The sequence below is a fragment of the Diospyros lotus genome, chromosome 7 (assembly GCF_014633365.1).
Source record: "Diospyros lotus cultivar Yz01 chromosome 7, ASM1463336v1, whole genome shotgun sequence".
Classification (NCBI taxonomy): Eukaryota; Viridiplantae; Streptophyta; class Magnoliopsida; order Ericales; family Ebenaceae; genus Diospyros; species Diospyros lotus.
Window position 1 is genome coordinate 21,042,608 of NC_068344.1, and position 72,089 is coordinate 21,114,696.

At 36.0% G+C, this 72,089-nt stretch overlaps 1 protein-coding gene across 2 annotated transcripts; it reads left to right on the forward strand.

The window, feature by feature from the left end:
* The first annotated feature begins 5,043 nt into the window (after window positions 1-5,043).
* LOC127806400 (protein BTR1) lies at window positions 5,044-56,357 on the forward strand. 2 transcript variants are annotated; one of them, XM_052343661.1, is made up of 8 exons: window positions 5,044-5,247; window positions 7,049-7,287; window positions 7,365-7,471; window positions 28,035-28,228; window positions 54,327-54,388; window positions 55,540-55,635; window positions 55,719-55,780; window positions 55,930-56,357. In XM_052343661.1, exons 1-8 carry the CDS (start codon window positions 5,166-5,168, stop codon window positions 56,015-56,017), a joined length of 930 nt encoding a protein of 309 aa, XP_052199621.1. In that variant the 5' UTR covers window positions 5,044-5,165; the 3' UTR covers window positions 56,018-56,357. The 2 variants fall into 2 exon arrangements, with proteins under 2 accessions (XP_052199621.1, XP_052199622.1); XM_052343662.1 differs by lacking the exons at window positions 5,044-5,247; window positions 28,035-28,228; window positions 54,327-54,388; ... (1 more) ...; window positions 55,719-55,780; window positions 55,930-56,357 and adding an exon at window positions 13,181-17,079 and having other exon boundaries at window positions 7,259-7,287.
* The last annotated feature ends 15,732 nt before the right edge of the window (window positions 56,358-72,089 follow it).

A 72,089-nucleotide genomic window follows, 5' to 3' on the forward strand; every position in this document is an offset into this window, starting at 1 on the left:
GCTTAGGTTAGAGCTGAAAAGGTATAAATTTTTAATGTTTTAATTTTTATCATTATATCTCATTTTGTGTAGTATTTTTTTACCTATTAATTAAAAATACCTTTTTTTTGTTGATAATTACTTAAATCCAGGCTTAAAAATTAGGACATGACCCAACAAAAGTATAAATGTTTTACTTGACACACAAAAAGAAGGATGGGTCAATGGTTGATTCGATGTCAGCAGAAATTGTGATAAGCATTTCAATTACTTTTAAAGTTTATGTTGTTGTTTTGTTATTCTTGATATGATCAAAATAATTATGATCTTTTTATGGAATCTTCTTATGGATCAAAATTAAAGTTCTTCCTTGCAAGGCCCAATCTAAGAAGGTAAAAACCAACTAGAAATGTTCTCATATTACATTCATCCATGCGCATTAGATAAAAACAAAAGGAACTAGTAACTATGTTATTTCTGTTTGAATATGAATTTTGTCTCACTCTAAGTTCTCAAACTTAATTGTTTAGTTGTGAAAAATGATTATTTTCTAATATTGTTTAAGTGTAATATGAAATAATTATTTGTGCAACATTTTATTATAGGAAAATATTCAAACTATAGCAGCCCAAAGAGCTAAGGAGCAACCTTCTGAACCTGTTGATGAAAATCAGATTTTTCTTGAAGTGATGGGCAAAGAAAGGCATGGTCTAGTTCGTGGATATGGTTTCGGCCCCACAGCTTCTTTAGTCTCTGGCAAGCTTCCTTCTCAATTACAAATTGCTTCAACAATTGAAACACTAAGACAAGAGAATAAAGAGTTGAAAGAAAAACTAAGTACAGTAGAGCAAACCCAAGCAGAAACTCTTAGCTTGCTAAAAAGCTTCATGGAAGAGGTTAAATTAGGAAGGGTTAGTAATGAATGATGATGCTCTACTGATATGACATGTTTAGTTGATGAATAGTGTTTAACATTCCATATTTTGTAGGTTTATTGATTTTGTAAAGTGATACTTTGAATTATAGTTTTTGATTGTTGATAATGTGAGTATATATATATGTTTGCCTTTTGGGTTGTTGATGATTGTATAACAATATATTTCATATATTGTGATAGTTTATAACATTTTGTAAAACAGGTGTTCGTAAATTTGTAAAATAAGTGTACATGGTATATGTTGTAGGCCAAAAAAGGTGAAATTGTAAACCACTTTTAGTGATGGTCACATATGGTTGTCACTAATGGGTTAAAACCACTTTTAGTGACGGTCGCATATGGACGTCACTAATAGGTAAACTACTTTTAGTGACGACCGCATATGATCGTCACTAATGGGTTAAACCCACTTTTAGTGATGGTCGCATATGGTCGTCACTAATAGATAAACCACTTTTAGCGACAGCCACATATGGTCGTCACTAATGGGTAAACCACTTTTAGTGACGGCCGACATTATCATCACTAATGGGTTAACTTTAGTGACTACTAACATCGTCGTCACTAATGGGTTAACTTTAGTTACGACCGACATCGTGTCACTAATGGGTTAACTTTAGTGACGACCGACATTGTGTCACTAATGAGTTAACTTTAGTGATGGTTAACATGTAGTGACGACCACGTATGGCCGTCGCTAATGAGTTGCAATTAGTGACAGCCAGCATAATGGTCACTAATTACATTAGTGATGACTAGTTTTATTGTCACTAATTACATTAGTGATGAGGGCATTAGTGACGACTTGTGACAGTCTGTTTGGCTGTTACTAATACTTTTAGTGACGGCTTTTTGGGCTTTTAGTGACGACCTTGGCCTCCACTAAAAAGCTTGTTTCTTGTAGTGTGTTTACCTTATTCAAACCAATAAAGATTAAGTGAAGTGCTTAAATTCATATTCTTTTCACTTGTTCTTGTATTAACCCTCTAAGTTTTGATTCTTATTCCTTGAGGAAAATCTTTCTGTGAGCTTTCCTTTGTATTTCTTCTTCTAACAAGCAATTGTAAGGGTTTTACCTCATCCCTTAAAAATGTATGTTGGTTTCTGTTTTGTCCATAAAAGCAAAGATTACGCCTCATCTTTGAAAATGCAGTGGTTACGTTTGACCCTTTTTAAAAAGCGAGGTTCCTACTTAACTCATGAAAAGTAAAGGTTAGAGCTGTTTTGCAAAAGTTAGGGTTTCTACTTAACCCACAAAAAATGGAGATTTGAGTTGAATCTATAAAAACTATGTATGGGTTGTAGTTGATCTCTCAAAAGTTAATCTCTTAGTGGATGTTTTAAATCTTTAGTGAGGAATTAAAGCAGTGGACTATACTTATTGGTCAAATCATTATAAATTGTTGTGTTTTGTGAATGCTTTTTGTATTGATGATGTTAATTTTCACTTGATGTATGTGTATTGTTTTTACATATCTTAAAATCAATTCTTTTGTTCTAAGCATAATAGTTTTTCAGTTCTCACTGCAAGCATAAAAGTTTATTTTAAGCATCACAACTTTCATATTTACTTTTCAAATACATAAGTTTTCCATGAAACTTAAAGTTTATATTTAGAAAAGCAAACTTAATCTTCTTGCTACCAGCACAACTTTTTTATTTTCTTTTTTCAAATGCAGTTATCTTTTTATGACTTAAAAGATGTCAAGGTTAACCCTTTTTGAACACTACTTCAATGCAAATGAATTTATTTTGAACCACTGTGTTATATTTTATTATGAGAAAAAAGTATCTTTACAAAGCAATCTTGATATATAGTTTTTTAAAATAGCGAAAATTTTCAATACACACAATTCACTCATCTCTTAGGTGATATTTCAATTAAAAAAAAAATCCTACACCAATGACAATACTCTCCCATTTCTAATGGGTTTCAAAATTTATTACAAGGGGTTGTCTTCAACCCTTATTGTAAGGGTATGCAAACCCTAAATATTGATGGGGTAACTGTCATCAATGATGATAGGCCTCTTTGTAACGAGGGATTTACACTCTATACAAATGATAGTCTTCAATCAGTGTGCAAACAATATATGATAAGAGAGAGAGAGAGAGAGAGAAGGGGATTTATGGTATTTTGAAAACTTAATGGTTTTTTTTTTTTATGATAAGAGAAAAGTGATTAATAGTTAATAAAGTTAATAAATGTCTTTGTCATTTATTATATTAAGAGTATTTGTATATTTTTGATAAATCTTATGAATGCTGAGTGTAATTTACCCTTTTAAGTTTTTAGTTTTAAAAAAATTATATCCTAATTTCTAAAGATAAAATACACTTAGGCCCCATGAGGTTAAGCAAAACAATACATACACCTTAACTTGTTGGAAATGGCAAAAACCTCCCATGTAAACTTATTGCATAAATTAACATTTTGCCTTCATTTTTAATCTCTCATATCTCTTTCTCTCCCTCTCCCATCCCATGCATGTTGATTGGCTTATCTTGTTTAGCGAGAATGTTGACTCCTCTTTTATAACAACTCATATTTTTTACTATAGGGTTCAATCAAATCCTTTGATTTGAAAAGATATAAATCCCAACTTTGCAAATTGAACTCAAAGAGTGGGGAAGGGTTTCAATTGAGATGGAAATCAAAAGTAGGGTTTGATTTGCTTAGTGTATCCAATAACCCTTAACGATGACTGTCACATTGATGTTGTTTTTGGCAGTTAAAAAATTAGTATTCCTTTTTTTAATAGCTCTTTTTATATGACAAATGTTGGGTGTTTTTTTTTTTAGATAGACTTTTTGATCTCCTCTAGTAAACCTATGAACTCACAATGGACCTGGGGTTTGCTTTCTCCTTCTTCTACAATGGCTTCATTGAGGTGGCTCGTTTTCAAGGTGGCTCAAGACAATGGGTCATCTTTGATCGATGACTAGTAATAATTTTTCTCTTTTGATAGTCAAATGATATCTCTCCATGATCATTCTTTTCATTAATAATTGTCACTAAGTTCTTCATTTTGTCTTCAAAAGGGGAACCCAAGCATTCCTTTCCATTGTTGGTGATGGTCGGAGTACTTTTTTATTTTATTTTTTATAGTTATAAAAAGGAGAAAATAAGAGGTCAAAGGATAAATCAAATATTTACAAAAAAATTATTATCATTTGTTCATGATAGAAAAAAAGATGCAACCCCAAAGGCATAGCTCTACTGGTAAAGGAAGTACACTCTGGGGTTTTGTTCTTTGACCCCTCAGGTTTAGTGTTTGAACTTTAATCAGATGGGGAAGCTCAGCAGTTAGAACGTTTCTGAAAGTTGAAAACAATTTGTTGTCTTCACGTTTATAATGGGACTAGGGATCAAACTGATCGTTGAGTCATTTAATATACATCTCCTACTAATATCGTGGGGTCAAACAGTAGAGAGCTTTCATGATTGTGTGTTAACAAAAAAAAAAAATGCATGATATATAGTTTTAAAAAAAGTTTTTACTATTTGTGATATACGAGGAGAGTCTATGTTATATGTCATGATTTAAAAACGGAGGGTGTAATTTATACATTTTTTAAACATATCTGGTGCATCATAAATGAAATACGGGGTGGACAAGCTTAATTAATTTCACTCCATTTGGATAGAAGGTGTTCTCCATTCAGAGGATAATTAGGTAGATGGCCAAGAGAGGCCAAATCAGGCAAGCTATGGGTGCCCATTTGCCGGCCAATTGACTCATTGCCATTAAGTGCGTTGCGTGGAGGAGCGTAGGGGACCCAAAAATATAAACAAGAAGGCAGTTTTCCCGGCTGATGACACAAATATTCATCACATCAGATGTGATCTGAGAAACTGTCACAACAAGCACAGCTCAGCACATGCTTCGCCCCATTTGTAATTTATAAATAAATAATTATAAGTGAAAATCTCGTTGTGCTGTCACGTACACACAAATTCGAAATAAATGAGTGAAAATTCAGTTCTGTCCTCGTTATACGTCCACCCAACAGCGATTGTTGTGGGTACTGAGAAAGGACTGAGTAGGATTTTTAACTATTCTGTTCCGTTTTCGAATTGTATAACAAGGTCATTATATATATATATATATAAAATAATATATAAATTGGCGTCTCCTTCACATCATATCTTCAGTTTCAGCTTCTCTCTACACTCCATCCGCCAGTGCCTCGAATTGCTCTCTCCCTTCGCGTATACTTGAATCGTCATTCGTTTGGCTATTAACAAATGGAATCGCCGGAGAATCGTTATGCTTCGTCGCCTGAGGCCCCGCTGAAGCGATCTTCGCCTCGCGACTCGCCGCCTCGAGGTCAGATTCTCTCTCTCTCTTTCTCTCTCTGATGGAGATCTGTGGTTTTTGATCTGCTTTCTGCCGGCATTGCAATGCTTTTCGTGTGACGGAACATTTGTGATTTATCCTTTCTTGTGCTGTGTAAGGATTACTACGTGCTTTTTTTGTTTGTTTGAAATTCACTTGTTTTTGACCAAAATTTGGAGCCCTAGAAAGGTCGAAATCTGACCGCAATTTGCTTCAACCTGCGTAGATAGTGTTCCTATTGATTTTTAGAAGCAACCGGTCTGTTTTGTCGCTCTGGTTCTTACAAATGTTGGCGGACTTTGAGGATTAACAATGTGGTTTTGTTTGAAATTCAATTTCTGTTTTTGTTATTTTGACCAGAATTGGAGTCCTAGAAGGGTTGAAACTTGGCACAATTTGCTTCAGTTTCCGTTATATTAGTGTTGCTTTTGGTATTCGAAGCATTATTTCTTTATTGCTCTAGTCTGAAGAGATTTTAGTAGCTAAGGATTATGGTGTATGTTTCTTTGAAAATTCGGTTTCTGGTTTTTTACTTTTGACCTGAATTGGAGCACTAGAAACGGTAAAAGTTGTCCACAATCTGGTTAGTACATATATCTGTGCCCTTTTTCTTTGATTAGATTGGATTTATTATGATCTATATAGTAGTTTGCTCTGGATTTTGATTTCATTTATATTCTCCTGAAAATTTAGTGGTGTGGTTGGTATTTTTTGGCATACACTGAATTCCTCATGAAAATGCAATATGGCAGTCATCTTTTCTGTTTCACATGGTTCTCCTGCTGACCATTTGGTAATCATTCCTTGACATTGTGGAACCATTTCACCCTTTTGGAAGTAAATCCTGCTTTCTCTCAGATTTAAATGCAAGATCAGTAGCGATCCAGAGATGGGTTGGTCATGCTGCACAAAATGTTGGAGCATGTGAATTGCTGAATTAATTTGAAACAAAGTGTTCAGTTTGGTGATTGCAATTCTGCTGGAGATTAGGCATGCTTCAGCTGATATGAGAAAATCTGGGTTTTTGGTACCACTGGGTCTTTTTACAATAATTTAGCAATATGTTTCCTTGTTATAGCATATATTTTCCCACAAAACTTAAAAGAGTATGGGCAGCATTGAATTTGTAATGACCAGTGAATGCTGATTTTTTCTGTTATTTAGGTTCCTATATGAGATTTGCAGAAGTAAATGCCCCCAAAGTGAGATTCCCCAATATTCGAATAGTGTACAGCAGAAACTTATTTTCATAATTTAAATTAATATTGGTTATTAAAACTTGATTGCTTGATGGTCATTATGTTTGTAATTATGATTATATGGAGGATAGTGTCCTAAAGAAAACTTATATAACATGCATGTAACATGTAGGTGGTTTTCTTTCCGAGGTTAAATTTGTATTCCTTCACTGTTACTGATTCATCAGATAGGTGAATGATTGAGTTATCCTTCTGGAATAATATGGACAAAATCCCTGTCAGCACGATCTGTTAATTTCTCTATTATTTTGTTTAATAACTAGACTTGTTGATTATTGTCTGGATGAAAAGGCATTATGCTACTTATTGTTAGTATCCTGCTTGAATACAGTGAATGCTGTACCATTCAAGTGACAAATTGATGACATCTAATTCTCGTTTATGATTGTGTGTTCTAGGTATATCCCTTTTTCCTCATCCAGTAAAATTTTTCCTTGTTACCCAAACATTTATCCATGGAGGCATTCATGAATGGCTAAACCAATGCTTTACTTGTCACTATAATATCTTTTTGTCATGCCTTTTCTTTTCAGAGAGCACTGGGAAGAACACATTCATTAGGTTCCTTGTGTCTAATGCTGAAGCTGGTTCAGTTATTGGGAAGGGTGGTTCTACAATTAATGATTTTCAGTCTCAGTCTGGAGCCCGTATTCAGTTGTCACGCAATAATGAATTTTTTCCAGGAACTTCTGACAGGATCATTATGGTGTCTGGAACAATTATTGAAATACTCAAGGCAGTGGATCTAATCCTTGCTAGATTGTTAAGTGAGGTAATAACCATAAAGTGAATGCATTTAGCATACTCTTTTCCTTTTGTATTGAAATAAGTTTTTGTTTTGTTTGTCAGTTTTTTGTTGAAGATGGTGAAGAGGTTGAGCCCAGATCAAAACTTAGATTAATTGTACCAAATAGCTCTTGTGGTGGAATAATTGGGAAGGGTGGCTCCACAATAAAGTACGGATGCTGTTCATTATATATGTTGAAGAATTATTTAGTTTATTTCTTCTTGAAGAAACATCTTGCACCTGTTCTGTTGTCATCCCAGGGAAATGCATATATGATGACCATGTTTGTGCTTTTCTGTGTTTTTGTAAAATACTGTTATTTATATAAAACTTTAATAAAACAAAGTAGATCCCTAACTATTTAGGGATCTACTTCTCTTAGTGCCATGTCAGCACTGATGTGGCACCTTGTTGGTTTCTATCACTGACTGGATGGGGTGTTGACTGGCCCAAGACCCATTGACAAGTTCAGCAAATATCTGTTGTGTCAATCAGTGGGTCTCTTAAAGGATCCGCTGGTTGATTCAGCTAGTCTTCGAATTAAAGATAAAGACCCACAAAGACCTGCACAGTGGGAAAAATCCACCAAGAAAAATGGGTAGTCTGATAAAAAGAAATGAAAATGTAAGAACATTAATTATGACAGAACTACCCAGAACCACTGGAACTCAGAACTTTCTATACTCTTATAGAACAGAACTACTTATGAGAAAGGACCCTAGTAATTAAAATTATGAAATGGTGATAACCTATGTAACTCCATCCATCAAGGTAGAATTTCTATTCCGATATTAACTTATAGATTCAATTGTTGAACAGAAACACCCAGGAAGGCCAACAAACACATCAGAAACCACTAGGCAAGACAGCTTATGATGTTGTGGCCGAGCCTTAAAAGACACACGGAATCAGTTGGTGGGTCTTGCCTGGCCCAGTAATCACACCATCCCACTCGGCCACATAAAGCTAATATGGCACCAAGAGCTGATCCTTAGATAGTTAGACAAACTTTGTTTTGTTAAAATTTTGTATATCAGTATTTTTCATGAAAAACTCTTTTCTTAGATTCTTAATCCCTACCGAACAATTTATTGTCTTATTTGTTTCAGTTCTTCTGTTTCTTCTTCTTTCTAATTGCTTTGCCTGCATGTGGGAGTGTATTATTGCAGTTCTGGACTATGTATGGGGTTGACAGTTCTGTAGTTGTAATCTTCTCAGTTAGTTTGAAAAATGTAAAAACCTTATGAAGGTTGTGTTAACCTGTTCTTGAATCAACTTGGATCCTTGTGTTTCTTGATTTGTGGTGAAGTTTAATTTGAAACTACATGCATTTTAACCACTGATGAGTCCTACCATGTTAAAAGTGAATGAAAACAAATGGAAAACCCGTTGTCCCATAGAATTATCGGGTTTTTACTTGTAATAGCAATTATGCTGATTAGGCACAACTTGGGTCTCAACTGACCTGAGCTTTACATGATTAACTGAGAAATATGATTTCTTCCAGAGTTGTTGGCAGCAACAGTCTGTCTGTTGTAATTTTCTAGGATGTCCATCTTCAAGGTCTTATGGGTTCTTTTATTATATTTATGGGTATGCAATGCTACCACTTTCTTTGTTTGATGTATATATGGTGCATTATAAGGCTGTGAAGAAACTGTTGAAGTTTGCACCAGTTAAGTCTTAAAATTAGAGCAAAAGGCATGAAAGAAACTGAAAGTTTATTTTTGTAAAATCATTGTAACGGTAACTAACCATGTAACGGTTAGTACCGATTTAATTTTTCTTTTTTGAAGTGTCTTGTAATTGCCGCCTCTATCCTCTATAAATAGAGGGTCGGCTATGTTTCTAAGGGGTCTTCTTCATTTTTCATGTACACAAGAGAGAGAAAAACCTAGGTTCTTAGACTTTGTAATCTCTATAAGGGAAGCCTGTGTAAGAAGGCTGTGTGAGTGTGTATCTTTCTGTTCTATAGTGGATTTCTTGGTGTCGCCTATAGTCTGGACATAGGGCTTTGAGTTATTCAAAGCCTGAACTAGGATAAATCTTTTGCCCCTTGTATTTTCTATTTTTTCCACTAGAGAGTGAGAATTGTGTGAAAAGTGTTCGGTCAAATACTCAACAACTTGGTATTAGAGCCAGATTAACGGGCGCACAATGAAGCTTCACTCAAAGGAGTTGAGACAAAAACCCCAATCAAGAAATGGCTCTATCGACATCATCCCCAAGGTATGATATTGAGAAGTTCAATGACAATAACGATTTTGCATTGTGGAAAATTAAGATGCAGGCTATTCTTGGAAATATTGGATTAAAGGAGGCGCTAAAGGAGGAGTCAAAGGAAAAGGTTGAAGAAGTGGTCAAGACCCTCTCGGCAAAATAGAAGGCGGATATAAAAGAAAAGGAGTACAACACCCTTATCCTAAGTTTGGGCGACAAGGTCCTCCGAGAGGTCTCCAAGATGACTACGACATTGCAAATATGGAAGAAATTGGACAACCTCTACTTGACAAAGACACTGTCAAGCTAGTTATTTCTAAAGGCAAGATTCTTTACTTTTAAGATGAAAGATAATTAGAAATTGCAAGATCATATTGACGAATTCAATAAGTTTTATCTAGACTTAGAGAATTTCAATGTTAAGTATGATGATAAAGATAAAGCTTCGGTTTTATTGCACTCTTTGCCATGATCATATGAGCATTTTGTTGATATCTTGCATCATGGTAGGGACAAGTTGTCTTTAGAGGATGTAATTGGAACCCTAAATTCTAAAGACTTAAGATTTAAATTGGATGAAAAGTCCTCCACTGGAGATGTGTTGACTGTTAGATCTGGGAACTCCATGAGAGACCCTAAAGTAAAGGGAAAATCTAGGTCTTAAGTCAAGAAATGGGAGGAATCCACTTCAGTGTTATTACTGTCATGAAGATGGGAACATTAAAAGAAATTGTCATAAGAGGAAAAAGGACTTACAAGATAAAAATATTTCTGATGGTGGAGCCTCTGTATGTGAATTCGGGTATGATAGTTCGGATTCCTTAGTTGTGTCACTAAAAACTGAGAAAGAGATATGGATAATGGACTCGGGATGCTCTTTTCATATGACACCTAATAAGCATTGGTTTGTGAACTATCAGGACACTAATGGGGGTAAAGATCTTTTGGGAAATGACCATGAGTGCAAGGTTCTTGGTATAGGAGATGTTAGATTAAAGATGCATGATAACTCCTATAGGACTCGCAAAGCTGTGAGACATGTCCTTGAGTTGAAGAGAAATTTGATTTCTCTTGGAGAATTGGCTAGGAATGGCCACTGCTTTAAGGAAACTCTAAAAGTAACTAGAGGATCCTTAGTGTGTATGAAGGCCTTACAACAAAATGGTATATATGTTCTGCAAGTTGTTGCTTTGAATGGAGAAGTAGCAATGGTTGGAGAAAAGGTAGTCACACAAGCAAGACCTTGGCATCTTAGGATGTCCCATATAAGTGAACTTGGTTTAAAGGAATTATCAAATCAAGGGATCTTGAAAAAGGATCAGGTGGCAGGATTAGATAAGTGTGAGTTCAGCATTTATGGGAAGGCCACTAGGGTAAAATTCAGTAAACATGCCATCCACTCCTTGAAGGCACCCTTAGAATATATACACAGTGACCTATGGGGACCTGCCTAGACTCTTACCTATGGTGGAGCTAGATACTTTCTATCCATAATAGATGATTATTTGAGGATAGTCTGGGTTTATGTCTTGAAGTCCAAAGAACAGACTTTTGAAGCTTTCAAGACATGGAGGACCATGATAGAAAATCAGAAAGGGAGAAAAATTAAGACAATCAGGACCGATAATGGCCTTGAATTCTGCAATAGGGAGTTCATGGATTTAAGGATAATGGGATAGTTCGACATCTAATTGCCCCTGGTAATCCTACACAAAATAGTCTTGCAGAGAGAATGAATAGGACACTTCTAGAGAGAGTGAGGTGTATGCTATTTCATGCCAATCTATCTAAGGCATTTTGGGGAGAGGCCGTGAACACTGCTGCATATGTGATCAATAGATCACCATTAGCAACTATTGGATTTAAAACTGTTGGAGAGAGAGTCCTAGCTTATGAAGAAGTCACGGAAGCAGATAAGAAGCTGATGCACAGTAGATAAGCCTCCAGCAGAACAAAGAAAGGAGATAAAGATGCAGCTAAGATAAGTTCCTAAAATCCAGGAAAAATAATAGGAGTAGATAGAAGTTTTCTTATCTTTTTTTCTGTTGTATACTAGCTCCTAAATTCTAGGATTAGATTATATAGAAACTTGTATAAGTAGGTTTCCTATCTATTGAGTCAATTGAAGCGAGTTCATTGATAAAAAACTTGGCTTAAATTCGGGGTTCCCTACTCTAGGGATTGAATCTGTTCATGGTATCAGAGCTCGGTTTTTCATAATTGAGTATCTCGATCAAGATGGCTAGCCCTAATCCAGCAGCCATTCTTGCGACTGAGGAATCTTCTCTCGGATCAGCGTCCCAATAGTCGAATATGTAGCCTACCATTATTCCTGCTAGCACCCTTTCCATGGATAGCCAAACTTTGCAAATCACACAGCACAAGCTAAATGGCAGGAATTTTAGGGAGTGGTTTCAATCCGTGACTTTGGTGATTAAGGGCAAAGGAAAGTTTGGCTACCTCACTGGAACCGTTCCAACACCTCAAGAAGAATCCGGGGATTACCAGCGATGGGAAGTAGAGAACTCTATTCTCATGGCGTGGCTAATCAACTTGATGGAAGGAAAGATAGGCCGAACCTATCTATTTTACAAGACTGCAAGGGAAGTATGGAATGCAGTCCATGAGCTATATTCTGATCTTGAGAATACTGCTCAATGTTTCGAGATTAGAGTAGCCATTTGGACTACAAAACAGAGTGGACTCTCTGTTACTGAATACTACAACAATTTATTAGAGTTGTGGCAAGAGATGGATTTATACTATGATTCAAAGTGGGAATGCTCAAGTGACAGCCAGAAATATAACAAGATGCAGGAAAAAGAGCGAGTTTTTGACTTTCTTCAAGGCCTCAATTCAGACTTGGATGAGGTTCGAGGACGCCTCTTAGGCATTAAGCCACTGCCAACACTTAGAGAAGCATTTGCGGAAGTTAGATGTGAGGAGAGAAGAAGGAGAGTCATGCTTGTTTTAGTTGAATCCAACACTGGATCTGCCCTTGCTGCAATAAGAAAAGAAGAAAATTTGAGGGCTAAACAGTGGTGTGAACACTATAATAAGCCCTACCACACAAAAAACAACTGCTGGAAATTTCATGGAAAGCCATCGAATTGGCAACCAAGAAACAAGAAGGAGAAGGAGAAGGAGAAGGAAAGACCAGTCTATACCGCTACAAGTATGCCTGCAACTGCAAGTGCTCCTAATAACAAGAGAGGTATGGGATTAAATTTAACAGCAGATTAGGTAGATTTCTTGCAAAAATTACTGAATGGTGCACATATTTCAAAGGAGTTAGATGGACCAGTAGCAGCAACTACTCCAACACCATCTCTGACCGAAAGAGGTAACTCAGTTTTTTCCTTAACTACTAGAGGGATAAGCAACAACAGTTGGGTTGTGGATACAGGAGCATCTGATCATATGACCGGATCCATGGCTATGTTTGAAAATTTTCAGTTGGAAAATAGGGATCTAACTGTGTTAATGGCAGATGGAACAATATCTTCAGTTAAGGGAAAAGGATAAGTGTGTGTGGCTGGTTTAGTACTTGAATCTGTCTTATGTGCTAAATTTAAAGTGTAGCTTGTTATCTATGAGTAAACTCACTAATGACCTGAATTGTACTGTGACATTCTCCTCCTCGCATTGTGTTTTTCAGGATCCGTCCACAGGGAAGATGATTTGCAGTGCTGAGGAGAAGGATTGACTCTATTGGGTATTGGACAACAAGGCTTTTCTTAGTCAGTTGACTCATAGTTTTTCTTTTTCAGTTAGTTTGAATTCAGAAATTTTGTTATGGCATAAACGTCTTGATCATCCTAGTTTTCAGTATTTGAAACATTTGTTCCTTGATTTATTCATCAATAAAGCTAATTTAGAGCTCAGGTGTGACCATTGCATTCTTGCCAAACAAACTGACGGGTCCTATTCTCAAAAAGCATATAATCCTTCCAAACCATTTCATTTGATCCATAGTGATATATGGGGTCCAGCTAGGGTTTCAAACTTGAATGGTACCAGATGGTTTGTGATATTCATTGATGATCACACAAGGGTATGTTGGGTGTATCTAATGAAAGAAAAATCTGAGGTATGTGCGATCTTTCAGAATTTCCATAAGCTTGTTCTAAACGTATTTCAGTTTTCTATTTGCATCCTTAGGATTAATGGCTAAGAATATTTCTCTTATCCATTTACCCAATACCTCACTATGAATGGAATATTTCATCAAAGCACATGCCTCTACACTCCCCAACAAAATGGGGTAGCTGAGAGAAAAAACCGTCATTTACTTGAAGTGGCTAGATCCTTGATGTTCACAAGTTCCGCTCCTAATAGGTATTGGGGGGAGGCAATTCTAACAGCTGCTTACTTGATTAATAGGATCCCAACCAAAGTTCTAAAATACCAAACACCCTTGAACAACTTGATGACTACCTTTCCTTATGTTCGGATTCTCAATACTCTTACCCCAAAGGTGTTTGGATGTGTGGTCTATATCTATCAAACCAGCCCAAATCGTCACAAACTAGAACCAAAGTCATTCAAGTGTATTTTCATTGGTTACTCTCCTACTCAAAAAGGATATAAATGTTATTGTCCTACATCACAAAAATTCTTTGTTTCTTGTGATGTAATATTTGATGAAACAGTCTTTTATCACACTGGTACTGCATCACCAGTGGAAGAAAGCCATTGGGATCCCACAATTTCAATACCTATCATACTGCCTATATCTCCCACTACTACTTATGATAATCCTGCAGTTGTTTGTTCACAGCCTGCAATGAGTGAACCCAGAAATATTCAACCATCAGCTGCTACAAGCCTAATATCTGCTCACAGCCCAGATGAACTAGGGGAGACTGACCTAAGGGAAGAATTGAGTTCGGAAAAACAACTTAAAGTGTACTCAAGAAAGCCAAAAAATCCTGCTCCTCAAATCAGCCAGTTGTTGGAACCTGAGATTGGTTCAAAAAATGAGGAAAAAAGTACCGCAACTAGCGGTGATCTGGATCTACCTATTGCAGTCATAAAAGGAGTAAGATCTTGTGTGAAATATCCCATATCAAATTATCTAAATTACTCTAAATTATCCCCATAGTTTAGGGCATTCACTGTAACTATGGATGAAGCTTCTATTCCCAGCAATATACATGAAGCTTTGGGTGATACAAACTGGAAGAATGCTGTGATGGAAGAAATGAAGGCTTTGGATAGCAACAATACATGGGAACTGGTAGACAGATTGAAGAATAAAAAGATTGTAGGCTACAAATGGGTATTTACTGTCAAATATAAATCAGATGGGAGTATAGATCGTTATAAAGCCAGGTTGGTAGCCCAAGGGTACTCTCAAACCTATGGAATAGATTATGAAGAGACGTTTGCTCCGGTTGCAAAGTTAAATTCCATTAGAATATTTCTATCCATTGTTGTTAATTTAGATTGGGAGTTATTTCAGTTCGACATTATGAATGCTTTTCTAAATGGAGAGCTGGAAGAAGAGGTATATATGAAGATTCCACCTGGATTTGAAAACGAAGAAAGAATTGGGAAGGTATGCAAACTACACAAATCTCTCTACGGTTTGAAACAATCCCCTAGAGCATGGTTCAAAAGGTTTAGCTCAACCTTAACCAAATTTGGTTACAAGCAAGGTGAGACCGGCCATACTCTGTTTATTAAACACTCAAATGGGAAAAGGTGCATATTGATTGTGTACGTTGATGATATAATTGTTACAGGGGATGATACTAATGAAATTGCAACTCTAAAACAAAGATTGAAAGAAGAGTTTGTGGTAAAAGATTTGGGAAATATGAAGTATTTTTTGGGAATGGAAGTAGCAAGAAGTAAAGAAGGTATTGTAATATCTCAACGAAAATATACTCTTGATCTTCAAAAAGATACAGGAATGTTTGCATGTAAACCAAGACAAATTCCACTTGAGAGGAATTGGAAATATATGAAGAAGGATGATGATCCACCAGTAGACAAAGAAATGTATCAAAGGTGAATTGAGAGATTGATTTATCTGTCTTTAACACGCCCAGATATAGCCTATTCAGTAAGCATCATAAGTCAATTATGCATGCCCCAACTCAACAACATTTGAAAGCTATATACCACATTCTGGGATACCTAAAGGGCACACTAGGTAAGGGACTGTTGTTTAGAAAGATTGATGAAAGAGGGGCAGGAGGATTTTCTGATATAGATTGGGCAGGATTAGTGGCTGATAGTCGATCTACATCAGGTTTTTGTACAAAGCTATGGGATAACTTAGTCACGTGGAGAAGCAAGAAACAGTCCGTTGTAGCAAGAAGCAGTGCTGAAGCGGAATTTAGGGCGATTGCCCAAGGAGTTTGCGAATTAATTTGGGTGGCCAGATTGATGGAAAATCTACAAATGCCATTAACCAAACCAACACGGCTCTTCAGTGATAGCAAGTCAGCTATAAGCATCGTTAACAACCTTGTACAACATGATAGGATGAAACATGTCAGAATTGATCGACACTTCATCCAAAGAGAAATAGAAGATGGGGGAATAAAACTTACCTATATTCCCACAGTAGACCAAGAGGCAGATATATTAACTAAATCCATGGCTAGACCAGGTTTTGAAACTCTCATCAACAAGTTAAGAATGAGAGATATCTATTCCTTAGCTTGAGGGGGGGTGTTGGAGAGAGAGTCCTAGTTTATGAAGAAGTCATGGAAGCAGATAAGAAGCTGATGTACAGTAGATAAGCCTCCAGCAGAACAAAGAAAGGAGATAAAGATGCAGCTAAGATAAGTTCCTAAAATCCAGGAAAAATAATAGGAGTAGATAGAAGTTTTCTTATCTTTTTTTCTGTTGTATACTAGCTCCTAAATTCTAGGATTAGATTACATAGAAACTTGTATAAGTATGTTTCCTATCTATTGAATCAATTGAAGCGAGTTCATTGATAAAAAACTTGGCTTAAATTCGGGGTTCCCTACTCTAGGGACTGAATCTGTTCAAAAACCCTTTATGAGAAGTGGATAGGGCATAAACCTAGTCTAGAACACTTGAGGGTATTTGGGTGTATTGCATATGCCCATGTGAAACAAGGAAAGTTGGAACCTCGAGCAAAGAAATGTATTTTCATTGGATACCCAGCTAGGGTAAAGGGGTATAAGCTATGGAGTTTGGAACCTGAAAGCCAAAAGATCCTCATTACCCAAGATGTCATTTTTTAATGAAAATTCCATAGCTAAAGGTTTGTAGGAAAAGGACAATGAGGAGCAATCTTCTATAATAGAAATGGTAGATATTGAGTGGCAGGACGAAATTCCCAGCACAAATACTAACAACCCTCAAAGTTATGATTTGGATCATCAAGAGGACATTGAGCAGTTAGTGGCAGACCAGGAATTTGACCCTCAAGAAGAGAGCAGGGATGAATTAGATGCTGAGAGTGAACCTAACTTGCAAAGGTATAATGTTGCAAGAGATAGGCAGAAACGCAAAGTAGACCTCCTAAACGTTATGGTTACTTAGATCTTGTATCCTATGCACTTACAAGTGCACCAAAGGTTATTGGAGATGGACCCCTGACCTATGAGGAAGCAGTCTCCTCAAAGGACTTGCTTAAGTGGGTTGAAGCCATAAAGTCCGAGATAAATTCTTTTAAGAAGAATGAGACCTGGACTCTAGTTGAAAGGCCTCAAGGACAAAGAGTAGTGAGTTGTACATGGCTATACAAGATAAAGGAAGGATTAGGAGAAAATGCAAAGCCTAGATATAAAGCTAGGTTGGTTGCAAGAGGTTTCACTCAAGTTCCGGGAGTGGATTTCAATGAGGTATTCTCCCCTATTGTAAGACATACCTCAATTAGGGTCCTTCTAGCAATGATAGCACAATTAAATTTGTTTTTGGAGCAGATGGATGTTATAACAACATTTTTACATGGGGAATTAGATGAAAGGATCCTCATGGAGCTGCTAAAATGTTTCGAATCTAAAGGGAGGATAGAACAAGTCTGCTTATTAAAGAAATCCTTGTATGGACTCAAGCAATCTCCAGGTCAATGGGATAAGAGGTTTGACACTTTTATGATAGAACATGGGTTTGCTAGGAGCTCATATGACTGCTGTGTATATTTTAAGCATGTATCCAACAACATATCAATATATCTCCTATTGTATGTTGATGATATGCTGATTGTTAGCCAATCAAAAAAAGAAATTCTGTAGCTAAAGCTGGATTTAAAGTCAACATTTGAGATGAAGGATCTAGGAGAGGCAAGAAAAATTTTGGGAATAGAAATTACCAAAAACAAGCAGAAGAGAACCCTATGTATATCACATAAAACATACTTAAGAAAATTAATTCAAGAGTTTGGGATGGCTAAGGCAAAGGCTGTAAGTATTCCATTTGTCCAGCACTTCAAGTTGTCGGCAGACCAATCTCCTATTGACAAGGAAGATTATGAAGAAATGAGAGAAATCCCCTATTCAAGTGCGGTAGGAAGCCTGATGTACAGTATGGTATGTACATGACCAGACCTAGCACATGCAATGAGTGTGATCAGTTAGTTTATGGCAAACCCTGAAAAATCTCATTAGAGTGCAGTTAAATAGGTATTTAAGTACTTGAAAGGATCATTGGATACGGTGTTAGTTTATGGTGGAGCCAAGGTGGAAAGTGAGGCAAGTATCCTAGGATACTCAGATGCTGACTATGCAGCAGATCTAGATAGAAGAAGGTCCACAACCGGTTATGTCTTCAAGGTTTGGGATGCTATAGTAAGTTGGAAAGCAAGTCTACAACATGTAGTAGTCTTGTCAACCATTGAAGCCGAATACATTGCCATTTCAAAGGCAATTAAGGAAGCATTGTGGATAAAAGGACTGCTAGGAGAACTACTTGGAAGGGAGATAGACACTACTATTATGTGTGACAACTGGAGTGCCATTCACCTATCTAAGAACTAGGCCCATCATGAACGCACAAAGCATATTGATGTGCAACATCATTTCATTTGGGACGTGCTAGACAGGAAGGATCTTAAAATGGTGGAGATTGAAGATTGGGAGGTGCTAGGCCCATAATTTCATTTGAAGATTGAAGACTCAACTTATGCAAATGGTGGAGAAATTGTTGAAGTTTGCACCAATTAAGTCTTAAAATTAGAGCAAAAGGCATGAAAGAAACCAGAAGTTTATTTTTGTAAAATCATTGAAACGGTAACTAACCATGTAACGGTTAGTACCGATTTACTTTTCCGTTTTTGAAGTGTCTTGTAATTGCCGCCTCTATCCTCTATAAATAGAGGGCCGACTGTGTTTCTAAGGGGTCTTCATTTTTCACATACACAAGAGAGAGAAAAGCCTACGTTCTTAGACTTTGTAATCTCTATAAGCGAAGCCTGTGTAAGAAGGCTATGTGAGTGTGTATCTTTCTGTTCTATAGGGGATTTCTTGGTGTTGCCTACAGTTTGGACATAGGGCTTTGAGTTATTCAAAGCCTGAAAGCCTGAACCAGGATAAATTTTTTGCCCCTTGTATTTTCTGTTTTTTCCGCAAGAGAGAGTGAGAATTGTGTGAAAAGTGTTCGGTCAAATACTCAATAGAAACTAAAACCAATAACTGAAATCAAAATATTTTTGCTATTAATATTAGGGTAAAGTAAATCCATTTATTTAAGCTGTGTAAAATAACTAAGCATTGTCCTGGTGATGTTTTTAAGGATAATGCTCCATATGCTACCAGGCATTGTACATTGTAACCATTATTAAGGAGTAGGCTTAAATAGTTCTTTCTAGACATTTGTTCTGTGGGTAGTCTTCCTTTCTGTTAGCCTAGCCCTGATCCACACTGAGTATTCAAATCATGGTGGATGGAAGTTTCAATTGAGTTAGAAGACGATCAGGCTAAGAACCATGAAATGTATTCAATATACGTTCACACTATTGTCACTTGATGCTGCCCCCCTCCCTTCCCAAAAAAGAAAAACCACACAAACACACCAAAAAAAAAAAAAAAGTTCTATAATGTTCTTTACGAATGATGAGTCTGCTATTTGGTGATTTTAAGAATGTGACTATATATTGGATAAAATGTTATTTGATTTGTGACTATTTATATTGTACGGATGAGTTTTTGTTGCTAGGCTAGAGCATTTTCTATATTTATGGTATGATAGTATACATGGATGCAAGAGCATTATTTATATATATTACTCAACAATCACAAGCTTTAATCCCACTAGGTGGAAAATTTTTGTTTGGTTATAGATATTATAATAAAGTTGAATCATGGAGAAATACCTTAAAATCCAAAAATTTTAAATTAAGTAGGTTGAAAATTAAGTATGTGGAATGGGTGAGTTCAAGAGAAGTAGGAGGGTTGATGTTATTGTGAAGCTTGAAGATCAATTTATTTAAAAAAAATCAATTTTTGTCTTTGATCAATTGCCCAAAAAGAAAGGAGCATGATGGAGGATGTTACTTATAAAATCAAGGTGGGATTTGAAGAGGAGAAGTGTCTAATATTTTATGCAATTGTAAAATTCTTTTAAGGCTAAAAGGAAAGTTTTATCGAATAACTATAAGACCATATTTGTTTTATGGCTTAGAATGTTGTATTGTAAAACACCAATTTGTGCAAAATATGGGTATAGTTGAAATGAGAATATTTCGATTAATGTGTGATCATACAAGAAAAAGACAACAAGAGATGATATCATATGTAATAAGGTTGTAGTGGCGCCTATTGAAGAGAAGATGCAAACGTCACAATTCAGGTGGTTTAAAAATTTGAGAATAAGACTAATAGAAGCACCATGAGGCAGTGTTCTAAAAATCGGCCTAGGCGTTGGGAGGCCCCTGATTGCTGCGATTTTGGTCTAATCGGCCCCCTTAGGCGTCGGCCCGGGTAATTGGTGCTGAGCGGCGCCTAATTGGCCACAGCGACCGCCTAGTCGCATGAGCCGCCTAGCCCCATGAATCGCCTCGACCGCACATTAAGTTTAGTATAAGTTGATTTAGGGTTTTTTCCCCCTTACCCATTCTCTCTCTCGTCTTGCCATCGTCGTCAACCGTCTCTCGTCACTTTCTCTTTCTGTCTTAGCCTCTCTCGTCGCATGCCGCCGCCGCCTCTTGTGGATAGTGAACTCGCCACCGTCGCCATCGCTGTTTGTAGGAAGATTGTCTCTCTTTGGTTGCTCTCTCTCTCTGAGTCTCAACCTTAGCTCTCTCTCACCCCTTTGGTTTATATATGCACAATATTGTATATATAATATAATAATTCTATTAATATATAGGTATATCATATATCATATATATGATGTGTTTATAACTTTATATTTATATATATAAATGGAGATAGATTTATATATATAACCTCTATATATGTGATTTGTTTATATATATATGAATATATATGTATATATGTGTATTTAGGATAATATAAATTTTATTTAAATAATTTTTTTATGCACCGCCTAGACGCTAGGCCCTAGGTTGGCTCCCGACTAGCGCCTAGCGCGTTTTAGAACACACTGTCATGAGGTGAGTAGATGAAATGGAGGAAATTATAAACGAGGAAAAGGAAGATCAAAGAAAACTTGATGGAAACCCTTAGACATGACAAAGAATATAATGGCCTTGTAGAAGATATGACAATGGATAGATGCATGGGGGTCTAGAATTCATTTGGTAGACCCCACCTAATAGAATTGAGGCTTGTGATTTTTGTTATTGTTTGTAGCTATTATATTTACTAGTAGAATTAAGGCTTTGGGTATTGTTATTTATTTTATATATTATATTTGTTTGTAATAAAGATATTTGAGTTAAGTTTAGGATTCTACTCGTTCTTATTAAATAATTGGAAATGCTCATTTTTTTTTTACATGAGTTAGAGTTGATGTGGAGGTTCTCTAGTGTTTTCATAAGGGGGGCGCCAAAAGTGCTAGTTGTTTACGATGAATATTTAGTGTCAGCGAGAGGTAGACAATTGTAGAGGTTTGTGTCCCTTTTCATTTATGAATTATATTGTGTTTGTATATTGTCAGTATAGATCTTTGCGCGTTGTTGGAAGCTAGGGTCCTTGTAATGTGCTAAGTAGAAGCTCTAGGAAGGAGGAGGTAAGTTGTTAGGCTAATAGGGGTTGAGGAGGTTTTTGGGCCATAGTTTATGAAAGATCACCCAAGAGGGGGGGGGGGGGGTGAATTGGGTGTTTTTCTACTTTTAAAAATAATTTAAAAATATGATGCAGTAAAGTTATTTGATAAAAACATTTTTCTTAATTTGAAAACAGATGCAACAACAAATAATATATACAAGTATATATGCACCATAATAGGTTTTTCGTAAGGATCATTTTTGAGAAACTTTTAAACAATTGATATCTATGAAAATAGTAATATGAGGATATATGCATTTATGAAAGAAATCCAAGAAACTTATTGCATCAAGAAGAAACACTTTGAAATACATGAAGCTAACTTGTGCATTTGAGAAATAAGAGTATATAAATAGATTTAGAAAACTTTGTATATGCAATGAAAACTAATACTCGAAAAGATTTTTTATGCATGCCATGAAAGCTAAAACAGAAATGTAAGTTCATGGTGTAGGATAAGAGAGTATGAAAACTGAATGAGAGATATATTTGGTCATATAATTTTTATGTAATAGCAAGAGGCAGTAGCTACAACAATGAATTAGCAAAACAGTTTTAAAGATGCAAAATGGTATAATTTTTAAAATGATTCCAACCAGGAAAAACAATTTAATGACAGTTCAAAAGGAATGCTATGCATGAAAAAACAATTTTATAGCAGATAAGAGAAATGTAGTTAAAATAGAAATATAAAAGATAAGCCACATAGACATAACAATTTTAGAGTGGTTCGGTCAACTGTCTAGTCCACTACCTTAACTCTTCACTAAGGATTTGAAAACATTTACTAAGGATATTAGTTTTCTCAGGTTCAACTATAACCTTCATTTTTATGGGCTAGGTAGGAACTCTAGATTTTACAGGTTAATCAGTAACCTCCACTTTTACGGGCTAAGTAGGAACTCCAGATTTTACAGGTTAATCAGTAACTTCCATTTTTAACGGTGTAAGTAAGAACCCCATCTTTTATAGGAGCAACTATAACCTTTACATGAGGCTTTTTCACACTTGACTCAGTCACAACCAAGATACTACCTTTCAAGGCACAAGCATAATCTTTTACAAGTTTCACAAAACATGTAAAAGGATTTCTTAAGAGAACAATATAGATAATACAATGATATCAAGTATTCTCTTGATCAAAAGAGAGTTACAATAATGAATGAATGAAGCACTCAACTCTCTTATCTAAATTATAGTTTAAAAAGATTTACAATAAACCTTACCAGATAATTTGCTTGAAGTGAATAAAGGATAGGTATGAGGAGCCATCACTCAAGCATTTTGAAATTGGCCTAACAAAAATATGGCTTGCTGTGCTTACGAAAAGATCGAACAACAGCAGCTTTGATTGCTCACTTGACCAATTGGTTATTAGCTTTTTTCTTGTTGAAGCTCTTGGCCTTTTATAGAAGTTTGAGACTTGAGTTTTGACATTGAAACCTGCACATACTCACAACTTCTTTGATTTGACCAATAATGTTCAAATTTGTTAGAAACCACTGCATAATATAAAGATAAGCATTTAGCAGCTTGTGCTTAACAATATTCATCAAGAGAACATAGTTAGACCTCATAGAATAAGGGAATAAAGCTCTAATGGTCAAAACTATTATCTTTTTGCTTTTTGAGTAACGACTATAAAATTCAAATTCAGATGCTAGTTACTCAACTAATTCCTAGAGATACTCGACTAATATAGAGCATACTCGATTGGATATCTCAAGTAATCGATTATATATAAGCCTCACTCGAGTATGACTAAGTCATTACTCGACTGACGCAGAAGTCATAGAGACTTTGCATTAAGCACTCGACTACAAGGCTAAGCTTACTTGACTAGCACAAGCATATACTCGAGTACTGATAACTGATGCTCGACTAACCTTAGGCATAGAGACTTAGCCAGATCCAATCCAAACTTTACTCGACTAAAATATATAGATACTCGATTAATAAAAATATATTAGTCGATTGAGAGAAAAATATACTCAACTAAGGAGATGCTTGGAATTTTTGATACCAAAAAAGATACTCGATTAAAAATAGTTACTTACTCGATTGATTTTAGAAATACAGAGAGTTTATATAATATACTCGAGTAGAAAACCTTAATAGTCAATTAAAAAGGGTTTTGCTAAGACACATAATCGACTAGTTTTGAAGAAGGCACAAGATATTACTCTATTGAAAATATGCTTAGATTTCATGGTTATAAAGATACTCGATTTTATCAAATGCATTCTTGAGTGTGAAAGATCCATACTCAAGGTTGTTAAAATCGGGATTTTAAGTGGGATCGACAAAGGGTCTATAAAATCGGATCGTAAAATCGAATCGTAAAATCGTAAGATTTTAGAGATAATTAAAAATACCCTTAAATTTTTGTAAATATATGTTTATAATAATATAATTTTGTAGAAAATGAATTTATATTATTTAATAACTTGATTATTCCTTATTATAATTCAAAAAATGATACTTCCCAAATATAGCTCAAAAATTAGCAGGTTGGTATAGGCAATTTAGAGGCAAAATATAGGTAATTTAGAGGTAAAATATAGCTTAAAATTCTTTAGAGGATGTTTCCAATGTCTTCCATTAGATTTAGATTGCAATTTTTTCTTGATTTAACATTGATTAAATCAAGTAATATCCCAATTTGGGGTTGGGTGGTCCATTAATTAATTACTTGTTTGTCTTGATTTACTTGTGCAATCAATGTTAAATCAAGTAAAAATTATAATTTAAATCAAGTAAATTGAAACTTATGCAATTAATGTTAGATGTTATGTGACATTAGAATTTATGTAATCAATGTTAAATCAAGTTCCAATTTAGAGGCAAAATATAACAATTCATTGCATAAGTTCCAATGTCAGATGCTATGTGACATTGAGACGTTGGAAGCATCCTCTAAATTACAATTTAAATCAATAGAGGTTTTTGAATCGTAAAATCGTTTGGGGATCTCTGAAGCGTAAAATCGTAAAATCGTATATGTAAAATCGAGATTTTATAGGATTTTATCCCAAATTGGATTTTACATGGGATTTGAATCGTTTGGGGGTCTTCGAATCGTAAAATCGTACGCGTAAAATCGGGATTTTAACAACAATGTCCATACTTGATTATAGCTTTAAAAGTTATAGTTTTTGTACAACACGTACTTGAGTAGGTTTTTATGATACTCGATTGAAATATACCAATATTCGATTAATATGAAAAATAAACTGAGCAATACTCGATTGACTCAAAAATCATTTTAAGATTGAAAATCATGTTTAGAAGCTTTAAAAGAATAATTGAATACTTTGCCTTCAAAACCTCCAAAAATACATATACTTAGTTGAATAAAGGGTTTTTATACTTAGCTAATTTTCAAAAACGTTTTCTCGAGAGCTTTTCATCATGCTCGATTGACACAAACCATATTTTTGCTATTTTGGAGGATATAAAAATATATAAGTCTGAAGTTCTCCAATTTAAGAAAATATTTTCTTAAGTTTCAAAACACCTTGATTAATCATATTCAACTTATACAAAATACATTTTGGCTATTTTAGAAAGACATACAAGTATATAAGCATGAAGTTCTCTAATTTAAAAAGATTTATAAAATGTTTTGGAAATCATCAATAAACCAAATTTATTGAAAATATATTTTTTCAGATTATTTTATTCATAAATCAAAATACAAATTTCTCAACAAAATACAAATTTCTCAACAGTTTCCATTATTGGTTTATGGTGGGGCTAGTTTACTTAGAGAAACTATTTGGAGGAGGGTGGTGGACAGAAGTGGTTTGGCCTGCTGGGTTGTCTATTAGTTTGCCATACCTTATTATAAGATGGCAATAGTGGTGAAAGGCAAATCTTTCTTTGAAATTGTGAATGCCTCTTCTTGGTTGTACCTAATTATTGAGGCAGTCTATTCTTTGTCTTTACCAATTTTTGAGGTCTTTCCATCTTCTAGGAATGCCTATTTCGATCTTAATGTTGAGTTTGACTCTTTTCGAAGCTAGTAGGCTTCCTAAGTAGTGTTTGATTAGGATGTTGGCAATTAAATTGAGGCTTTTTGGATGCAATGAAGGTGAAACCTTACCAATTTCAGGTGGTTAACTATTTTTATTGTTGACGTGGAGAAGGTGCCTGGATTCATTTGTTTGTTTCTCTTTCCATCCATGTATATGGCTAATTGGGAGATGAGTGGCCTTGTGTAAGAACTAGGTTACCTCTAGGGGTGTTCAAATTTTGGTTTAGACTGGAAGACTAGATCGAAAAACTTGGTCTGGTCATGGACCGGACATGTTTGGTCTGGTCTTTGGTCCATGCCTTTGGAAAAAATTAGTCTTGGTCCAGTCCTGGTTTTGAATTGAAGATCGAATTAGTTAAAATTCTAATTTCTAAGCCCAATTCCAATTATCCAATTGATCGAATGAACCCAAACCAATACCCAATGCCAAATTAATGAGAAGCAGAGACTTTAAATTGTAGCCTATATCTTTTCAAATGGAGGATTCTTCAACAGTTCCATGGATTAGTTTTGACTTGGATTTGTGGAGGGAATTGAAAAAAGAGGAATGGAAAATGATAGAGACTGAAAAAGAAGGGAGTGGAGATGTTTTACCTATTTATTTATTTATTTATTATTTTGTTTAGAAAAATGAAAAAAACAATTAGTTTAGATATGTACGAAAGAAAGGTGGGACCAAATTGAACCAAACTGGATTAGACTAGTTCGATCTAGACCGAATGAACGCCCCTAGTTGCCTTGTGATCTGTTGGACATGCACAATGAGGCAAATGTGAAGAGAGGGATGACTCAAACGCAACTAGACTTGAAGGCAAGGGTTGCCAGAGTTGGAAGGGGGCATGACCATAAGGAGAGGCATGGCTAGTGACTGATGGAGGCAGCTATGTGGAGTTAGAGTTCGGTTTCTATTTCGGGAATTAGGGTTTCTGTTTAAAACTAGGGTCAGGCTTTGATACCATGTAGGAGGTAGAGAACATTGTGGAAATATAGAATGTATGTGTATTTCATATCTCTTGAATGAGATGTACAAGTATTATGTACTTTTATCCTACTCTAATGATAGGAAAGAATTTACAGGAAAAAAATGATAGGATCATAGGAAAGAATATTTTCTAAAGATATACAGAACATCTAAGAATATATACAAGATACATAGTTGCTTAATCTAAATATCATAATTCTCTTAACAACATGCTACTCGTTTGCCACATCATCCAAATTGATGATATGGCAGCTATTAAAATCTAAAAAAATATTTGACAAAGCAAATTTTTGTCCAAAAGTATTTATACGTACAAAAGATTTATATTAAAGAATTTTGTATAAAAAAATTATATAACAATTTAAAAAAAATCAAATTTTATACAACTAAATTTGTTACTATAGCTTTGTATAAGTCTTTATTTAAAATTTATACAAGCAAAACTTTGTCAAAATAAATTTTGTACTAGTAAATTTCTAGTACAAGAAAAATTTTATACAAATAAATTTTTCTTTTATGTTTTTGTATAAATTTTTGTATGTGGAACTATAGTAAAAGTTTGTTTGTTTAAAACCTTACTATATGACATTCACTTGTACAAAACTTTGCTTTGATAAAGTTTTGCTTGTATAAAATTTTTTAGAAAAGGCCTTTATACAAAGTTATAATAAAAAATTTGCTTGTATAAAATTTTTTGTATAGAAATTTTTGTATAAAGCTGTATTTAACAATTTTTTTGTATAAAAGTTGTTTTCTCAAATATAAAATCTTTTATATAAATTTATGGGCCAGAAAATAAAAAATATTTTTCTTAGATTTGAATATTTGTTGCAACATCCAAATGGATATCGTGTGGCAAATAATTTGCTGATGTGGGTTCCATTTCTTTTGCTAATGGTTGACTTGGATGGAGGGTGACGATATTCCATAATTGATACAAGTAATATATTTGAATCAACTATTGAAAAAATTAAATACATGTGCTAGATTTAAAAAAAAGAAAAGAAAATTCAGGTTCTCTCTCATAGTTTACCATATTTTGTGGAATTGTTAGTTAAGAAGAATGCCACAAAGTATATTATGCAACCATGTAAGCTGATTGGTCAGGAACAATTGATATTTGGCAACAATCTGATAAAGTTAACTAAAAACAATGCACAAGAATATAGTACTAATTCTATTGTTGAAATATCATGCCCAAGACAATCTTTTGATGATTATGATTGTTTAGTATTTTTGTGATAATTTGGTGGTGTTTTAACTTTTTTAATTTTAATTTTGGCAAGTGGGAAATGTGCTCTGTTTGACAGGGGATTTGTACACATTATTTGAGCAGGTCATTTATTGAAAGCTCTCAAGCTGGAATTAAGATATCCCCTCAAGATGGTAATTACCTTGGGTTGAGTGATAGGCTTGTAACACTGACAGGTACTCTGGAGGAACAGATGCATGCTATTGACTTGATTTTGTCAAAGTTAGCTGAGGATCCTCATTATTCACAGTCTTCGAGTGTCCCATTTCCTTATGCAGGTATGGTTACCTTTAAATAATTCCATCTAGCATTGTAGTAGTTTGTAAAGCCCTGTTGGTTGTGAGACCTCTCATTTACTTCAGCCATCATTTGAATTCTTTATTAAAGCGGCTTCAAATTCCCATTGAAGCAATGGACTTACCATGGGATAGTGATTTCTTTTGGTCTTGCTTTTCACTTTGAGATGTGCAGTGACCTCTTGTTTTTGTATTTCCACATTGTAATTTTATGCTTCTATACTGTTGCATAAACAAGGAGACCTATATACTTGGTGCCATCTGAACCTCCACTTTAACAAGGAACATTGACTGATTTACAGAATCTCACTAATATTGCTTGTAATATGTATCCTAGTATTTGGGATAATTTCTGGAAATTGTTCTTGGATAGGATAAGGTGCATGAAATTTCAAGTATCATAGTTTGTTAGTGTAAATTATTTAATTAAAAATATGTCGTCAATACAAGAGTCCTATGTCCATTTTAAGAAGGAATAAGAATTGCTTACATTGCCTTTCTGGTATCAACTCTAGAATACTCCTCCTAGTACTTAATGTTGTCTGTATAAGCATTCTATTGGTAAGAGAAATTAGAGAGCAAAAAAATTATGTTTCCCCATGTAAACACCATCAGAAACTCATGTAGCATCATTGGAAGGCAATTATTTCTTGGTGAGTGGTGTCATATTTAGTATTGTGATGAAGTGTAGTAGTTTTTTAGCCACTAGAGGTATCTTAATAATTTAACATAATATACCCATCCCCTTTGTTGAGTTGCTGCTAGGACAACTGATTCGATGCAAAGAATTTGGTGTGGTTGGAAGAGACACTTTCAAGAATACAATTGAAACAAACCAAATGTAAAGAGTACTGAGGCAACCAATTGGCATCTTCTCATGTTTGTCTGTAATTCTCCGCAGTGCTTGATGTTTCATGATAATAAATTGATGTAAGCACTAATAGTGCTAGAAAATCATAAAATTGGATTAGGAAGCAAGAAGAACTTCATGATGAATGTGTTGAAACAGAGAAAGTATTGCGCTTGGCCTTTTTGGAGCTTTTAGAGGCAATATGTGTTCTTATTTTGCTAGTTTGTTCTTCTTTTCTGATCTATCCATGCTGATGCCTGATGTAATGAGGTGAGGGGCAACCATCAAATTTTTTTACTATATCCTATATAATCCGTTAGAAAACTAGAACTGCTGTTGTTAGAAAATCAGCACGGTAACTAGTGTTAGATAAAACCAAAATTGAATCTAGTGTCAAATCTTTTGCTAAGAGTTGTGATGACGCTTCTTGAAGATAATTAGTCTCCCACTGTGCAAGGGATCCAACAGCTCAGATTCAACTTCTATCAAATTCGATTCTGTCCCCCCATGGTTTTGCACTAACTGATGGGAACCAAGTATGTTATAACTAGAATTACAGTGGAATAGAATCTTGGAAGAGATTTGCCTCTCACACACACACAACTCTCTCGGTTTGGACACAAACACCACACCCGAAGAGAATCAACAAAAAATATATAATTAACAGAAACAGTAAATCAAATCACAGAATCAAGAAATGCAAACCAATAAACCAAATGAACACAATGTTTATCCTGGTTCGGTTCCCTTTGAGGAAACCTACATCCAGTCTTCAAGAGCCACCAAGAACAGTCTTTATTGACAGAAACTTGATCAGTACAATAGTATCCCTTTTCTCTCTTTTATCCCGAGTACATCCCAATTGTTTTCCCAAGATTACAAAGCTCTAGCCTTTCTCTCATAAACAAAGAGCACTCGCATACTTAGAATGAGAATTGAGAAGTCTACTCTGCGGGCTACCCCCTAGCCCTCTATTTATAACAGCGGAAGGATATCCCAATGAAGACTATTGAATATTTACAGTTTAATCCCCCAACTATCACTAATTACAACATGGGATATAAACTTCTATTTAATGCTTCATTGGCCCTCAAAATATATTGCTTACACTGATCTTATTATCCTATACTCTAGACAACTTTTAACAATTATCCACCATTGTCTTGAGTATACTTCAACCTTCATCCATTCAAGCCTTGGCCTTCCAATAGATAAATTTGACCTGCTCTCATAGGTTCTTCCTGCTGCACCTGATCACTTAAACACAAAACAAACATTAAGAATATCAAATCAATACTATAGATTTCAACAATGGACACCTTGGATCATATTTCCAGCTGCATAACCTATACGTGCTACTTTAATTAGGATTGGTTCCTCCTTCTCAAGGATTTCCCTAATGAATAAATTCCTAACATCAATATGATTGGTCCTTTCTATGGTGGGACTGAATCTAAGCCAAGTGGACTGCCCTTTGGCTATTTCAACTCCTCCTACCTAGACTTTTCTTTAGGGTTCCTGCTGCATACAAAATGCAATATATATACCCTAAATTTATAACTATTCATCTAGGCACACTCCACCATAAAGCAAAATCCATACATGATATTATTCCTTAATCCCAAAGGTTCCATCCTTTTACACAACATCACAACAACAGTGCAACTTACCCGGATTGGTCTTAACACTGCTAGACTTACTCCTAGCTCCCAAAATCAGCCTTTAGGCTTTACCACTGTCTTCCCTTCTTATGTTTGCTTCAAACTCAAAAGACTGCTCATTTCTCTTGTGCCTCTTCTATCTACCAACCTATGAAGATATGCTTAGGTTTGGATAACCTAGGCTATCATAAGCTGTCAATTTCTATTCCATCCTCTATGCCTTAGAATTTCCAGCTTCTCCTTTATCTTACACTCTCAAACATTGACCTAAGTTCTCAGCTACACCTTGAGAGTCTTTCATGGACAATTTCCGGTGAAGATGCCTTACATTTCACTAGGCATACCATGGAAATACTCACAGTTTCCTTATGCACATCATTTTAATCCTTGGACTTATCCTAGAAGGATCAAATTTCTTGTACCTTCACCTTGGGAATTACTATCATTCATAGAGAGACCTTCTAAGCAATCAACCTTGCTCATCTTTCCCTCTAGCCTCTAATCCCTTGGGCTACTCTACAAGATCAATTTTCCCTTAATTTTCACATGGATCATGTTTGTTAGAGATACCTATTCGACCCAAATTAAGCCTTCATGTGTTGCTTTAACCAATGGCCATTTGTCTGGCCTTTTTCCTAGACTTTTCCCCATTTCCAGCACCTTCCTTAATTCTCAAATAGATACTTCACATCACTCCACCCCTTTAACCTAAGGGATCTTCCATTTAAGTCCAAGTTTCATTTCTCCCAAATTTACATGGCTCCATGCTATTCATTTGGACAAGAGTGCATCTCCTCTTCTTATACAAGAGGTTTCTATTTTCCAGCCTATTCCTTAGCACTCAAACCAGTGCATAATAAGTATTCTTAAAACCAAACTTTTCCATGCCTTACTGGTACCTAGCTGCAACACTTAGGTAGGTAAGTTATCAAGATCCTATCACACTCCGACGCAACTGGTTTATAGCCTTGTTAAGATAATAATCTCACCCTCAAAACAATATGACTCATCTGCATCTATTGCAAGATAACACAAAATTCTTGTGGGATACTTACTCATTCTTTGTTTCAAATATGTTAGTTGTGTAGTTGTTACTTAGCTTGTTCCCTGTTCAACCTGTTGAACAGGTTGGGTTTCTAGTAAGTACAACATGTGGCACATAATTTAAGTCCCATCTCCTTTGTTGTCAATGAGATCAAATTTCATCCAAGGCTTTTTAGATTAAGAAATCCATTAGAAATCCATGCTGAATTGATCTGGACTAGAAATCTATCTCACATATAAATGAATAGAAATCCATTACAAATTAGCTACTTGAAATAAGCATTTCTCAGTCAATTTGGACTATCCAATGTAGATCTCATTCTAAGCCTTCAATATTTTTGTAATAGTAAGCAGTAGGCACTGGTTTATTCCATATTGGAACATCTAGCAATGTATGCCAAATGATTCCACTTCCTCTCTAGCCAAGGATAGAGCTGAAAATTGATTTCTTAGAGGAATATGCAATGCAAGTCTGCTGTTTAGACTTTCAGTAAATAAATTCTGTTTAGCTTCATTGTACCCTTCCACTACAGTAGAAAACATTTCATGGTGCATCCCATAGTTCAAAGAACCTTCAAGATACCTGAGAACTCTAGTAAGTGCAGTCCAATGTGAATTTCCAGGATTACCAGTGTAGTTGAAATCGCTGTCTACATGGGCTATGTCAGGCCTAGTGCAGTACATCAAATATACAAGGCTGCTAATAGTTTGACAGACTATTTGAGCTGGGAAATAGATTCTCCTTTGTGCTTTAGCCTTTTTTCTCTTCCACCCCTACTATTCAGTTCTTAAGATAGATCAAAGTAGCATGAGTAAGACAACCCATACATAATAAATCAAAGTGATGGTTATCTTTCTTTGAGGTGCACAATTTAGAATATAACATGTTGCTGATAAGACTTCAACTTACAACTCTGAAGGAGCATCAGAATTGCTACTGAAGTTTCATTTTAAATACCATTCTCCTTGAAACAATCAACTACTTCTTTGGTTTGAATTGTTAAACAAACTCACGTCACACACTCACACTCAACCCTCAAGAAAGACACCGAACACTTCACGGTTAAGACAGAACAAGACTAAGAACAGAAAACAACAACCCACACAAGGGACACCGGATTTATCGTGGTTCGGATCACCTTAGAACTGGTAAATCCTACGTCTAGACTGACTAGAGGACTTATGGCTTTCATTATCTTGAAACAATAGGAATGATACTGATGGAATTCTTTGTTGTAAAGTTTGTTGGATAATCAATCCCACAATCTATGAGATTGATTATAATCAATCTTATCCTACAATCTATGGGATAGACTATAATCAATCTTAATTGTTGGAATTGATTGATTAATATAAATTAGTAATTGATGTAATTAAGATTCCTTCTTTTTTCCTTAGTTATATAGATTTGATTGATTTCTTTCTTCTATATATATTGTAATCAAGTGGAAGAGAAGAAATACCAAGTTTTCTCACAATTGTTCATGGTATCATAGCAACCCTAGACGCCTCCTGTTCTTCTCACAGCCATCCTAGGTCAGTTTTTTATCTACTGTTTTTTCCTGCAGTATTCATTAGGTGTCCTAGCCTTTATTTCATTCTTGGCAGCAACATCAGATTGCAAACATGTCAAACACCAACAAATCCTCAATTCAAACTCCAAAATCCTCCTCCTCAAATGTCGAAATTATTATGTACAACAACAATGGGGGCAACTTGTCAAACTACTCATTCGCACCCATCACCATTTACAAATTGAATAGGCGAAACTACATCCAATGGTCTTAATCCTTCATGTTTCACGTTCATAGCAAAGAGAAAGAAGATTATCTCATCGGAAATATTATTAAACTAGATGAAAATGGTGTTGATTATCGGATTTGGAAGAGAGATAATAGCCAGGTTATGTCTTGGCTAGTAAATTCCATGGAGCCACACATTAGAAAATTTTCTCCTATATGAAATTGCTACAGAGGTCTGGGAGGTTGCAAAAGACACTTATTCACACAAAGATAACACCCCCGAACTGGTGACAATTGAGGGCGTGTTGCACGATCTCCGACAAGGTGATTTATTTGTGACCGACTGTTACAACAAACTCCTTCAAAATTAGTAGCAACTGGATGCTTTTGAAAAATATTCCTCAGAAACCACCACTAATCTCAAACTCTACAAAACTCTACAAGAAGATTAGAGCGAATAAGAGAGTCTACAAATTTTGCTTGGGCTTGAATTCAAGTCTTGATGTGGTAAGGGGAAGGATATTTAGCAAAAAACCACTGCCAAGCTTACGAGAAGCTTTCTTTGAGGTTCGAAGGGAAGAGAGTAGACGCTAATTGATACTGGGGACAAAAAAATTAACTATTGGTGGTGAATTATCAGCCTTGGTTGTCGAAAACCAACAACATCCATGAAAAGGGGGAAGGCCATGGTGTGAACATCGCTGCCGCCTTGGTCATACAAAAGAAATCTGCTGGCAACTCCATGGAAAACCTGCTGATTGGAAGCCAAAGATAGCAGCACAAATGGAAAGTTGAGGCAACATGGCTGGCAGTTCAGAACAACTTGCAAACTTTAGCAAAGAGTAACTTGATGGATTGAGAAGGCTGCTACAAGCACAACAAAACCTACCAGTTGTTGGATCAAGTTCCATAGCTCAAAAAGGTAATTTTCTTAAGGCTTTAATTGTGAAACAACAGCACTATAAGCCCCGGGTTGTCGATTTTGGTGCTTCTGATCACATGACAGGAGATAGGCGAGTTTTCAACACATATTCTCCTTGTAATGAAGCTCTCATAGTTAGAATTGCAGATGGTTCTTTTGCAAAAGTTGAAGGGACTGGTTCGGTTGTGGTATCCAGTAACATAACACTCAAATTTGTATTATATGTTCCTAATCTAGATTGCAAACCTACTTTCCATAAATAAAATCACCCAAGAACTTAACTGTATAGCTAATTTTTCTCCTCATGTATGTGAATTTCAGGATTTGACTTCGGATAGGATGATTAGCAGTGCTAGGAGTCATGCTGGGCTCTATCATCTTAAGGTTCAACCAAATTTTGTGAGGCAATCTCATCTAGGAGTGAGTGAACTTATTTCTTGTCAAACTAATTCTTGTGTATCTGTTAGTGAGTTGAAAAATGAGAGCGAGAGGTTGGTCATGATGTGGCATTACAGGTTAGGCCACCTAAGTTTTCTGTACTTATCCAAACTTTTCCCAAGTTTATTCAAAAATAAAAGTGCTATTTCTTTTCAATATGAAATTTGTCCATTTGCAAAACACTCTCGCAGTTCATACCCAATTTAGCCATATAAATCATCAAAACCTTTTTCTATGATCCACAGTGATGTTTGGGGCCCATCTCAAGTTCCAAATATCACAGGAGCTCGGTGATTCATCTCTTTCATAGATGATCACACATGACTCACATGGATTTTTCTCATGAAAAATAAATTAGAAGTTCCTCAAATATTTAGGAATTTCAAAACAATGATAAAAAATTGTTGAGAATCCCACATTGCCTCCACAAGGGAGACCTGAGCTATATATAAGAAGGAGGATCCCTCCACCTGTTAAGCTAGCTTTTCAAGTTGGAGTTCCACCTCTAACTTCTCACATGGTATCAGAGCTAACCCTTGACTGTCGTGGTCATTGACCAATACTCTGCCCGATCACCTGGGCATGTATCAGTTACTGGAGAAGTTTCGGCGTGGGGGGGAGTGTTGAGAATCCCACATCGCCTCCACAAGGGAGACTTGCGCTATATATAAGGAGGAGAATCCCTCCACCTGTTAAGTTAGCTTTTCAGGTTGGAGTTCTACCTCTAACTTCTCACAAAAATCAATTTCAAACTTCCATTCAAATACTTAGAACTAACAATGGAAGAGAGTTCTTTAATTCTAGTCTTGACTCATACCTATCAACTGAGGGAATCATACACCAAAGTTCTTGTGTAGATACCCTTCAACAAAATGGGATAGCTGAGTGAGAATAGACATCTTCTGGACATTGTCGGGTCTCTGTTGTTGTTCCAAAACATTTTTGGGGTGAGGTTGTTCTTACAGCTGCATACCTAATCAATCGGCTTCCATCCAAAGTTTTAGATTTCTCCACTCCACATCAAGTATTCTTACAAAACTTCCCTCAAAGTCGACTGATTTCCTCTCTTCCTCCAAAGATATTTGGGTGTATTGTATTTGTTCATATCCATTAACAACATCAAACCAAACTTGACTCTCGATCCTCCAAATGTATCTTTGTAAGGTACTCTCCCAACCAAAAGGGTTACAAATGCTTTTTTCCTGACAATCAAAGGTTTTATCACACCATGGATGTCACATTTTTTGAAACAAAACCCTATTATCCCAAAACTAATATTTAGGGGGAGAGTTCTAGTCAGAGTCAACAAAGTATAAGTTTTTCTTGGATAGCATAGATTGCACACCACCTAAAATTGCACCTTCTCCAAGTGTCCAAATTGAACCTGAACCAAAACCAATTGATTCTTTCAGTCTTGAGTTAAGTGTCTATCACAGAAAAAAGGGAAAATCGAAGGAATTAGAGACTCTAGCAGATTCACCATTACTATCAGCATTTGCACCTGAGGTAAAATCCCCTACGTCTAACTTACATACTGTGGAGGAAAATTCTGCAGGTACTAGTTTAAGTGATCATGATAATTCGATGAGAACCTACCCATTGCACTCAGGAAAGGGGTGAGAGAATGCAAAGTAAGCCATTGTACCCTATTGGCAACACGTGAGTTATGAGGGTCTATCTTCATCTTACCAAGCATTCACTAGCAAAATCAATTCTATCTCCATTCCTAATTCAATCCAAGACGCCATGGCTATCCCAGAATGGAAGGCGACAGTTAATGAGGAAGTTAATGCTCTAGTGAAGAATGGTACTTGGGAAATTACTAAATTGCCTCATGGAAAGAACTTGATTGGGTACAAGTGGATCTTCACAGTAAAAACAAAGGCAGATGGTAGTATTGAGAGATACAAGGCTCGGTTGGTAGCTAAGGGGTTTACTCAAACCTATGGCATAGATTATGGAAAGACCTTTGCTTCAGTTGAAAAACTCAACACTATTCGGATACTCCTTTCTCTTGTAGAAAATTTGGATTGGCCCCTCCATCAACTAGATGTCAAGAATGCATTCTTGAACGGGAATCTAGAAGAGGAGGTCTATATGGACATTCCCCAAGGACTACAAAACTCATCAAATATCAACAAAGTGTGTCGACTAAAGAAGTCACTCTATGGTCTAAAACAATCACTTACCAATGTTATGAAGAGTAATGGGTATATACAGGGACAATCTGTTTACACAATGTTTGTAAAACATTCTTCAGATGGATTGATTTCTGTGTTTTAGATGGATTGATTTCTATGTTGATTGTCTATGTTGATGATATAGTTCTAACCGGGGATTATGCTGAGGAGTCTCCAAGAGTCAAAAGAATTTCTAGCTAGAGAGTTTGAGATCAAGGATCTAGGGAGACTCACATACTTCTTGGGAATGGAAGTGGTTAGGTCTAAGCAGGGTATTATAGTTTCTCAAAGAAAGTATGTACTGTATCTTCTAAAAGAAACATGTATGCTTGGGTGTAAACTTGTACAACTACCTATAGACTACACTACCAAACTTGGTTCAAATAAAGACAATGCTCCTGTAGAGAAAGGAAGATATCAAAGACTTGTAGGGAAATTGATCTATTTCTCACATACTAGGCCTGATATAACATTCTCGGCAAGTGTTGTTAGCCAGTTCATGAACAATCCTACTGAAGAACACAATAGCTGTGTACAAAATCTTGAGATACTTGAAAATGACTCCAGAAAAGGGACTGTTACTCAAAAAGAACTCAAGTAGGAAAGTGGAATTGTATTTTGATGTAGATTGGGCAGGCTCAATCTTAGATAAATGATCTACTTCTGGATATTGTACCTATGTTTGGGGAAATCTGACAACATGGAAAAGTAAAAAGCAAGCTATTGTAGCTAGGAGTAGTGCAGAAGCGAAATTCCGAGCTATGGTTCACGGTATTTGCGAAGGAATTTGGGTGAAGAGTATTAGTCGAGTTGAAGGTACCTTCTGAGGGATCAATCTAGCTACTGTGTGATAGTTAATTTGCCAATAGTATTGCCAAAAATCTAGTTCATCACGATCAGACAAAGCATGTGGAAATAAATCGGCATTTCATAAGAGAAAAAATAGAAGGGCATGTAATCAAGCCTGTTTACATTCCTTCTAATTTATAGGCTACCGATATCCTAACTAAAGTACTTCCAAGGGGCACATTTTGAAGATCTAAGTTGCAAGCTGTGAATGATAAATATTTACAACTTAGCTTGAGGGGGGAGTGTTGGAATTGTTTATTGTAAAGTTTGTTGGATAATCAATCCCACAATCTATGGGATTGATTATCAATTATCCCACAATCTATGGGATTGATTATAATCAATCTTAATTGTTGGGATTGATTGATTGATGTAAATTAGTAATTGATGTAAATTAGTAATTGATGTAATTAGGATTCCTTCTTTTTTTCTTAGGTATGGGGATTTGATTGATTTCTTTCTTCTATATATATTGTAATGAAGTGGAAAAGAAGAAATACCAAGTTTTCTCACAATTATTCAGATACAATGCACTGCACTCAGCTCTATGATTGAGCTATCCTTACCGAGATTACAAAGACTAAGGCTTTTCTCTCTAGCAGTACACAATCACAAAATATAATGAAAAAAAAAAAAAAAAAACTAGAGAGATAAAAGACTCACTCTGACCCTCTATTTAGACATCATAGAGGTGGGAGTTACAAAGAAAAAATACCTAACTAATTGGTAGTTACCTTATTTGGTAGTTACCGTTACAAATGCCTAACTACTCCTAGAAATTGGTCTTCAGCAGCTTATTCTCTTATGTCCTTTATATTCTTCCGAGCCATAAGACTAATCTTAGGAAAACTCTTAACAAATTCTCCACCATTTGCATAACATTAGTCTTCATCAAAATAGATACTTGCCCTCTTCAACACTTGTCTTGATCTTCTGTTCAAGTATCCTGGACTATTTGAAGTAGCTCCAAACAGTGCTTCAGCTTTGCCATAGGGACTGCTTTTGTGAACATATCTGCAACATTCTCATCACCTGGAACTTTGATCAGTTTTACCTCTTTTTTATCTAATATTTCCCTGATAAAATGGTGACGAACATCAATTTGCTTAGTCCTTTCATGGTGTGCTTGGTTCTTGGACAAATGTATGACACTTTGACTATCACACATCAAAGTGGCATCCACTAGTGTCCCAAGGAGTCACTAGCCAATCCTTTTAGCCATATAGCTTTCTTAATAGTCTCTGAAACTGCTATGTATTTTGCCTTAGTTGTTGATAAAGCCACCACATGTTGGAGGCTTGCTTTCCAATTGACTGTGGAAACATAATCAGTTGCATAATCAACATTTGAATACTCTATAATACTTGTTGTTTCTCCTATTTTAGCTCCACCATAAGATAAAACCATGCCACTAGATCCCTTTAGATACCTAAATACCCATTTAACAACATTCTAGTGTGCCTTACTTGGATTTGCCATAAATCTACTCACAACACTCATTACATGGGCCAAATCAGGTCTTGTGCACACCATACTGTATATTAGGCTGCCCACAACACTAGAGAAGGGTATGAGACTCATCTCCTTTGAACTTTCCTCATCCTTAGGTGATTTGATCTGAGGATAACTTTAAGTGTTGGGCAATGGCAGACTTACAACCTTTGCATCTACCATACCGAACTTCCTAATCAATTTCTCTAGGTAGGATTTCTGAGATAGGTACAACTTCCTTTATTGTTTATTTCTAGTGATTTCAATCTCTAGTATTTTCCTAGCTTCCCTTATCTCCATTCCAAACTCTAATTTTAATTTTAGCTTTAATTGCTGAATTTCCTTATCAGATTGACTTGCTATTAGTATGTCATCCACATAGAGGAGTAGATAAACCAAAATACTAGGTGAAACATGTTTGAAATATACATAACAATCATATGAACTTCTAGCATATCCTTGTTTTAGCATAACTGTATCAAACTTCCTATACAATTGTCTTGGGGATTGTTTAAGTCAGTAAAGAGATTTCCTAAGTAAACATACATGCTTCACCTTTCCTCTAGATTCAAAACCTTTAGGTTGTTCCATTAAGATCCTTTCTTCTAAGTCACCATGAAGAAATGCTATGGTTACATCCATTTGGTCCAAATTTAGGTTTAGGTGTGCTATCATGGCAAGCTGCACTTGGATGGAGGTATGTCTCACAACCGGTGAGAATACCTCGTTGAAATCTATACCCGGGACTTGAGTGAACCCTTTAGCTACCAACCTAGCCTAATACTGACGTTTGGGATTACTTCCATCCCCCTTTTTTTAATCTTATATAGCCGTTTACAGCCAACAATTTGCTGCCCTTGAGCCTATCAATCATCACCCAAGTCTAATTCTTTCTCGAGGACTCAATTTTGGACTTCATGGCATCTATCCACTTTTGGGATTCTTTTGATTTCACTGCTTCTTCGAATGACACTGGTTCTTCCCCTATAACCTCTAATGCACTTGTTAGTACATAAGAAACAAGGTTTGAAAATCCATATCTAAGTGGTGGTCTACAACTCCTTCTTTGCCTATCCCCAGCCACATTATACCTTTGGGTATCTGGCTAGTCACCTGCATTGGAGTCACCATCACTCTCCTCTTAACGAGCAGAATCCTATTCATGAGGAGTTTCTAAGTCATTTTCAGGAATTATACCTTGAACCTCAACATCTATTGACTTAGGTTCTAAGTCTGGATTTTCATCTGCATTCCCCTTCATTGTAGACCCTTCATCAAATGTCACATCCCTAGTAATGATAGTTCTTGGCCCTTCAGTCTCTAGGTTCCATAGTTTGTAACCTTTTACACTGGTGGGAGAACCTATAAATAGACACTTCTTTGCCCTAGGTTCCAGCTTGCCTTGCTTCACATGAGCATAGGCTAAGCAACCAAATACTTTAAGGTAATATGGGTTTGGTTTGTGACTTGTCCATTTTTCATAGGGTGTTTTAACTCTATAGTAGCATATGGGGATCTATTGATCACATGTATTGCAGTTGACACTGCTTCCCCCAAAAATGACTTGGGTAAATTTGCAGGGAATAGCATGCATCTCACTCACTCTTTCTAATAGAGTCCTATTCATCCTCTTAGCTATACCATTTTGTTTTGGATTTCTAGGGGTAGTTAAATGTCTCAATCTCACTATCCCACTCTTATTACACATTTGAGCAAATTCCTTATTGCAGAATTCTAAGCCATTATCGGTCCTAATGGTTTTAATGGTTCTCCCCTTTTGGTTTTCTATCATAATCTTCCATGTCTTGAAGGCCTCAAATGTATGATCATTTGACTTTAAGACATATACCCATACCATTCTTGAATAATCATCAATGATAAAAAGGAAATATCTAGAGCCTCCAATCCATGAGTTAGGGTTTGAGATGGTCCCTAAAGATCTGAGTGTATGTAATCTAATGGTGCCTTGGAGGAGTGAGTGAATAGCCTTTCTATTAAATTTGACTTTGGTAGCTTTGCCATAAATGCAGGACTCACATTTATCGAGTCCTATGGCCTGACCTTGACCTAAGATGCCTTGATTTGCTAGCTCTTTTAGCCCTTGTTCACTAATGTGACATCCTTAGATGCCACAATCTAGCCTGCAAGTGAGTTTTGTTTCCTGCCACTATAACTTCCCCAGTTAAAATGGTGGCTTGCAGAATGTATATACCATTATGAAGCATGGCTCTCATGCATATCAGGGACCCTCTAGAAACTCTAAGACTTCATTATCACCCTTAAAGTTATATCCATTCCTATCCAGTTCACTAAGAGAAATTAAATTTCTCTTTGATTTTGGAACATGCTTAATTGCTGATAATGTTCTACATTAGCCGTCATGCATCTTAAGTCTTATATCACCTATCCCTAGCACCCTACATTCATGGTCATTTCCTAGCAGGACTTTTTCTCCATTGATTTCTTGATAGTTCAGGAACCAATGCCTCTTTGGTGTCATGTGGTATGAACAACCAGAATCCATTATCCATACCTCATTTTTAGCCTTTTCTGAAACAGTAAGAGCATCAACACTATCATATCCGAACTCACATATACTAACTCCACCATAAGAATTACACCTATCTTGAAAATCCTTTTTCTTCTTGGGACAATTTTTCTTAATGTTACCCTTCTCATGACAATAATAGCATTTAATTGGTTTCTATCCAGATCTAGACCTAGATCTTGATCTAACCCTTCCCTTAGGGTCTCTTCTATCATTTCTGAATTTTACAATAAGGGCATCTCCTGGAGAGCTTTTCCCTTCTACCTTGTTCTGTAATTCTTTAGAATTAAGGGTCCCTATTACATCATCTAATTATAGGGTGTCTCTACCATGTTTTAGGATGTCTACGAAGGTCTCATATGATCTAGGTAAGGAATGAAGCAAGACTAGTGCCTTGTCTTCATCTTCATATTTTACCTCTATGTTTTCAAGATCTAGGCATAGTGTGTTAAACTCATCTATATGATCTTGAAGCTTTTGACCATCATTCATTTTGAAAGTGAAAATTCTTGCCTTTTAAGTATAAGCGGTTGGACATAGACTTTGTCATGTACATGCTCTCCAACTTGAGCCAAATCTCCGCAACCATCTTCATTTTGGAAACCGCCCTCAATACCTTGTCGCCAATACTGAGGATCAACGCGTTGTAGGCCTTCTTTAGGATCTCATTCTTCTGTTCTTCCATATACGTCTTAGGCATCTTGGCTTCTCCCTCAAGTGCTTCCTCAAGGCCAAGATTGCCAGGGAAGGCACGCATCTTCATCTTCCAGAGGGGCAAAGTCATTTTTCCCATCAAACTTCTCAATGTTGTGTCTTGAGATGGATGAAGATGAAGCCATAGTTCTAAGCTGAGTGGGGTCTCTTTACCTTTAGTAAATTCTTGACGTACTTGAATGTGGAGAACAAGGCTATGATACCAGATTGTTAAACAAACTCACGTCACACACTCAGTGCCGGTCCTCAAGTTTTTAGGGCTCGGGGTAAAAGTAAAATTTAGGCCCTCATATATATATATATATTTAAATTTAGTGATGAATTCACTCTTTTTTTTTAATCAAGACCTAATATGTTCAAATTAACTAAAATTTTAACATTCAAGTAGAGTTGACAATTTTGAACACGACACGGAGTTAAGCGGGTTAGGGTTGGGGTTAATCGGGTTCGGGTTAAAAGCGGGTCAACCCATTTATGACACGATTATTTTCGTGTCTTAGGTAGGTCAACCCGTTTAACCCCTTTATACATGTAATGACCCGTTTAATTAAACGTGTTAACGGGTTGACTTGAACATGTTAACACGATTATATACGAAATAACACGTTTAATTAAAAAGGTTAGTGGGTTGATCTGAACACGTTAACACGATTATACACCAAATAATACGTTTAAAATTAAATAACACGTTTAACAGGTGACACAACACGACCCATTTAAATTAAACGGGTTAAACAGGTTAACATGTGACACGACACGACACGACACGTTTAATTAAACATGTTAAACAGGTCGTGTCGTGTTACACGTTTAATAAACGTGTCGTGTTCGGTTTTAAGGAATTTGACACGATTATTAAACGAGTTGTGTTTGGGTTAGCCTGATACATGTTATACGTGTGTCTCAACACGACACGATTATGACCCGCCAACCCGTATTGCCACCCTTACATTCAAGTCAAATAAATTGTATCGATTTAAATTTTAATATATTAAAATTTAGAATAAAATGCTACTATATATAAACAAGATGAATACTTATAACAATTCAATACGTTCTTTTTCATGAAACAAAATAAATTCTTTTTCATCCAATCAAATTTTTTTTTTCTCTATAAATTGAATATCTAAAGTAAAAATAAATTCTTTTATAATATAAAAATAAATTTTTAGTCTAAGTAGGCTTAAAGTCTGCCCAGCATTGCTGGGCGTTGAGGATTTTTTTTTTAAATATTAAATTAATTAATAATTATAATAATATAATATTTATTAAAAACAATTTGGGCCCCCTGAATAATGGGCCCAGGGTCGGGCCTGCACACACTTGCACTCAACTCTCAAGAAAGACATTGAACACTTCACGGTAAAGACATAACAAAACTAAGAACAAAAAATAACACCACACACAAGGGACACTGGATTTATCCTGGTTTGTATCACCTTAGAACCAGTGAATCCTACGTCTAGACTGATTAGAGGGCTTATGGCTTTCACTATCTTGAAACAATAGGAACGATACAATGCATTGCACTCACAACTGTATGACCGAGTTATCCTCACCGAGATTACAAAGACTAAGGCTTTTCTCTCTAGTAGTACACAATCACAAGATACAATGAAAAAAAAATAAAATCGGAGAGATAAAAAACTCACCTTAACCCTCTAATTATAGATCAGATCATAGAGGTGGAAGTTACAAGGAGAAAATACCTAACTAACCGGTAGTTACCTTATTTGGTAATTACCATTACAAACACGTAACTACTCCTAGAAACCGGTCTTCAACAACTTATTCTCTTATGTCCTTTATATTCTTTCGAGCCATAAGACTAATCTTAGGCAAACTCTAACATGAATAAGAGATACAGAAGCATACTATAGAGATGCATCATCAATGAAGGTAATAAAGCTTTCCACCTCTTGCAAGAAGACCAATCATTTCACAAAGAATGTTATGAATCCAATCAAGTTTGCTAGAATATCTAGAAACAACTTTTGAATGTAGTTTTGGTTAGTGAGTATATTTACTACATGCAAGGCGTTTGACGTGGAACATCATACAAGTGACTATTTGGACCAAATAGACAAGAAGAGGCCCAAACGATCGGCTCGTTGAGCCATTTTATGGTGGAGCTTCACAAGGGCTCGTTTCGGCCTATTTTGGGGCCCTTAAAGTCTTATGGTTTTCTATTTTAATTTGGATCGACTTTCTTTTGATTTCCTTTTCCTGATTTAATTAGGATTTCCTTTTTCCTGATTTAATTAGGGTTTAGGGTTTAGCCTATAAAGATTCTTATTTTGAGTTTATTGAGTAACTTGAATAATATCAAATTTTTTCTCCCAAATTGGTTTGTTCTTAGTTTCAACGAGAAACTAGTTGTTACGTTTCCATGCTACGTCAATTGGTATCAGAGCAGGCCAACTCGCCCAATCTGATGGTAGGTGGCAACAACATTGGCGGTGATCATGAAATTGAGGCCTCAAATCATGTGGATGCATTGAGGACCATGGAGAATAGGATGGATCTTTGATTCCAACGTCTAGAGTGGCGTTTCAAAGAGATGGCATATCGCCTAGATGCCTTGGGGTTTGGTGCCAACAGATATCAGGATAAGGAGGCGCTACCTGCAAGAGATGATGTTGCTCGTTCACGCGGTGGTTGTTTCAGCGGACTTGGTCCTGCAAATCATCATAGGCAACCTATCTATGATGATGATACAGAAGAGGAATTGTTGGAGGAGCCTGTGAGGGATTATCATCGGAATGATCAATACAATAGAGGTTACTGTAGAAATGTTTATGGTGATAGAAACGAGCTCAAATTAAAGGTAGGTATTCGTATTTTAGTTGTAACCTAAATATCGAAGAATTCCCAGATTGGATTGCAGAGATTGATAGGTTCTTCAAATATATGGAAATACTTGAAGATAGGAGGGTGAAATTTGTGGCGTGTTGATTAAAAGGGGGAGCTTTTGCCTGGTGGAAGAGAGAGTAGAATAGAAGGGAAAGAGATGGGAAACCTCCAATTAGATCCTGGCCTCGAATGAAGCAACTGTTAGAGAGATTTTCTTCTTCTTGATTATGATCCGCTTTTGTCCCAACAGTACCAAAGGTGCCAACAGGGTTAGCAAACTGTTCATGAATATACCGCTGAATTTATGAGGCTGTCAGAGTGGAATGATTTAAGAGAGTGAGGGACAAGTGGCTAGGTATGTGGAAGGTTTGAAAGCAGCCATCAAAGATCGTATAGGGGTACAAGTACAACAAACTCTAGCAGAGGCCAAGAATATGGCGTTGAAGGCAGAGTTGATGTTACAGGAAAAAGGGTGGACTGATTATTCACGTAAGTTGTCTGCTGATCAGCATAAAGCACTAGCAGGTAAAGGCAGTGCAACACAGTCCCAAGGGAACCAAGCTCATGTTGATTGATATGGGGAGGATAAGGTTACAAGTAGGCAGAAGGTCATAGAAGTGAAGGAGACACAAAAAGGGTTTAACCCCTATACCAGACCTACATCAGGGAAATGTTTTAGGTGTAATCAACCAGGACATCATTAAAATGAGTGTCCTCAAAGGGAGGCAGTCCACATGGTTGAGCATGGTGAAAATGACATTGATGCAGAGATATGCAATCCTGATGGAGAGGATATTAAATATGGAGATGAAAATGATGATATTGCTTTGAGCTATGTTGTCCAACGAACAATGCTAGCACCTAAGAGTCTAAGACAGAAGATCCTAGCCAGCATCATCAATCGTTTCGAACAAGGTATATCATAAAGGATCGGGTGTTTGATGTTATCATTGATAGTGGCAACGAGGAGAACATTATAGGGAGATGACTGTGGAGGGCTTTCGGCTACTGGTTAGAAGCATCCCACTTCTTATACTATTGAGTGGATTAAAGCAGCTGAGAAGGTCCACATGATAGAATGTTGTAAGGTGCCCTTTTCCATAGTCAAATATTGTGATATTGTGGATATGGATGCTTGTCATATGCTGTTGGATAGACCTTGGCAGTATAATGTGGATGCTCAGCATTCTGGGAGGAATAATGTGTATAGGCTTGAGAAGGAAAGAGTAAAATACACATTGCTATCACTTCATTCTAAAACTTCTAAAGTGGAGGGGCGAACCTTCCATACTATTGCCCATTTCGAGCAGGAGATGGAGGATGCAATCAGGCAATCCAAGGTGGTGCATGTAGCAATTGTGAAACAAGTTTTGTTGCATGGAACAGAGCAGGGAATAGTCGAGTATTCAGAACCAATTAAAGCATGGTTGGAAGAGTTTAGAGAAGTGATACCAGATGACCTACCAGATGGGATACCACCGATGCAAGATATTCAACATCACATTGATCTGATTCCTAGTGCTAGTTTGCGAAACCTGCCCCACTACCGAATGAGTTCAAAAGAGAGTGAGATTTTGAAGGAGAAGGTGGAAGAGATGTTGAGAAAGGGCCAGATTCAAGAGACCATGAGTCCTTGTGCAGTTCCAGCCTTGTTGACTCCGAAGAAAGATGGTAGTTAGTGATTAACAAGATAACAGTCGGGTACAAGTTCCCAATTCTGAGGCTGGATGACATGTTGGACAGATTACATGGTGCTAGATGGTTTTCAAAAATAGACCTGAGGAATGGATACCATCAGATTTGAATTAGACCAGGGGATGAATGGAAAACAGCTTTCAAAATTAAAGAGGGATTGTATGTGTGGTTGGTGATGCCATTTGGGTTGACGATGCCATTCGGGTTGACTAATGCCCCAAGCACATTCATGAGATTGATGAATCATGAATCTTAGGCCTATTTCAAGCTTTTATCATATGTGTATTTTCTATGATTCATCTTTGTTATGCACTCTTATTCTTTGTTTGTGCACCTTGGTGTGATCCATTCATATGCAGAAATATAGATGCACGTGAGACTGTTAGAAAACTTGATATACATTGTTAAGCCCATTTCCTAACATCTTAAATTTTCTGGAAAGTAGTAATCACCTAATAGGAAGTATACTAGCTAAATCTTTAATATTTATCTATCAGGTTCATATTAAAAAGAGAAGAATATTTAATCTTATCTTTCTGGTTGTGTTGTCTCTCATGTTAATGTTTAATCTTGGCATATTGTGGAATAGTTGACTTATTTAAGACCTTTTATCAAATACCTTTATCAAGCTTCTCTGCTTGCTTTCTCAATATTAAAAAATGTTATACCATGAACTTGGTGGAACTATCATATAAATAGTTGACTGGATATAGAATGAAAGGTGCAAGGAAATTCTGTGATTCAACTGTCAGCTCCTCGAAGCGGACAATGGTTTCCGATCGCACAGTGAAATGAGAACACAACAAGAATTGCACAGAAAGAAAGAAAGAGAGAAAGAGAGAGATAGAGATAGAGATAGAGAGAGAGAGATGGAATCCAAGATTCTCTGATAATTTTCGTACATAACCGTAGGAAAGGATTCAGCATATATATAGCTGGATCCTTATCCTTCAGTGGGCTGTAACCGCCCACATGCATGAGAATGTACATGCTGCTATTGCAGCAACTGATTTAGTACCACTCTCATAGCTAGCTAATATCAAATACTTCCTTTCTACCCCTAACTACCGATAATTGCACTGCTACCCCGTTGCAACAGTTTTATTACATGACAATACCCCCTTTCATCAAAATTTTTTTGTCCTCAAGAAATACTAAGGAGGCTTGCAGCTCGGGGAAATTGATTAAGTAGATCTGGGAGATATTCCCAGGTATTGTTATTTGTGTGTATGCTCGACCAGTTGACCAGTACTTGAGGGATGGGGGCTCCATCCTTGTAGATCACCCTTTTATCCAGAATTGCTCTAGGTTCTTTTGGCTGCTCCACCTCCTGTATAAAATTAGGTAATGTAGGACTGACCTGTTGCTCGGCCACTGATTTCTTTAGGAGGGAAACATGAAATACTGGGTGGATGTTGGAATTTTCTGGAAGCTGCAGTTTGTAAGCCGCACTGCCCACCTTGGCAATTATTAAAAATGGTCCATAGTACTTGGGTTGCAGCTTTGAGATGGGTCCTGAGGATAGGGACTTCAGATGCCTTGGGTGTAATTTCAAATAGACTCTTTCCCCTTCTTGGAACTGCCTGTCACTTCTCCTTCTATCCGCAAATTGTTTCATCCGGTTTCTTGAATTGGCCAGCTCGGTCTTTATCAGTTGTAGAGCCTGCTGCCTTTGCTGGAGGTAGGTATCTAGGGCTGCCACGGAGGATGTCTCTCCCACCCCCGGAAGTAGTGGTGGTTTGTAGCTGTATAGTGCTTCAAAAGGGGACCTTTTGATGGCACTATGGTGGCAAGAATTGTACCACCACAGCCACTTAAACCATGATTTTGGTTGCAGAAAACATAGACACCTCAAGTACATTTCTAGGCTTTGATTAACTCTCTCTGTTTGCCCATTAGATTCTGGATGATAGGCTGTTGACATGTTCAACTTGACTCCTAATAGTTGCATTAGCTCCTTCCAAAACAGGCTAGTAAAGATCTTATCCCTATCCGATATTATGGCCTTGGGAACCCCATGCAATGCTACTATCTGATCCATGAAGATTTCAGCAATTTCCCTGGCAGTATATGAATGAGATAGCCCCACAAAGTGGCTGTACTTGGTAAATCTGTCGACTATTACCATAATAGAGTCCCTACCTTCTGACCTTGGAAGTCCTTCAATGAAGTCCATGGAGATGCTCTCCCAAGGCCCTCCTGGAATATTCAATGGTTGTAATAGACCCGGATAGGCCACATTCTCTATTTTGCACCTCTTGCACTTGTCATACCCCATTACAAATTCCATAACTTCCTTCTTTAATCCCGGCCACTGAAAGAGTTGCCGTACCTTGTGATAAGTGTTGACAATACCCGAATGTCCTCCCATGGGTGAATTATGCAGGGCTGCAATTACTTTGTTTTTGAGTTGCATGTCATTTCCCAGAACCATTCTTCCTTGATACCTGATGATGCTGTTCGCCAATGTATACCCTACTCTAGCCGTGGGGTTGATCACCAACTGCTGTAGCAGTTCTTTAGTTGTCCCATCTGCTTCATAACTTGCACTCACTTCCTGGCACCAATCTGGCATCACCACAGTTACAGTCGCCACTTGACCTTCTTCAAAACACCTCGACAAGGCATCAGCTGCCTTGTTTTCCTTCCCTTTTCTATATTGGATAGAATAGTCTAGCCCCATTAGTTTCGTCATCCCTTTTTGCTGCAAATGAGTATTTAACCGTTGTTGCAATAAAAATTTCAAAACTCTCATGGTCTGTCTTGATCACAAATGTGCCACCTTCCAAATAGTGGCGCCATTTGTCCACTGCCATTAACACAGCGAGCAATTCTTTTTCATATATACTTAATCCCAAATGCTTAGGTGCCAACGCTTGGCTCAAGAAGGCTAGGGGTCTGCCCTCTTGAACCAATACCACTCCTATTCCACTAGCACATGCATCAGTTTCCAGCACAAAGGGTTTGCTGAAATCCGGCAACCCCAACGTGGGAACCTTGCTAACAGCTTGCTTAAGATCAACAAATGCTCTTTCTGCTTCTGAACTCCAATGAAACCCATCCTTCTTCAATAAATCTGTTAGGGGTCAACTGATAACCCCATAGTTTTTAACAAATTGGCGATAGTAGCCCGTCAGCCCCAGAAATCCCCTCAGCCTTCTTATATTGGTGGGTCGTGGCCAGCCTATCATGGCTGCCACTTTGTTGGGATCTGTGCTCACTCCAGTTTTTGATATGATGTGGCCCAAGTATTCCACTTGTTCTTGAGCAAAGGCACATTTGGACTCCTTAATATACAATTGATTGAATCTAAGGACCTCAAATGTGGCTCTTAAGTGGTAGATATGTTGATTAAAGGAGGGGCTGTAGATTAAGATATCATCGAAGAATACCAAAATGAATTTGCGGAGGTAGGGTTCAAAGATTCGGTTCATCAAAGATTGGAAAGTGGCTGGGGCGTTAGTTAAACCAAAAGGCATTACAAGAAATTCATAATGCCCTTGGTGGGTTTTGAAGGCTGTTTTGTGAATATCTTCGAGTTTCATTCGAATTTGATGATAACCCGACCTAAGATCTAATTTGGTAAAAACAGTGGCATACTTAAGTTCATCAAGTAAATCTTCTACTATGGGTATGGGAAATTTGTCTTTGATGGTTATGGAATTTAGTTGTCAATAATCAACACAAAATCTCCATGTTCCATCCTTCTTTTTGACAAGCAAAACAGGTGAGGCGAAAGGGTTGTTGCTGGGTTGGATGAGAGATTTACGTAACATATCCTTGATGATGAGCTCAATTTCAGATTTCTGTTTAGGGGAGTATCGGTAAGACCTTAGGTTCACAGGTTCAGATTGATGTTTCAAGTTAATAGAATGATCAAAGACTCTTTTGGGTGGAAGAGAATGGGGTTCAACAAAGAGGTCCTTATACTCAATTAAAAGTATATTAAGGGAGTCCAGTTCTTGTACCTTTCGCTGGCTGCATGTTTTGCTGCTGACCACCACACATACCTCTCCTTCTTGATTTGGGCCTTCCTCAGAAATTTCCACCGTATGGAGGGGGAAAAGTTGAGCCACTTTTGGAATTCTGCCCCTAAATAGCCTTCTTAGCCGTTTCCTTGGAATTCTGCCCCTGAACACCCCCATTTCCACATTGCCCGTCAGGACCTTTTTGCTGCCATCTTTTTTGAAAGTCACCTCCATCTTATTGAAATCGAAGCTGATTGGGCTCACTCCCTTCATCCAATCCACCCCCAGCACTATATCACACCCTCCTAGCTTATGCAGCCTAAGATCTGTTGAAAATCTTTCTCCATTCATCTCCCAGCAGAAACCTTTACAAGCCGATTGGCTCAACACTTTGTTGCCATTGGCAACTGTTACTGATAGGGGATTGGATAGGCTCATCTCACACCCCAGTCTTCTTGCCACAGATTCATCCAAGAAGCTGTGGGTACTTCCACTACTATGAGAACCATGATCGGCTGATTGTTCACTCTTCCTTCCACCTTAATAACCTTGCTATTGTTCACCCCCTTCAAAGCATGCAAGGAGATTTCCCCTTGGTCCTCTTTCTCATTTTCCGAAGGTTCTTCTCCTTCTTCAGTTTCCTTGTCTTCCCCTTCCAACAACAACAGCTGCCTCTTACACTTGTGTCCCACAAAATACTTATCCCCACATTTGTAGCATAAGCCCGCTACCCTCCTTTGCTCCATCAGTTTACCTCCTAGGTACTGTACTGGATTGGGGTTAGGTAGAGCCAGTACGCCTCTTCCGTTGGACCCCCCTTCCCTGGGTGCCAATCTATTCGCTTGCCATCCTCCTGATATCACCCCCTTCATGTGATTCCTCTGTTTTTTTATCATTGCTTCAACGATCATTTCCTGCAGCCTTGCACCTTCTACTGCTTGCTTCACGGTCCGGGGCTGTAACATCTTTACCATAGGCCGCACCTCCTCCCCTAAACCGCTGATAAAACTTGAGACATAGTACTCCTCAGTTAACTGAGGGTTGTGCACCATCATCATCGATCTCAGCTCCTCGAATTTTTGTTGATAGACCTGGACCGTTCCTTCTTGTTTGAGCTTATTAAACTCTTCGATTACATCCCTCATGCTTTTATCTCCGAACCTCACACATAGGTCCTCTACAAACACACTCCAAGGGCTTCCCTCCTTAACCGCGAGCCATGCTCGATACCAAACATCTCCCATGTCATTCAAGTAAGCAGCAGCCAAGGTGATCTTCTGTTGTTCTGGAATTTGATATAGGGAGAAGACTCGCTCACACCTTCGTGTCCACCACCTCGGATTCTCTCCTTCGAACACTGGAATCTCGAGCTTCAGCATGGGGTAATTTGGGTTGTGCCGATTAGCCGGTGCTCCCTGCCTCCGTTCTCTTACATTCTCCCCCACCGTGTCTATCTCAAACTCAAAATCCGACGTTCCTATCGGTCGCGGTTCTACCCCCACTCCGGGAGAGATGGGCTCCAGTCTTTCCCTCGGAGGAAACTCGGGTGATAGCCTTATGGGTTGTTGATTGGTGAACATGCGCGCAATCAACTGTATTTGCTCCATCAATTGTTCCCGCAACAAGTTGCTCTGCTCGCGACTTTCCACCCTCCAGCGTTGCATTGCTTGGTCGATTCGGGAATCCACTCCAGCTCCAATAGAAATTTCGAGCGTTCCCATCCGATTTTGCATCTCTGTTATGGTTGCCGTCACTTGCTGAAGCTGAGACTCCATTTGCTTCATCTACGTTCCGTCGGCCATGATTACGATTTCTTGTGAGTACCTTTGTCACCCAAGAGTTGCTCTGATACCAAGATTGTCAGCTCCCCGAAGCGGACAATGGTTTCCGATTGCACAGTGAAATGAGAACACAGCAAGAATTGCACAGAGAGAGAGAGAGAGAGAGAGAGAGAGAGAGAGAGAGAGATGGAATCCAAGATTCTTTGATAATTTCCGTACATAACCATAGAAAAGGATTCAGCATATATATAGCTGGATCCTTATCCTTCAGTGGGCTGTAACCGCCCACATGCATGAGAATGTACATGCTGCTATTTCAGCAACTGATTTAGTACCACTCTCATAGCTAGCTAATATCAAATACTTTCTTTCTACCCCTAACTACCGATAATTGCACTGCTACCCCGTTGCAACAGTTTTATTACATGACATCAACTTTCTGGCTGTGTTGTCTGTCATGTTAGCGTATAATCTTAGTTTGACCTTCACATGAACCTCCCATGTTAAAAATTGTTAATACCATGAACTTAGGTGAGACTTCATAGCAAAATCCGTTGAAGCTTACTTTAGTGAAAGCTTCATATAAATAGTTGAGAGGTTTTGAGGAAAGTCCATTTTGGGTTGTCTTATTATCTATAGTGTTTATCAAGTTTTGTATGATTTAATTAAACTACCAAATTAATTTAAGACATTAAATTCATTTTCCAGGTTATGAAAAGGGCCTGGCTAGGTACTCCCCAGGCCATAGGAAGTTGGGAACAAAACATCACTTTAAAACGAAATCAAATTGAAGAAATTGATTTATTTGGTGAATTATATAAAATGGTCCAACAATAAAGAACTTTTTTTTTTGCTAATTAACAATGAGGAACTTATGATTAGTTGATAATATTAGTACTGGTGAAGAGGGTTGTGAAAGATTCCTTTGGCAGTTTCTTTAACAGCTAATTCTTGTCACATAGACCTTGTTTTTAGAACTTCTATTTCAAGAATTATCGGGAGGGATTTATGTCACCACAAACAAAGGGTAAGGCATATTGGTTGAAGTAGATTCTTCTTTGCATTTAATCAAAATCCCTTCCCAAACTGTACAGGCTTCTAAATTAAGATGGAGACATGATGACACAAGATATTAAGTAGCTATGTTTTTTAGCTCTATTTTTAGAAATATTTAATTATTCCATAATATTTTTATACTATGTTTCTCTATAGCAGCCAATATTATATCATGCCACTTATTGTAGGAAAAGTTGATGCCTTCTTATTTATTCGTTAATTAGTACTTCAGTGTTCCAATTTCCCGGTATTTGCACTTATATTTGTGCTTCCTTTTTGTTCTGACAGCACCACACAGTGGAATGAACTTTGGGCCAAATGGAGCCGGAGGAAAGTTTCAGAGCAATAAGGTCCATTATCTCCTTTTACTATGTTGTTAGTAGCTGTCATCAATGATTTTTGTGTAGTCACATTCCTTCTTGTTGTACTTAATTTAGTAGCTCGTTAATAAGACATTTGTTTCTTCTGAAGCAATACACATGCCAAGATATGGTTCATAAAAATTTGCATTCTTAACATTGCCAGAATTTTTGGTGGCATGCTAAATGCTTCACCTTAGCCTAAACAATGAAATTACAGCTGGTTGTCAGTTCATAACTAGTTCTATAAGTAAGTTTTTCTTATTTCCTTTTCTCTTAATCTCAATGCATGTTAAATGTTAATTAGGGTACAAGTGAAGTGATTGTCCTTTTTCTTAGAAGCTTATAAGTCATCTTATCTTTTCTGGTGGACTTGCCTGAACTAAATCTTTGCAGTTTTAAAAGAAAAAAATAATATAACTGTTTGATTGGCAAAATTGATAAGCAACATTAATTCCACTATGTGGGATCAGCTATTTGAATTCTGGCTCACTAGTTATTTTTATCTATGACCCTATCTTCTATATGACCCTTATAACTCTTATATTCCCTAAGATCCATTAAGTTTTTCTCTACCTCTTCTGCTAAACACGCAAAATTGATAAACAATTACAATAAATCTTTGCCCTTTTGACTCCTAGTTGAAGAATCTGCCCCATGCATTGTGTTCTATTCGCAGTTCAAAAAGTGTTCGTAGGTTACTATTTTTGTTAATTGGAACCTAGAAGAAGAGGGAGGAGGGTGAAGGTGGGAGTTAGAGGAATTTACTGTTCAGAGTATGATTCTGGAGTTTATTGGTTCCATTGCTTTGTTTGGATTATGAATCCATGTTATCTTCGGTAATTTGTATTTATGGTCACCACTTGGTTGTCCAGCAGTCCAAGTTTGGTGCTTATTTTATTTGGTTAGCTAATTTTGTCTATTATCGTTTTACCCCAATTATGCTGAACCCTACTTTGATCCCTCCCAACCCCCTCTTTTATTTTGTTTTGGCCCTGAGCTGCATGTTTAGATGAGAAGGATCGACAGTTATGGCATTCCATGTAACTGACCGTTTAAGCTTACTCCTCTATTTCTGGTATATATTGATGTCAAGCTTCCGTGCTGGATGGATTAACTGAAGGTCTTATGGTGTCCTACAGGAAGACAGGAGTAACTCGGTGACTATTGGTGTCGCAGACGAGCATATCGGTGTCGTTGTTGGCCGTGGGGGAAGAAACTTAACAGAGATCAGTCAGGTGCTTTTGGAAAAATTCAATTTGGTTCCCTTCCCGCGGGGAGGAACAAATACTTAACTGTGTGCGCGCATCAACTTTTTCAGGTAAGTGGGGCTAGGATCAAGATATCAGACAGAGGTGATTACATGTCCGGGACATCGGATAGGTATGATATCCGTCTAGCCGCCATCCAACTCCTTTTTTGATGGATTGGTAGTGTTAATGCAAGTACAAAATGGACTTTAAATTCAGACTAATTATTATATTATTCAATTGATTTGTAAATCGGACACCCCCCCACTGTTGTGTTGGCAGGAAAGTGACAATCACTGGGTCACAAAGAGCAATCCGCGTGGCAGAGGCCATGATATTGCACAAAGTTAATTCTGCATCTGAGAGGTGATCAAAATTTCTATAATCCGTTAAGAGTGGTCTTTTCGATCAATTAGTCAAAAAAAAAAAAAACTGAACCTGGGGTGGGAGACAAAAAGAACCAAAAGCTTTATAGACCTTTCAGACGAGAGCAGGAAATTAATATATCTTTAGCAAATTTGTTGGAAGAGGTCGTTGTCGTCTTTATGGGGATGATTTGTAATGTTTTTGTTTTTGTTTTCATTTTTATTTTGAAATATAAAGTTTGTAACTTGCGATTAATTATTCGGTGGATAGTCTGAGCTCTGTCGGCTGGGCTATAATGCTTGAACTTAACAAACGTTCTTGGGCCTGTGTGTCTCTATTTGGTAGATTTTTCTGTTGGGAAATGCTATTATTTATAAATAAATTTGACAAATAATCTTTACAAATTCATAATAGTTTTGCTTCAAATTAATTACAGTTCATAATGATGAGTAGATTTATTGTTAATTTTTAGTAAAGATTATTATGAATTTGAGTAAAGCTATCATAATTTGTATAGAATTATTATTATAAATTTGTGTAGAATATGAGAATTATTTATCAAATTTATCTGTGTACCCTTTTTGTGTTTTCTGGTAAAAACTTTTTATTCCGGTGCAGTTTGAATGCGCCTGCCTTAAATAAAACTTTTTTTTAAAGGACGGTACTAAAATAGAAAACTTGTCATCGAAGTATCCCAATTGCCACTGATCCTGTTTGTTGTAACTTAATTAAAGAAATTATAACTTATAATTTCTTAGATTATAGCGTTTTTAAAATTTAAAATAAGTTGTGAACTTGTTTGTTGCAGTTTCTTAGAAGTTGTAGTTAAGTAGTTGTGGTGTTTGATATCATAAGTTGTAAAATAACTTATTTTTGTATAATTGTCTATAATACCCTTAGTAGTTATAGAATGATAATTTAAAAATTAATTAGTGTATATGTATAAGTTTTAAGTGTTATAAAAAAATTAATTAAAGTATAGAGAGAGGAAGATGACGAGAGAGAGGAAGAGATTTGAAAATGGAAATGGTGATGGAGAAGAAAAATCCATAATTATGTAGACAAGAGAGTAATTCTTTGCTAAAAATAAGGGTAAAATTGTTATAAAAATGTAATTATTTAAGAAAAAGTTGTAAAAGTTGGGGTATTCTAACTTTGAAAAAGTCAGTTTCTACCTTTTCTAAAAGCTAGTGGAAGCTATAAGTTAGAATTCTATAAAATAAAACAAACACTACATCCCAACTTTTTTAAAGTTAGAAGCTAGAAGTTGTAACTTTTAAACTGCAACAAATAGGACCACTATCTCTATCAGTCTTCCCTGTGGCTGTGCGAAGAAGCCACAAGGAAGACTGATATATATATTTTTAATAATATATTAACATTAAATATTTTTAATTTATTGAATAATTAAATTTATTGATTAAAATATTATTAAAAAATTATTTTTAAAATTTAAAAAAAAACGCGTTTTCTAATTTTTTATTTTGAGAAATAGTTTTTTAAAATGATTTTAAAAATAAATTATTAAAATAAAAAATTGAAAATAAATTTAAAATTAAAAATTAAAAAATAAAGAGAAGGCAACTATTCTGAAAATCCCACTTCTTTGTAGCAAACTTTGGTCCTCAAATTCAATTAGGGCAGAAGCTACTGCTGGCTTCTTCTGCCAAGTAATAATGGATGCACAAGAAAGAACACATGCAGCTCCTCCTCCTCCTCCTCCTCCTATTTCTGATGAATTTAATGTCGTCGTTACAAGGAAGGATGATGAGATGTTTAGTTGATCATTTGTCCAAATCGTTTAAACGCCCAAATCAAATCAATTTCAGACACAATCTTCTTGCTTCTGCGTCTCCAATCCAATGGCAACATTACAACATTGAGCCCCAACCAAGCAGCCTTTCTTCATCAATATTATAACATTACAATATAAAACCATATATACATCCAACAAGTCAATGAAACTTTTTAAGAAAACCTGCACATAACATAACAAGGACTGAATGAAGTAGGACCTAAAGAATTGTACAATAAGTTGAATTCTTAAAATAGAAAAGTAAAGAAAAAGAAGAGAGTAGAGAGAATAAGAAATAAAAGCGGAAGAAGATTGAGAAGCACAATATCAATTATATTCAATAACAAAATACGTGAATTTTCTTTCTAAATACATGGCTATTTATGGACAATATTTAATTCTAATTATAATATAATTATTATGAATCCTAATCAACTCCTATTATAACTATAATTATTTAATCAAAACAAATATTAAAAAAATAAACCTGCTTAAAATAAAATAAGATAAAACCTAAATATATATAATCTCTACAATCAAAATAAAAAGACTTCTCAAAATATTCTTTATCAGTCTAACCCAGTGGGAGTTTGCTTTTTTATTTATTTTTTGTTAAGTTGAAAAAACTCTATTTTTTTTGTGTGTTTTTTAATGAATGTCTAATTTTCAATTATAAATCTAAACATATGTCAAACAGGTTGGGTGAGCTCGTTTCCGTCCATTGGCCTTAAAATAACAGTCTAGATGGAGCCAGGCCAACCTGTTGGGCTCATGGCCCGGGCCTAGGCTAGTGAGCCTAAACTAGCCAAGCCTAGTAGAAGCCCACTGTTCAGATTTATTAAGAAATAGTTAAATCAACTTCCATTGTTAACTTAATAGTTAAATCACACATTTTTTCTTTGATTAAGCAAGTTAATTTAATGATTACTAGAGAATCTCCCCCTTAATCTATTTGAAAATGCAATTATTTATTCTAAAACCATGATTGAGGTATAATTTCTACATATCTAAACGTGTTAATTCGATCAAAACTTAATGTTATTATCATTTTATTCTCTTTTTGAGTCATTTTTAGACTATTCTTAAATTTAAAAGACTCTTAGAGTTTTTCTTTAATATGTTTATTACTCAACATTCCATTGAAGTCAAATATTTAAAATATCTAAATCATCATCAAAATTCATGAAAATTGTACAATAACTAGAACACTCATAAGATGATATTGAGTAAAAATGTCAACTTTAAATCATTAAAGATAATATAAAGTTAACTCTTCATAGTTTAAATCCTGTTATGACATATTGCAGAATATGCAAACACACACAAACATACAAGTATACACGATTAATAAGTAATAAAGTGATGAATAAAGTACCATTCCTACGGAGATTGGTTATTAAATTATTGGAAAGCTCACTTCATATGCTCTAACGTATCCAAAAATAATTTGATTTTATTAAGGTTTGAATTCTCTAAATTTGACTCTAAGTCATGTAGTCTGTTCGAGTGACTAAATTGTGTATTTGTTACATAATCATACATAATTTTTTAAAAATTGAATGGAAGTGAAACTAAGTTTGCTATAAATTAGACTTCCTTGAAACATCATTTAAAATTTTCTTGTAATTTAATAAATTTTCTACTATTCCTAAGAAACCCGGAGAATGGACTAGTTCATAGCAATGTTTTGTTTTAAACAATTTGGGCATGTTTCATGAGAAAATTCACAATTAAATGCAAAACAAAAATCATTTTTCAATGATTCTTGTGCAAAAAGTTTGAAAAGAACAAATTTCTACGAAAAATATAGTTAAAGACAAACATACATTAAAAACTCTATTTAAGACAAAATAGTAAGTATTATTAAACATAAACATATGTTAATTTCTCATTCCAAATAATTATGACAAACTTACCTTACATCTCAACCTTTCAATGGTCTACATATTACCACATAAGGATCCATTCTAATAAAAAACCTTACCAAGATGGAACTTGTGTAGTATAAAAGCTTACAAGAATATAAACTTGCAATATGTAGTCAAAGCTAAATAAAATGTCCATCTATGCCTCATAGTCCCCAACCCCATTCAAGAACCATATTCCTTCTTTTAATAATCTTCTCTTTGCCATTAATCGGAAGATCTACTTCCACATCTATCTATCTATCTATCTATCTATCTATCTATACATTTTGTAAAAGAAAAATACATTTGGGTGTGAGATATATATTTATCAAGTATTGCATAACCTTTTGACATGCATTACATTTTTAATAAACTTCAAATGTATCACATCATTCACATATAACATGTATTTTTCAAAGAATACCTAACAAGCAAATGCATAGCCACTTTCAACATTTTTCACAACGTATTCAAAATAGGATTTTTTGAAGTCAATTCATCATGTCAAATAATGCTTGAAAAGTTTGTTCATATTGTTAGTGTAGGTGCTCTAGATCCAATCAGATTGAACATGTTGTGCACTGACAATTGTAATTATATTTATTATTTGAATAAGAAGTTATTCAAATTCACAAGAAGTCATTCTATTAGTTTCTTGTTATTATTGTAATGACTGGATGAAACTAGATAGAAGTCCATATGATATATACTGTGATTAATGTATAAAGATGTGAGATGATGCATCACAATTTCTAGACATCATTAAACGTTCCAAATCGTAGCAATGTCAAGAATGAAGATTGACAATTGCGATAAGACTTGTATGTGCTATGTTTTTGCTATATGATAATAATGGAGATCTCACACCCATAGGCATGGGGATGCCTAGACAAGTACATAAGTGACTAATGTTGGAGAACGTGTCACTGGACATGACTCGCCATGAGGATCTATTTTGGTTATATGTTGATGGAATTCTCATATGAGATGAGTGTAACTAATCCTTGGACCTGAGGTTGTCACGGTCATCTCATAAGAAGACCGGTATGCTTTAACATCGTTTCGATGGGCCTAGACAAAGGCTGTACACGGGCGATTGTTGTGCAGATCGTAAGGCTTATGAAGATGGGTGTATAGCCAAGATGAGACTCGTCTATTCCTTGATAGATGATGATGTATCTAAGGCGCCTTCGATGGATATTCACTTTAAATCCATGGTCATGGTGAAAGAGATCAATAAGGAGTTATTGATTCACTTTCTATTAAGTGAAGATATCTGGATAATCGAAAAAAAACTCATGTGATCATAATCAAGCAACACATTGTCAGACTTGAGATCACATAAGATACATTGACGAGAGGATCGAATTACACGGTAACCATGCTCCTGAAATGTTATTTGCTGATTATGAATCCTTCTGAATAATTGGGTAGGCATGACGCCTTGCTAGAGGCCAATCTTGTCTTATGTGTTCGTACCGACATATTGCCAATATATTTGAAAGCCTAATGAGTCATGCGCAATAGGCACGGTCCCTGGCTTAAACTAGGAGAGCGGGTGTACGCGTATGGTTAAGTGAGACACTTCGGCAAGAAGTTATGCTGTCGTAGATTCTCACGAAAAAGGAACAAATATACATAATGACGTCGATATGACGAGGGGTTGTCATAATGGAAAGAGTTTCCTAAAATGGAAATTGATTAAATTAGGAAGGAGTTTCTAATTTAATAATTTTCTATTTGTTAGAGTGACAAATAGAAAATAAAATATATTTGGGTTTAAGTTAATATTTGGACTAAATTGGATTTGGGTTAAATGTTAAATTAAATATTATATTTAGACTAAATTAGATTTGGATCAAATATTAAATATTATATTTAGGCTAAATTAGATTTGGACCAAATATTAAATAATAAATATTTGGACTTGAATTAGATTTGAGCTAAATATTTTATAAATGGATTTGGGCCACTAATTATATTTCTAGTTGGACTAGAATAAACCCATTTAAGATTCTAGTTGAATTAGGATTAATGGGTTAGCCCAATCCATTAGGGTTTAAGAAACCCTAGGATGTAACTCTATAAATATCCCTTTATGGATTGCCCAAAATTAATGGTTGGTTGTGTAGTTTTTCAAGAGTTGAAAAACGAATGCCATTCACTCTTCCCGTTTCTTTTTGGCATCGATTTGAAATATAGGAGTTCTTTTCCGTCGATACATAAGCCGCAAAAAGGAGAAGGAGCTAGCACTCATATTTTGCTCTCCTTGCCAATGGACGCGTGCCGTGTATGACGAGTTAGAGGCCGGACGCTTAGACGGCTCGAATCCGCGAATGATAGAAAATCTAAAGGTTAGATTTATTTTATTTGTATGTGAATGGTTTAATTTCGATGTTGATCCAATCGTCGGGATCGGAGTAAGGTTCAAAATTTTTGAACTACGCTGCTTGCCCCATAGCGATCTTGCTTTCTTTCACATACCCCCTTACCTTGATAATTTTCTTGAAAAAGAGTTGTTTTGTTCATCGGCTCCTTACTTCTTCCTTAAACAAGGCTTCTTCTCCTTCTTTAACTTCCTGTTTTTTCTTATTTCTCTATTCTTTTCTCTTAAACCTCACCCATGAATCTCTATTTTTTTAAGGGTTGGAAGATCAAACCATAACCCCTATGTATAAACATATCAAACTTGATCACCACTACACTATTTGGGGGCCTAATAAGGTTCAAATTTCTATTGAAATCTTTTTTTTTCTTTTTCTTTTTTTTAGTGTAAATTCATCCCATTTTCATGAATTTAATGTCTTAATAAGAGAGGTACTAAAGGTGGGGGTTGGACTTACAACCTTTTTAGTAAAAATTAAACTAAAACAATAGAAAAAAGGATGTTGTAGGCAAGCACCATGTTTCACCTCGAAAAATCAAATACTCTTGACATTTTGTTAAGAATGAAGACTCTACCACACATATGACGTGGAAATGATAAGGCATCTTGTGGATGATCCAAATGATTAAGGAACAATGAGATCATGATTGGGACACGCCAAGGCATAACTAGACATTGATTGCATATGTTATGAGGATGTAGATAGTTGAGCACATGGATGTGACCATGTAAATCGCATAACATGATTTGAAAGGACCCTTAAAAATATCTACAACATGGGGCAACGTGGTTGGTCGTGTTACGTGTAAGATTGTGATGCTAGTTTCAGAAGATTTTAGAGTCGTTCAATTAGTTAGAGATGATAATAGATTGAGTTAAATATGCAATTATAACCCTATAAATAAAGATAACATGGGTATTACTATCTTTCACATATAGGCCTGGAGGTTATAAATATAAGGCCTCTACTCAGTTGTATTCATTCCATCTTTAATAAGAGTTTTTAGAATTTTTCTTTACAACTATTGTATTCTCTTATTTTCTTGCTTTGCTTTCTTGTGTTGGAGGTTTCTATGATAGTTAATAAGATCCCAAGGTGAGTACGGCCTAAAAAAAACACTGACTTACTTGTCACTATGAGGGTGATTGTGAGCTAATGCTAGCATGATTGGCTTGGTGAGTTCCAATGTTGTGACAATTTGGTATTAGAGTTAGTTCCAAGAAAACTCATAAAGGTGCAGCTACAGACACCATGTTGAACTTGATAAATGAGAACATTAGAAACAAGACCTTGAGAGGATTCAACCTAGTTTCGCCCTAAGGTGGGAGAAAGACATGGGCTTCAAGCAAGGCCCAACAGAAGAAATATGCTAGTTTCATGGACAACAACAAGCTCACAATCTTGGAGATTTTGATTAAGAGCCTAGTTTAGGAGGTGAAATGTGTGAAACATGATCTGAGTATGCTAAAGAAGCATTCCATAGCTCATCTTAATTAGCTAAAAGAAGAAATCAAGTCCATGTAAGAAGCGAGTGGTTAGATCTCCATCATGATTAACCAAATAAAGGCTAGTTAACAAAGTCCATCAACATGCTAGGGGCTCGACTTGAGAGTCTTTAAGTTGCTCTAGGTGGACTGGGCTAAGGTGCCAGCCTAAACTCAAATGGAGTTTGTGATAGTCTGTAACATCTCGATAATTCGGTAGTAGATAATAATTATTAATTTTTGTATTTGAAGAAATTTGTGATCTATTGGAATTGTGTGAATTTGAATAATTTAGTGAAAAAAAATAATTATTGTACTTGGAGTAATTATTGAATATTTGGGTACTAAAGGGGAAATATTAATTTATTAGTTTTAAAAGAAAAAGGCAAGTAATTGTTGGAAATTGGGTGCATAAGAGTTATTGATAAATGGGGTGTGTGTTAATTCCCATAAGTTGTGGGTATTAGGTATAAATTTTTGAAATGGGCTTGGGGACACCTTAAAATTAATCATGTGCGTCGTATGTATGATGAGGCAGGTATAGCAGACGGTTTGCACGTGAGGGAGCCCGGGCGAGAGTTCGAGCCACTAGAGGCGCAGTTGTTGGGCAGCTTTGCTGGATTTTTCCCCCAGCTATTGGGGGGGCGGGGGGGGCGCGCCATTGGAGGGCCTAGAATGTTGCTGCTGGCCATGCAAAGGCTGCCCAATTTGTTTATTTTTTTGCTTTGCTCCAATTGCAGATAATTATGGCCACAAACAAAGGAAGGCCATGTGAATAAAGAAGCAATAAATGCAAGGTACAACCATTAAATGAGGAATTTATTGCGAAGAGATGGAAGAATGGTTGAAGCATGTATGTAGTGATGAAGTTGAAAATTTGGCTGCCAAGTAATCTGCTAAGCAAAGGCACATAGCATGCAATGAGTATAAAACTTAAATTGATTTGACAATTACATGATTGTTGCACGTAAGAAGAATTGAAGTAAAAATATCAATTAAAATTTTGGAATTAAAGGGGGAGGAAGGGCTCTATAAATAGAGCACTTCAACGAAAGTCAAGTTCACGGGCATAAAATTAAAGGAAAGATTGAGAATTTATAGTGTGGAGCAATTCAGATTATTGTAATCATCAGGTATGAGGTCTAATAATATATTTAAAAGTAGTATAATAATATTTAGTTAAAATAGTTTTCTTAACTTATTATGTTGAATCTTGTTAGAAGAATTCTAACATGGTAACGGTGTTTTCAACATTTAAAGAATCTAATCAAAGAGATTTATCAAGGCAATCGATAAGGGTTAATATATATTTTATGTGCAAATTTTGTAATCATAACTTTCATGTGATAACAGAGAAGTGCCTAATCATGAGACTATAAATTTTAGGACAAAACAAAGCTCGTGTTAGGGTTTATGGGAAATTATATGGGGACCACCAAGAGTCTAGGATGGATGAGGTGGATGGACCTGCATGCATAAATCACTTCATGTTTTTTTCACTGCTTGTTATCAACTGTGATTTACTATTTTATATATATTGTCTTTGCTAAATCTTAGGACTCACCCCCCTTAACTAACTGTATAGATAGCTCGGGCCTTAGCAAAGGAAAGATAGTGTTAGTGGAAGCGTTACCCCCAAATGTGGTCGAGAAGCTTTGAAAAAATCTTTTATTTGTAGATTATTTTACTGAATACTGTGGCTGTAACTAATGCCATTTTGAGGTGTTTAGTAGCAAATCTACTCATATCTAGTAAGGTTGGACTTGTTATAATTATCTTTAATGAAAACACTTATATATGTATATATATTTAAGCAAAGAGATATGTATGTAAATTTCTTTACAACCTTATCCCAATTTCTTCCGGGCCCCGAGAAAGGGGCGTCACACAGTCCATTGGTGGACCTACTAAAGTCAAAGGAGTTTAAAGGTTCTAGAAATGCCAACATAGTGGAAAAGTTCCATTGGCAACTAGAGTGTTATCTAAATAGCCTTAACATGATTGGTGAGTTAGTTAAAATTAATACAACCACAAATTTTCTACAAAGAACTATTGCTTTATGGTGATGTAGCAAACATGTCGACATAGAGAAAAAGAAATGCATGATTGATATGTGAAGAATTCAAGATGAGACTTAAGAAGTTCGATTTAGAGAATGTGGTGTATGAGGCCAAAACGAAACTAAAGCGATTATAACACAAATTGTCACTTCGTGACTATATCATAAAGTATACATTGATAGCATCCCAAGTTTTTAACTTGTTTGATGAAGAGGCCTACTTTTCTTTAAAGTTGGGTTGAATTAGGTGGAGGAAGAGTTGTAGCGATAAAAGGTGATAACTATTGATGAAACCATCATTGTAGCCAAATCCTTGATTTAGTACTAAAAGAGTTCCCATGAGAAATTAAAACTCTTTGAATCCCTACTTCTCTAATTATGGGAGAGAAAAGGAAAATAACTTCTATAAGGGCAAGGTAAGGGTAAGGGTAAGGATAAGGAGGGTTAACCTTAATGGTGTAGGGACTATGAGAAAACAAAAAAGAAGAATTTCATTCCACAAGTAGGTTGTTACATTTTACAGGGCCCTCACTAAGCGAAAGATTTGCCCAAGTGAGAGAAGTTGGTTGCCATGGAAAAAGAGACTCAAAGCTCTGGAGATGATTAACCAACACTAAGTGGGTTCCATAACCCTTTTTAATGTAGCCAAGGCAACCTTACATAAAGTAAACTTCGAAAGGGTTAGTATACATCTATATGTCCATCAATGACAAGCCATCCTAAGTAATGGTTGACATAGGGGCCACCAACAACTTTATCACCCTTGAGGAGGCCAAATGCTTAGGATTCCAAATCATGAATGTAGGAGGATGGATTAAGATAGTCAACAAGTAGTTATAAAACCTTGGTTGGCATAATCAAGCGTGCCATCCTTTAGATCACCTCGTGTAAAGGAATAATAGACTTTGCAGTAGGCTCAATGGATAAATTCAGAGCTATCATGGGCATAAAATTTCTAGTTGAGGTAATTGTCTTGATGCCTCCCTTGAATACCCATTGTGTTGAGTGTTCGTGTATTCTTTCCTGCAAGTGAACGTAATCGTAACAAGTAATATAATGATGAATAAAGTATCATTCCCACGAGAATTAGCTTTTGATCCATACTTTAACCATTATTAACTTTAATAAGCCACACACAATAAAACAATTACTCATTGTAAGTATTATATTAATTAAGACTAAATGACTAACTAAAAACGCAAAACAACTCCTTGGATTTTTAAATGTAGAAATCTAATGCACTAGGGTTCATGAATCCACTGTAGTTCTTCAATTGGTTCAATTTTTCAGTGATCAAGTTTTATAATTCTTGCTTTGAGCTGAAAATCGATGATCCTAAGTTAATTAAAAACCTCTCTTGATAGTCAATCGAATCTATGTTTACATATGAGATTAATTATCTCTAATTAATCTACAAATATACAAACATGCATTTATCCACAATGATCATCTAAATAAGATTTCACAAGGCATAACGATATCTCTACTTATTATCAAACCTTATGTTGTTTATTACCAAGTGCTAATCTATATTGAATCTCTCGAAAGCAATATAAATCACAAACAAATTCTAATGGCAACCAAGCATCAAAACGGAATTAGTGCATAACAAATGATCAACCCGAAAGACAAGAATATGATAAAACCCGAATACTTTTAATTAAACCATCATTAAACTAGGTTTCATCAATCACCCTAGTCACAAGGTACTTAGCCTAACATAGTTTCAACCAATGAAAGAATAATAAAAATAGAGTTCATGATGTTGGCGAGAAGAAAGAATAGAAAAATACAATCAAAATTGAAGTTCTTCAAGAAAATCTCCTTCTTCTTCCTCAACTTGCCTTTTTCTCTCCCTCCAAAAACTCTCCAAATCTTCCAAGAACCATTCTTTATATAGTTCTTTCTAGGTTATCAAAGTCGTGCACCTTAAAGGAGTTTATCCCTACTTGATTTAGAATAAAACAGGCTTAAAATGGTTTTTTCGCGAAGCTTTGACCCTTACCACGACCTTACCATAGAATGCTTTCCGCGATAAGGCCGTGAGTCACAGAAAGTTTAAATAGCCACTACCCTACCATGGTATGCTTTGTGTGATAACACCGTGAGCCATAGAAAAGAATTCTTACCACGACCTTACTACGCAATGCTTTGCGTGATAACGCCGTGAGCCGTTTCTCCTTGATTTCCAACACTTCACCAATGACGTCCTCCTTTTGATGCTTTACCTCTTCCTCAACATCGACCCCTAATAGATGTCCATCCATGCTTTCCATGTTGGGTTCAGCTCCAATCAAGCGTTAAAATCATCTTTTCCTCCCAAATATCTTCAAATGAGTTTATCACCTACATAACCACATATAGAATCGAATCAAGTAGAAATCATGCTCATTGAATGTATAAATGCTAAGTTTATAGATCAAAATAAGTGTATAAAAAACACTTATTATTGAGTTTGATTTTGAAAATGTTTTGATAATGAGAATTAAATGCAAAACTTTAATGAACATCTTTTAATCGAGTGAAGCTCACTAATGATCGAGTAAACATGTTTAGTAAAGTCAGTTGCAACTAACCTTCAAACATTACTCGAATATTGGAACATATTAATCAAGTGAGACAAAGCTAGGGTTTCAAGAATACTAGAGCATTAATGGAGTAATAAGTTTTTAATCAATTAAGGATGTACTCTAGTTAAGTATAAGATATCTTATTCGACTAAGCTCACCTTGCAATCGAGAAAGATCAGAAAACCTAAGCATTAATCGATTACTCATTGTGTATTACTTGAATAAGTATTAGAATACTTTTAATCAAGTAATAAAAGTGTTAATCAATTGATTGATATATTAGTCGAGTAACTATATTTTATAATCGAGTAATAAATTTAAAACAAAATTACAAGTCTCTAGACTTGCATCATTAATCGACTAAAGAGATATTGTTAATTGAGTAACATATATATTAGTCAAGTGATGAAGCTTATTAATTGAGTAATAAATCTAAAGCAAAATGTCAAGTCTCTGCACTTGAACTTTTAATCCACTAAGAAGTTGATGTTAATCAAGTAACTTTAAACTTAGTTGAGTAAACAAGATCATTACTTGAGTAAGAATTGTTGGATAGAGAGTTAGTCTCTGTACCTGAAGTACTAATCGACTAATGAGAAAAGTTAATCGACTAACATTATATCTTAATTGAGTAACAAAAGCAATTAATTGAGTATCTATTTCAAATCTTAAATGACTGAAAAATTAGTTGAGTAGTTTATATTCTATAGTCAAGTAACATCAAAAGTTAATTGACTAACTTCAAAGATTATTCAATTTATTGTGTTGAAATTCAAAAAACTAGACGTTACTGACAGCATTAAATGCGCGTAGAACACAATTTTTAGACATTTAATGTGATCTGATGCTTCTCTCATGTAAATGGAATGAAATTCAGCTTCAAATTTAATCTAATCGTTTGTAGAAAGAATGTTTTTGTATAGATAATAGGTACAAGCTTTTACCCATTGGACAACAAACTAATTGCATTAAAGAGGAAAAACTATATAAAGGTAGTAGAGACTCAAAAAAAATAAAAGGATGATTTGAACATTCTATCTAAAGTCTCAAAGCATACGAGCTTACAAATCCACATCCTTATACATTGTTATCAAAGAGAGAGAGAGAGAGAGAGTACTTTTCGTTGTAAATCTTTCTATTCTTTGTTTCTTTGAGAAAAGTTCTTTCTTTAGTTGAGTGCTTAATTGTAAAAACTTATCCTAGCGATTCAATCACTTCTTAGCTTCTTTAAGTTGCAAAAGGTTCTAGTTAAGCCCACAAGAGCTAATTGTAAGGTTCTAACTGATTTGCAAAAGCTGAGTGTAAGGATTCCATCTAATCCCGTAAAAGTTGTGCAACGGTTCTAGTTAACCCCCCGCAAAAGCTAAATAGTAAATTGTGAAAATTCTTATCGAGGAGTTAAGATAGTGGACGTAGATAGTTGACTGAACTACTATAAACCTTGTATACTGCATTCTTTACTTGGTTTTATTTCAACAAGATTTTTTTAATTTTTGGTAAGCTTAATTCACCCCCTCTTAAGCTAATAGTTCTTCACATTGTATTTTGGATAAAGGTGTTACTTATATGGTACATGTGTTACTTATATGGTCCTTTAAAAGTTAGTAGAGAAGCAAATGATGATATTCTCGATGTAATTAGTTAAAGGCTGAAAAAAGGGGAATGTAACCCTCCTAGTCAACTTGAAGATGGATAGGGCACGTGAAGGGAAGCTGGAAGCCCTACCCTAAGTAATCGAAGAAGTTTTGTAGGCAAACCAAGACGTGATACTACCTGAGTTACCCATGAAGCTTCCACCCAAGAAAGAGGTGGACATGTAGACGGAATTAGAGTCGAGATTTAAGCCACTAGACATAACCTAGAATAGGATTGCACCACCCAAATTGGAGGAACTATAGAAGTGGTTGAGTGGCTTACTAGAGGAAGGTTATATTAGGCCATCCAAAGCACCATATGGGGCTCTAGTCTTGTTCCAAAAGTGGGATAGGTTTTTGCTACTATACATGAATTATTGAACCGTAAACAAGGAAATTGAAAAGAAAAAAAATTACCTTTTTCCCTTAATTGAAGATGTATTTGACATGCTGGGGTAAGCTAAGTTCTTCATCAAGATGGGGAAAGACTTTAGATGGAGACCTGGAAGATCAAGGTAGTTCAAGAATGGGAGACTCTCACAAAAGTATCCTAACTTCATTTTTTTTCTTGGATTAACTACCTATTACCCTAGGTTCATTGAGGGCTATTTAACAATAGAAATCCTTTTAACGGATCTCTTTAAGAAGGAGAAGATATGGGAGTGGATAGAAGCATGCTAGAAGGTGTTTAATAGGTTGAAGGTCGCAGTTATGGAAGAGCTTGTCATTATTCTCTGTCACTACAACCAAATCTTTGAAGTGTTGATGGATATCTTGAACTTTTCCATTGGAAGAGTGTTGATGTATGGTGGATACTCCATCTCCTTTGAAATTTGGAAGTTGAACGAGGCCAAATGACATTACATTGTCTAAGAAAATGCGATAACTATGGTAGTTCATTGCTTGTGAATGTGATGACATTATTTATTGGGATCACATTTTAAATCCTAACTAATAATGTAGTCACCAACTACTTCCACACTCAAAAGAAGTTGTCTCCCAAGTAAGCTCAGTTGTAGGACTTTTTGACAAACTTAGACTATGAGTTAGAGTATAAACCCAGGCGCACTAATGTCGTGCCAAATGCATTAAGCCAGAAGTTTGAGCTTTCTCCCATTAGTTTGGTTTAAGGGGAAAATCTTGGAGAAGATCCATGAAGGTATTAACTAATACCTTATGGCCAAACTATTCATAGACTTGGCTCAAGAGAAGAAAATGAGGCACTTTTAAGAGGAGGATGCCCTACTATACCTTAAAGGACGCTGAATCTATATTCTAAAATAGGATAACCTACAACGAAACCTTATTAAGGAGTGTTATGATACAGTGGGTTAGGCACCATAATTAGAGGCAAACTTGAGGCCTATTGGAAAGCTCCTACTTTTGACATGCGTGATGAAGTATAACTGTATGTGAGGACTTGACTAGTGCGCTGGTAGGACAAGATGGAGCGTCATTTTCAAGTGGTTTGGTAGAGTCATGCCCAGTCTTAAGTAGGGTGTGCAACTGAACTAATCGAAATTCACTAACCGATTAAACTAAATTAGGAGACAAAATCGAAGCGAACCCACTGCTTAATCCAAAAAATTGAACATAAACTGTATAAATTGAATTAACTGAATAAACTGAAGAAACACAAAAAATCGAACGAACTGATAGATTGAACAAACTGAACTAACAATTGAAAAAACAAAAACTAAAAAACTGACAAGATTTCACTATTTAAGGTATGACAGTCCAAACACCACAATCACCATCTAAGGTATTTTCAAGATTTCATGTTGTCCCACCATAGAGCCATTTTAGAGCTCACAAAATTTGTTGGATAAGAGCAACAATATAATTCTCAACCAAAAGGTCCAAGAGCTATGTTGTTGTTTGTTGTTTTTCATTTTCCTTAATCATTTGTGGATCGGTATAAGCATAGGGCTCAGGTTCCATGACAAAAGGAGAAACTTTAAAAACAAATCTAACATAGGGATAAAGCTTTTATATCAAAAGGAGAAAACTCAAAAACAAATATAGCAAAAAGACATCCTCATGACTCTAGTTCAAATCGTTAGCATCCACTATAAATTAAATAAACAATTATATCTTCATGGTTGAAAAAATAGATAAAAAAATATCATCCATATAGCATTGCTATTAAAAACAAATACCTAGTTAATGAACTTTTAGTTTAAAAAGCCCAACCAATAATCACCTACTTAATCCATTATTGAAATTTGAAATACTGTTGT

Bases quoted from the DNA above. Each gene is read 5' to 3' on its own strand.
- LOC127806400 (XM_052343661.1), top strand. From the start codon at position 5,166: ATGGAATCGCCGGAGAATCGTTATGCTTCGTCGCCTGAGGCCCCGCTG. The intron at 54,389-55,539 runs GTCCATTATCTC...GGTGTCCTACAG, and splicing joins GAAAGTTTCAGAGCAATAAG to GAAGACAGGAGTAACTCGGT. The intron at 55,636-55,718 runs GTGCTTTTGGAA...CAACTTTTTCAG, and splicing joins ACTTAACAGAGATCAGTCAG to GTAAGTGGGGCTAGGATCAA.